At 48.8% G+C, this 55,932-nt stretch overlaps 1 protein-coding gene across 1 annotated transcript; it reads right to left on the reverse strand.

Moving 5' to 3' along the window:
* Positions 1-577: 577 nt before the first annotated feature.
* Positions 578-40,299, reverse strand: LOC128731536 (uncharacterized). The gene is made up of 9 exons (XM_053824664.1): positions 35,674-40,299; positions 21,740-22,142; positions 9,874-10,071; positions 7,444-8,087; positions 3,151-3,800; positions 2,712-3,060; positions 2,067-2,630; positions 1,347-2,000; positions 578-1,108 (listed from the first exon to the last, which is right to left on the reverse strand). Exons 1-9 carry the CDS (start codon positions 40,297-40,299, stop codon positions 578-580), a joined length of 8,619 nt encoding a protein of 2,872 aa, XP_053680639.1.
* Positions 40,300-55,932: the final 15,633 nt, after the last annotated feature.

Below are 55,932 nucleotides of genomic sequence, written 5' to 3' on the forward strand. Positions count from 1 at the left end.
GTGGCGTGCTTTTATAAATGAGACACCGATCATTGATGGAGCCATAGAGCTCCATTTCCGTCGGTGTCGGCACCACCGCCTGTCTGGAAAGTATGAAACCGAATCCAAACCGAAGCATCGCGTCGCTTTAAAGCTTACGGTAGCATTAAAGGAAGAGATTTGATAGAAATAATAGCAGAAAAAAGACTCAACCGGCGCCATCTTGCCAACACTGTATGTACACGGTTTCTGGTTCGTTCGTCCTTTTCGCTGCTCTTCATGGGGCTTATTTTCTGTCGACCAGTCTGGCCAAGGATAACAGGGACACAGACACACTCATCTGGCAGGCTTTGGACGTTGGACGTTGAGCTTTTGCAGCCGCCAGTTGTCGTTGTCACTTTCGTCGCCAAAACTACGCCCGATTTCACTACAAAGCAGCTCCTGTTGTGTGGCAACTCGTTAGTCGCTGCGTCACCTCACAGTCACCCTCTTCATCTTCCGGTTCCGGTTGCACCGTGACACCGGTCTCCGCACCACCGTCGTCTCGTTCCGCCCCTTCATGCTCGAGCCGTATTGTCAGCTTTATCTAGTCACCCTGTCAAACGTTCATGGCGTAAAACACAGCCCCCTGAGCCTGCTGGGTGGCTCCCCCGGGTAAGGTGGCTCCTCCAGGACCTCCAGACACCGCACCACCACCCTGACTTCCGGTCGCTCCCGTTGCTGCCGCGGCCGCCGTCGTTCCAGCAGTGGTTGTGACCGAACTGACCAAACCTACCGGCATTCCTGGTGGTCCGTGTCCTTGACCGGTGGGTGATAGCAGCTGGTTGGCGTCGGAAGGCTGCACGCTAGCCGCTCCTTCCGGTGCGCCTCGTTCGGTAAATTTCACACCCGGTTTTCCCTCGTTCGGGTACTGTGAGTAGGCGGGCGGTTTGCCTTGTGGTGGAGGAGGTGCCGTTCCTGGGGCTGATCCTGTGCCGGTGCTCGCGTTGACGGGAGCGGTGTTCGTACCCAACCGGGGTAGGGTCGAGTAGTGTGGCGGCAATCCACCCCGTGCACCTGCAGCAACCACGTGCAACTGCATACCCGGCAGGGGATAACCGACAGGGACACGGATCGTCTGTTGTGTGACCTGAAAAAGAGCAACCATATATTAATAGAGGACTCTCGATTGACTACTCGATGTGGTAAATAACATTCTAATGCTCAGATTCGAAAAGAAATTCAAATAACCCCAACTGACAAGCGAATACGATCATGAAGCATGCTTAGCGGGTTGCATACTTTTGGGCGTTTTTCATGATTCGTACGATCACCCTTCAAAAACGAATAACACTTCTACACGAGAGATCACAGCTCTGCCACATTACCTGCTGGTACTCGACGATATTGTGCTGCCGCCGATAGTTCTCCTGCTCCTGAGCCGTGTACCGGTGGTACGTTTCGGCGTTGTACGGGATCAGCACCATCGTCTGGTGGTAATTGCGCAAAGGTGGCGGTGACTCTGGTCGTCTCGTAGGGCTGCGTGCGAACTTCCCATACGTGGCGGTGTCCGTCATCTGATGGATGTGGTGAGCCGTATGCACGGCCTGATGCTGCGTGTGAATCTGGTGCGATTGCACCTGAACCGCACTCGCCTGCACGCCCAGCGGCAAGTTGGCGCAATTTTGATAGATCGCCTCCTGTCCATGATAACTATGGCGTGTCTGCACCGGTATGTGATAGTAGTTCCCGTGCGGGTCAACTGCTGCAAGCATGTTAGGTTGTGCCGTTGGTGCCACTGTGGCATTGGCCGTTTGCTGAACCGTTCCAGCTGCCGGCGGTGGTTGATGGGCAACTCCCTTCGATTGGGTTGCAGGATCAACAGCTGGATAGTAACTCCATGAGGCCGTATGCTGATGTGTTGTGATCTGCTGTTTCGCTGCAGCCACGTGCATGCTGCTGGCCGTGTGTGGCCTCGGCAACGTGTTCGATTGGATGGGCTGAGCTTGAGTGGGTGCTGCTGTCGATGTTTGTGATTTTACCTGTGAAATAAACCAGCAGTCTGTTAAAGAGGCACCGTTTCTATCTGGATCTTTCAAGTCACTCACCTGCGGAGGCGCCGGAACGGCCAATTGGGCCTGCATCTGCTGGAGTATCTCGTTGGTGGAGCCAAACCGTGGCTTTATACCCCGCACAGATGGTCGCGAGTTAAAGCCATAATCGTTCTGCTCATCATCGTCTGATCCTGCACCAGAAGCCGGTGCCGAAGTGGACGTCTCCGCGCTGTACCGCTTCTTCAATCGCTCAGTCCGGGCACCTTCCTGCTGTACGAACGCCGCCAACTCGTCCGACTCCTGTCCAGGTGTGCCAGCGATCACATCCGGAGCCACCTTCTTGCCATCATCGTCATGCAATGCTGCGTCGATGTCCCCGATGCTGTACTCCGTGCTCTGTGAGCTCGCCATCGAACTACGGTCGCCTGGATGTGCCAGTGTGTAGTACGAGAGATCATCCCGTTGACCGGCTACGCACGCCGTCAGTGGTGCCAACGTCGACAGGAACTGCCGCCGGGAGTCGACGTGCCGTTGTTGCGGTGGTTGATGTATCTGCGTATGTGCACCCTGAATTTGAACACCCATTCCAATGTCCGGACCCGCCGGGCAACGGCAGTCCTGCCAAGGAGATCCCGAACGCACCGTTAATTGAGAGCTCGCAGACAATGATCTTGCCTTCGACCAGCTCAGACAACTTACCTGCGGAATGATGACGATCGGGTTCTCGTCCGCCTCCGGGATCTTCTCCTGACGCCGATCACGATGGAACAGATCGGTGATCTTCTTGTACGTCGATCCGTTTGAACCACTGCTCGAGCTGGATGCTGACGAACTCGGTGAAAAGCTCTTATCGGGCAAGTACTTCGGTTGCTGAGGGTTCTCCTCACCAGCTGGGCTATCTCGACGTTCCATCTCGCTGAGATCTCCATCACCTGGATGCTCGTGACCATCTCCACCGCTCGACTCATCGATAGGATCGTCGATGTCACACGTCAGCTGTCGGATGCGTTCCTCCAGAGACGTCACGTCCCTCACGGGGATCTTTTTCCTGAGGAAGATAGCAACATGCAGACCACATATATAGCAGACCACACCTGCTGGTAGATCGAGTTTTGATACTTGGTTCTTCGACACTTACTTCGGTTCATACTTGATGAGTGATCGCCTCAGTGCGTTTCGCTCAATCGAACGCCGGATGGTGTCCGTTTCACCTGGTCCACCTGGCACAACCGTACCTGCCGTGGCCGACATCGCCAACGCAGCAGCCGCACTGTTCGGGATGTTGCTCATACTGCCCGAGTTGCTCGTTAGGCTGTGCTGGTGTACCAGACCCGCTGGCAGAGTGGCAGCCTTCTTTGCATCATCGAACGCCTTCAGTGCTTCCTGCGTGAGGACGGTCGCGTGCGCAATCGGGTTAGTTCCGGTTCCGGCACTCGTTGTGGTCGTCGGGACGTTCGATTGAGCCATCGTAACTGTTCCGGGAGCTACCACAGGAACCGTTCCGGAGCAGGCAGTAGTGAGCAATGGCTGAATAGCGCTGCTTGGGAACAACTGCCTGACGGCCGAATTTGGCCGGAGTGCGTTGTGGAACAACCCCGATGAATGACGCTTTAGTGTGTCTGACATGTAGTTGATGGCTCGACAGGTTGGCACCAGCTCGCCTTCACCTAACCCCGACTGAACTTCGCCATCGCAACATGCCTCCCGAATTGTGGATTCCTCGTTGAACCGAACAGACCGTTTCGAGCTGGTCTCCTCGTCGGATGTCACAGCCGTTGGGTCGTCGTTCTGTGGATTAGAGTGAGACAAAAAGTGAGATGGAGTGTGCGTTTGAATCGCTCGAGCCTTAAATCAACACCCCAACGCCACGTGTCACGTGTTCGACCGAATGGAACTTCCTTGTCGTTGCGCGCTATAAATAACGCCAGCATCCTGGAAGGAGCCGGTTCCGGAAATACCCGGAACACGCTCGTCATACGACGCCTCGTGTACTCCGTGTATCGCGGCGGAAAGCCAGTCAATTTGCCACGTCACCGAGTAATTGTTTCGCTCCGTGCGATGAGTTTTGAATCAATCGATATTAATTATTCATCCTATCCTTCGTTCCAGTTCATCCCCGAGGCCAACCGTTGCGCCGGTGGAAAGGTTAGGGTCTAAAAATAACCCCTTCCATATCGCGTGTGGCACCGAGCCTGGTATTTTTCCCGCCCGCGAGCTTTAGCCGTTGCTTACGTAATACAAAATGGAGTGGCGCTTGGGTGAGAGGCTTTCACACTCCGACACTCGCTGAAGTGTCATTCAGCCACCGAAAGACGCATCGATCGGTGGGCGTCTGTCGTGGCTGGAAGACCCCGGCAAAAACCCCGGGAAACCCCGCAAGACCACTGGCAATCGTTGTGTGGTGTGAAAGTCAAAAACCGACCTTTTCAGTGTGAGCTCGGAATGCGGCAGATACCAATCGCTTTTTCCGGCCCTTGAGCCGCTCTCGTCCCTTCGCTTCGCGGGTTGGACCTGCGAAAGGACTGCTTGCGTCTTCTGTTTTCCCGATGTTTTTTTCCGTGTTTTTATTTCTTCTCTCCCGTTTGCGCTGCTCCAATCGGTACTTATCGGTGCGGCGCGGTGCGGTTAGTGGCTCGGGTTAATGGAACATAAAATTCCCGGACGCGCAGCGTTCTCGAGGACACGAGTGGCGAGAAATAATCGATACCATCATAATAAATATTGGCACATTTGCAGTCCGGGCACGTTCCCCGGGGCTAATAAAACCGCCATTTGACGGGGGATGAAAAATTCATATTACTCTCATATTATCCTTTCTCCTGGATTTTCTGTTCCTTATCGCGCATTTACTTCTTGCCCGTCTCCGTGTCCACCGGATGTTTTCCGGTTCCACTTTTCACTCGCGCCCTCTTTAAAATATTAATGTTTCCCTTCTTTAAGACGCCGCCACGCAATGACAGCTTTATCACTTTTCGATTTTTATCTACGTTTTAAGCAGTGCTCTATGTGAGCTGAAACATTTAGTGATGGTGAAGTAATGCATCATTAGATCAGGATTATACAAGGACATATTTCAGTATTGCTTCTTTCGCTCGAAATCGCGGAAGAAAACGCCAATTCATAATAATTCAATGAAACGTTGTGATATACATCGGTCTCAGTCGTTATCGATCAAGCCACCAGAGTAGGAATCGTGCTGTTGTTAGAGCTCACGGTGATTCTTATTTACTTTGACTTTCTACGCAAGACTGTACCATAGTTTGCATTAAATATTCAACATGACAAACGCGAAGAGTTTGTTAAAGGTGTACAAACAATACGGCGATAATGAACTGAGAGTGGCTGGTTTCCGCCTCCGGGCCGTTCTCGTCATCAACGCGACAAAAATTGTGCCGTTCTCCTGCGTATCTCTGCTACTGGAATCCTTGGAAATTCTTCGTCGATAGAACCAGGTAAACCATTAAATTACGTTAAGGATTAACATAAAATACCCTCGAGCTGCCATTCGTCGGCGTTGCTTCGTAATCGCCCGAAAGCGCCCAAAGATTATTTTTACGCAGTAATAGACGTAACGATATAATAAAGTTATGAAGAATTTGTTCACCCGAAGCGCGCACATTTGATGGGAGTTGGTATCACGACCAGCTCATAAAGGTTTCAGTACAGCCTGTTACGAAAAATATATATTATATTTTGTTGGGTTTTGGCTTGTTTTCTCGACATCCTGCTAGCCACAAACCGTAAGTCTTGTGTTAATTACAACTATTTTAATCAAGCAATCAAAACAGTAACTACCTAGCTCAACTACGGTTCTACTTGCTATTCCGTTCTCGCCCTGCTGCACACAACACTGCGCTTGTGCCATTTAATTTGATCACACATAAAGAACGCTGTATAGCTCAACGTTACAACGGCGCAGGACATTGTTGTCGCAGGCGGTTGTCCTTGGAGCGAAAACTTTCCCAACGTTTGCATGCACAAAAGAACCATCCAATATATCATATCGCGGGTCCTGTCGCAGCCCTGGCACGCTTTTCATCGCCCTTTCGTCGTCCTTTCTCGCGTGCACGCCGTTTCGACAGCTTAGACACTGTCCACCCGTTCGCCCATCGGAAGTGGGTCACGTTTTCCATCCACGGAAAAGTTTTCTCGCCCACGATTCGATTATTCATCTTTTTTTTTTTCTATCATGCCCACCTTCACCCGCGACAGCTCTGCTCCTGTGGGTGATGTCCTTGCGAAAGTGCGCTGATATTAGAAGTCCTTTTAGCGTTCGGAACGGACTTGCTTTCTGGGCGCACTGTCATGCTCGCAACGAAATGATGCGGCCAACAGAAATTAAATCATTGTCGTAAAAAAAAACCCTCGGCGAGCAGATTCGGGTTTCATCATAAATTAAAGAGCGCCAAATGCGGGAAACTCAATGCGTCAGAAAAATGAAATCCGACAGCAGCCGGTCCGATTAGGGCCCGCAGTCCATGTGCGCAACCTCGACCAGGGACACCAATCTGCCTGCTCGACTTCAATCTAAATCTCTTTCTCTCTTTTCTCTGCTCTCTCTCTCTCTCTCTCTCACACACACACACACGTGCGCCATCCCCATCCTGCTAGAATCCACCCGTGGGAAATGGCAGAAATACTTGATTTATTGCCGGTACGTTACTCGACAACCGCTCAGACACGGCCCCATCCCGTGGAGATATGGCCATGGAGCTCCTGCCCAGCACCATTCCCGGTGGTGTCCTTCAGCCTGCACAAGGAGGGAGTAATAAATTACATTCCATACAACGCCAGAACGTTGCATGTAAGCTAGCGAGTGGTGCAAAAAAAAATGATGAAATAATACACCACGCGCCCATGGGCCCTTATTGCGAACTCTCTCGCACCCTTTCAGGGTTCCATTGTGCTGGGGAGGTCCCTTTGGGGCCCCTTTCCAAGCACTTCCGGTACGATTTTTGCACAAAACAACTCCCCCTAAGCTCCCCGTGTTACCGGTTCGATACAGACAAAACGAAACAACACTGGGCCGGTCAGGAAAGGCTGGTGTAACATTTTGGCAATTTGACTGAAACGAAACTTGACGTGTGTTGCATGCGGCCGTAATCCTTCGTTCGAGCACGGGTTTAGTGACACCTCACGCGTAGTGTGTCCTTTTTAAGCCCTTTTACAGATTTTTGGGCATTGCAAAATGGTGCTTTCAAGGTGCAATGTGGTTTTCAACGCTAATGGTGACACTGTGTTTTTTGTTTTCCTTCAGTTCGTCCTTTTGCAAAGCACGATCGCTTACGGCCACGAAAATTGTATCGTTTACGGCCTAAAAACGCGATAAAATGGAATTTTTATGCCACGTCCACCCAAACGTGGCTGTCGTGGTGTATTAATTTAAATTAATTCCCTCCCGCAAGCGTTTCTGGGCTGGGAATTGACTCACCTGCACGGACGGCTGCTGCGGAGACTGCTGAGACGGATGCTGTTGCTGCTGGTGTTGTTGTTGTTGCTGCTGTTGCTGCTGTTGTTGCTGCTGAGACTGCTGTTGGTGGTGTGGGTGATGTTGTTGCTCATTTTTCCACAGTTTGCCTCCCTTAAGGATGCCACTTATCGCTTGTGCTGTGCTCAGCGGTTTATGTTTGCCCGCTTCAAACTGCTGCGAGGCATTAGCTTCGCCACCTGCCATCGGCTGACCTGCTCGCAACACCTTCTGCTGCTGCTGCTGTTGCTGTTGCTGCTGAAGCAACCGATAGTCGTGAGCATTGGCCGTAGCAGCAAGGCCAGCTCCGGCTGCTCCACCAGCCGCCGGAACCGCAGTCGAACCGCCTTCGTTGCCTGCTGGAACGATAGTGGAAAGCGTGGTGGATGAGGAAGCCTGCAAGGCAGCCGAAGGTGCGGAGCTGGCCGCCCCGGTACCAGCCGGGGACGGTCCTTGCGGACGAGCTGACGAGTCACCCTTCGATCCGGCCACAATCCGGCGCTCCGTCACCGTAGTCATCGTGATCGTTTCCACGATGTAACGCTGGGGATTTGGGGCGGCCCCAGCTGTCGGGTCGTCGGCACCACCACCCTTGCCATCACCGCCATCTTTCACCGTCCGAAACCATGCCAGGAACGAGCCGTCAAGTGTGAGACAAAATTCAAAGCAAACGGTTATACTGCGTTAGTTTTGCGGGTCGTGTAGCCAGCGCCAGCGAATCCTCAATTCGGGTTCGAAACACCCGATAACAATGGCAGAGAGCGTTGCCCGTGGGTCGGCCGTGCGTGGTGCACACGTGAAGTAGAAGGGTTACCGTGCACCACACGCGTGTTGAATCGTGCAAATGCGATCGGATGGTTGGAAGGTAAAAAAAGGGAGAGAAAAAAAAGGGCAATGGATGTGCACCTACAGGCAGCCATTATCCGATCGAACAGGTGGGTTCTCGCCACCTGAAAGCGCTCCAAATCTCGATTTCGTTTAAAGGTGGCACGTTCGCCTTTACGAACCACCCTCTGTTTGATTGACGTAAGCGCTACTGCAGCTGCTGTTGGGATGATGTGAACTTTGGCTTGAAAAGGCACAAGCTATGCTACCGAAAATGCAGAAAAAAAAACACGTGCGTATCGATCAAAAGGACTACGAGCCGCAAGTCGAAACGGTGGATGCTCGAAACCAGCTTGACTAACGAGCGATGAGGGGATGAGCGGGAATTTTGGCGAATCGAATTTCAAACGATGGCTTCCATGATGTTCCGGGTAGGCGATCGATTTAGGGGGAAATTAATGAAATCGTACGTCAGCCACCATGCGTCTCCATCGGGTGCGTTTTGCGGTGGGTACATTTTACAAACGCGTTCCGTTTCCCCAGGCCCAGGCGAAATTGGAACAGATTAATTTACAAAGCCATTCCAATTGGATCGACATTTTAACGAGCAGCTCTTTCTTGGGATCAGGAATCAATGAATGAAACGTTGCTTAGTGTACAAAATGGCGCGTGTGATATACGCGAAACAAAGAGAAAAAAAAAGGAATGCAATCGCTACGCAATTATTTTACGGTGCAACCGCAGATCAAACCTCTCCATATTCCAATTTATCGAATTTGGTTTAAAAGAATGAAGAAAAAAAAACAAAAATAAAGCAAACCCAACTCGCACTGGCGCAGTATGGCGAATCCGTGAGACGTTGCGCTACGCTGGTCGGTAACTGCAGCCGAGTTTTGGTGAGGTGCCAGGATTGAAATGGAATCAGATTGAATTTGTTTTGCATCGCAATGCCGATCTCGTTACTACCGATGGTGGTTGGTGAAACGGTGGGGTGGCAACAGTGAGTGGAGGTGACGAACGGTGGTTCTCTCCTTCTGTCTCTTTCTCGCTCGTACGTGAGGTCGTGTGGATTTTAATGAGAATTTATTTGCACTTGCACTTTGTGGTGTAATGTAAAATTCGTGGCAATGGATGATGCTAGGTGAGAACGATTGATTTTGTTGCGGCAAACTTCAAAGAGTGAAATTAATGTACAAGCAACAAGAAAATGATCGAATCCAAGAGTAATATTCAAAACCGAAATTGACGAAAAAAAAATATGGCACTTTTACCGGGAAAAAATAACAATTTACTCAAAACAAATTTCACGCATCAAAGTATGCAAATACTTTCTAAGTTAAAAAGGAGAAAAGTTACATAATGGAATAGAAAGGCTCAACTTCACAGGCATCAACGTAGCATTCGGTGAACGAAAACTATCTATCTGGCACAGTTGCCATGCGAAATGCGTTGTTGCCGCGAGCATTCCGAAAGGAAAATGAACTCATACCACAAAACGTAACGAAAAAAAAAACACATCTACACACGCAACCCAAAAGCAATGATTCTCGAGCTTGTTCCACGTCCTACCTTGCGAACCGGAGTCCTGCACCTGTTTGATGGTGAGGAACTTAGGCCTTTCCTCGCCGGCTATAATTTCCTTTTGCGTAACGCGCCGCTCTGGCGACGATTTCGCCAGGGGCACGAGCGCGATTGGAAGCGCGGCATGAGGTGGAAGCGGTGCCTCCAGCATCGGGGAAATATCGTCCGAACACTGGGAATCACATTCTGAAAGTGGATGGAAAAAGCAAACATTATGCAATGTTAGGATGTACGTCGATGTAGATTAGCGTGAATTGTCTTTGTGAAAAATTGGAGAGCAATATCTAGCATGAAGCAGTAATTTTATCATGAGTAATGTATTCAGATCAAATACTTTTTATCATCTAAGCAAGCGATTTTATCTGGTCTTACGTAATGTTACGTTATCTAGACTAAGTTATGTAATTTTATTTCAGCATCACAATTTAATAAATGATTTCTTATAGCTCTAATGTTTCAAAAGAGCTTTTAAATCAGCTCTTTCAGAACCATCTAACCATCGTCGAGTTAGAACGAATTTTGAATGTTCATAATGAATGCGCAAGAGACACAGCACTTCTAGGAAAAAAGTCTAACCTTTTCATCGCTCAAAATCGTATCTTTCTCTGCAGAAAATAAGCCAATTACCATTTACTAGGATTATGCTACCCTTCACATGCTCTTCGTGCCTCAAATTTGGGGCTGACAATTTCAATTACCATAGATGCTACAGTCTTCTGAACCGGGCTCAAAAGCTCTTTCCCAGAGCCAGGCATGTTTTTGTGCAAATGTTGCGCCACAACGTTGTAATGAGTTTTTCAAGAGCGTGACTGAGAAAAGTGGCCCATTGCATCAAGCAGTATGTGGCACGGAAAATATATTCTAAAGCGTATGGAAGGCATTGACGTTGTTCTGTAGATAGGCTTATCACACTGTCTGCCTGCCGGAGAAATGTTGAGTGCTGCATTTTCCCATTTGGTTAGGATGGAAAAAGTTGACTAAGCTTTACTTGCCGGGCAGTTTCAAAAGAGACCGACGTACAACCAACCATACTTCTAGGATTTTACAGTTGACTATACTCTCAAGGGTCGCCATTTTCACCGTTGCCAGACATGGGTACTAAACATTGCTGTAGGTAAAGTTGAAACTCTAGCCCCTGTAATATTTTTTTAATTAAAGTAACGACGACCTGGCCATATTTTGTGTGACACTATTAATAAACAATTTAAACTAAAAATAACAAATAAAAATAGCTGATCCAAAAGATCGAAAAATATTATTGAAGTCTATATGTACATCGAACGAAAACAAACTACCACAAACAGCGAATACTAATAACTCATCGATTGTTTAGTGGTTATTCGATTGATTGACATCGATTGCCAGATGCTTAAAAACTTGTTGATTCAATTCAGTTCAAATTCTAGCTCCGAATATCAAACCATTCATCATGTTTTCAGCAACAGCTGAACCACAACAGTCTAACGAGAACATTTATACTTTGTCCATTGACGACAAATACACCAGAAGTGCTAGACGTAATAGCCGGACGCGGAAATTGCCTGCCGATCATGTGAAAACCTCGTTGGATTTGGAAACCATAATCGCAATATGCTGACAGTTTCTGGAAATTTCCACCGGAGCAATGAGGTGTGTAAAAATAAAATTCCAAGCATTCCCTGCGAGCCTTCGAGTGCCGGGTGTGTTAATTTAGCGCACTGTTAACTGACTCATGCCCACTCCCCCCAGGCGCATCCAAAGCCCAATCCGTATCAAAAGCGCACACATGCTGAACGGTAATACGGTGAAGCTTGCGAGGATTCACCATGCAATATGAAGCCGCTGTTTATTTTTGTCCTCATTTTTTCCCTACCACAAACCACCCGGTAGCTCGGTGTGCAAACATTCCAAAATCCCAATCCCAATCGGGTGGGTCGGGAAAAGCGAAATCCTGCCCCACCGCGAACGCACAGCAGGGTGACAATTCGAGATTATCACGGCATATGCGAGTGCGCTGATTGGGCGAGATTGGGTGGGTGCTTTCAAACAACAACACACACAAAAAAAGCACAACCATCAGATCAAACAAGCAGAATAAAGCGAGAGAGATAGAAAAGAGAAAAAAAAAGAAGAAAAAAGCACACCCATGTGCGTCGATTGGAAACTTCCCTTAGGAAAGCAATACCCAGGCGGCGTCGCGTAGCATTCCGAACACGCACGTTCTCGCGGGGACGCGTGCTTTTATGCGATTCACGCAGCAATCGAAAAAATAAAATAGCGTATAATGCGGCGCTACTGGCGGGCCGTAAAAACCGGGTGAATGATTATTTGGCCCGCTAGGCTGGCTCGGGTAGGGCACCGGACCGGCCACAGGTCGAAACCGGAACGGGATCGCTGTTGCTTTCTACGGCTTCCATCGGTCAAATCGACCCGATTCTGGTCACGATTCTACCGCTCGCCCACCGGTGTGGGGTGTAAGTTTTGAAACTCCAACGCCATCAACGCCGGCCACTCGCCACAACAACAGGCTAATTCTGACGGTCGGAATAATACTGATCCGCGCCAAACTGTGCCATGAAATTAGCATAAGGTTACGATTTCCGTGGAGACTACAGCCTGAAACTCGCTCTCATTCAGATCGATTGGAATCGATGGGCTTTGGTGACGATTCCCACAGGTCTCATAAATTGCACCGAAGCTGAATGAAGGCGTTCCCAGGCGACGTGTGGAATATTTAATTATTTTCGACCGCTAACTGCAACCAAAACCACAACGAAACTCATGGACGCGGGTCAGAACGACAAGGGCAACAATGTAATCGTGAACCATTTATCACCAGCGTGCGTGGGCCTGAAATTATCATCACTCGGGTATTCGGCAAATGTGTTGAAAATGAGTTGAACGCATGCACATCGATGAAACTTTCTCCCAACACAAACATGGAAAGTAATTCCGTTTCTGGCCCTTTTCCGACTCGATCAATTAACTCTCCCACACAAAAGTGCTGGTGCAGCAAAAGCAATTTCATTTGGAAATATAACAAAGCAAGTTTCCTTTTTTCCTTTTTTGCTACAAACACGAGAGCGAAAGAACCTTTTGCGAGGGAATTTTCCGGATGCCGTGCTCGTGGCTGCAGGGCGAGCTCGTGCATGTGACAAATGGAAAGTTGGATGCAAAAGTCGTGCTAACACGCAATTTCAGCATTACACCAGCATCAGGAGCATTAATCACGCTAGCATGGGAAGGAGACGGAAATAGATCGATAGCGTACGAGAGCTAAAAATAAATAAAAAGCTGCTTAAGAGCACATGAGAGACCGCGCGCAAGAAAAGCAAGAGAGAGAGAGAGAGAGAGAGAGTGCGAAAGCTCGTGAAAAGCACGCGAAAGAGAGCCAACAGACAGGATGCTGTAACCGTTGCGCGAGGATGAATGCAACTCTCGACGTTTCAGAGCGCCTCTACCGTCTGGGCGCTTCAACTGCAATGTGCAAAAGTGCAATTGAATAACTCATTAATGGTGGCACGATTCAGCGGAAGGATGTGCTCATCCGGGTGTGGCCGCTTTGTTCTGGCTCTCGGTGCCACCGCCACAACGACATCGACGTGCTCGTGTGGTAAACTTACCGTTCTCCTTTTACACGCCCACCAGTGCACGGAAACAGGACGCGCAAGGACGCATTGTTGCGCGTCACAACGACGTCAATGCTGCCGGCAGCAGATAAGCGATGGGTTCTAAATTAATTGAAACTGTTTCGGTGTGTGCAAGCTCCAGGTTCGCAACACGCATCCGAAATAAATCCCATTTGAAAAAAAGGTTCATTTCGAAACAGTCAAACAAGTAAATTATAGCAAACAACTGATGGACGCAACCATAATTTCTAGTAACAAGTTTCCCGGTAAGATAACACCGAACCTGCTACCAGTCTCTGGGAACGTTTTGCAAAGGGTACCATAAAAATGTAAGCTCCCCCAGGCCGAAAGATGTTTGTGTATTTTTAGCGAGCCAAAATAAGCCGTGCGCTATTTTACAAGCAACAGGCTTTGCTGCCTTCGTCACATGCCCAACCAAAGGCGTTGGCCACCTGACTCCAAAAGACGCGCCCGAGAAATTACTGAAATATCTGCACGGCCGGGGTGGCATAAAGTTGCGAACGAATCTCAGAACGTTTTCCGAGCCATTCGCATTTTCCCGGCATCCCCCCCGAGGCAGCGGCCGTAGCATAAACTTTGGCGAAACGAGGTTTCTCATTCTTTTGCTTGTGAGAAAGGAAAAATCCCCAACCGGTAATTGTTATAGCTTGCCGTGCCTTCGTTCTAAGCCCACCGGCCATCCTGTGGGTCGGTGTACACGATGATGATGGTGATGATGATGAAGACAACGTAAGAACGGTTCCAGTGGTTGCACTTCCATTTCATTACCGTCCAACCAACGCGCCAGGTCTAATGCCTCGAGTCCAGGCATCGGCGACGGCGACCCAGTGCTCATAAATCGAATGAATGGGAACCACGGGAACAAAAAATTTGCTCTCGCTGTCATTGTTCGATGGACACCCTCGGAGCCTGTCAGCAGGCAGCGCAGTGACGGTGATGGCTTAAGCTGTCCATTTCATGGAAATATTCGGACCCGCAGATTACGGCCAGCTTACACGAGAGCTCGTCTCACGCGCTCACGCGAATGGCGAATGATAGCAAGGTGCTACGGTCAAGTTTATAGTTCATCAAACTTGCTTCTGAGCATATTGAACTCTGCCTCTACCATTGTCGCGCCCGTGGAAGTTCCCATGATAAAAATTAATAAAATGCTAGCAAAGAACTCTGGCACAGAAACCGCATAGGGAAGGCGACAGAATGCCACAAGCGAGTTGTTAATCTTACCGGATCAGAGAATTGTTTTCCAGCACATGCTGGAAGCGAACGGCAATCTAGCAATCAAGCGACCTTTGAAGGGGTCATATACACTTCGTCTGTTTTGTTGCTATAGCTAGGCGTTTAATTTTTGTTCCCGGTATTAGTACACGTGCGGAAAAACATGAACCATAGAACCTCGGTGCTCGTTTGCACGTCACAAGCAAAGACAATACCTGGCTGGAGGGGGGGAAATTCCTCGAAAATATTTCAACATCGCTTTCCCGATATACCGCCTAATTAATTGGCTTTTCCAGTGAATCCACGGCTCGCTACTTGCGGTCTGCGCAATAACGAGCACTTCGAAGCTCTAGCCGTATGGCAACGTGTACTTTTATGACATGGAACAAGCTCAGCACCATCCGAAGCCAAAAGGTATAGAAACCGATGCTATACGTATTTTAAGTGAAAGCATAAATAAAATGTGCTAGGCAATAAATAGGCAAAAGCAAAGTCTAATACCTATTTCTGCAGAGGCATATCAAAATCCCTTTTGTGGCGACGCAAATACATATTGCATTTGCAGAATTCTATGTTTCACGCTGCCAATTGGAGTTACTCGAACTGGGCATATTTGACAAGCGATTTCATTCCATTACACTTGCTTAATTTTGCGTGATTCGCTCGGCGCGACAAATAATGCGGTGACTGGTTCGATTGAAAACGCAAAAGCTCCCGATACCTGGAATCGCAATCCTGTTACAACCGTGCATTGGAACAGCCTATTTGTCGTCCTTCTCAGAATAACCCCTGACACAGCAACCATCCCTCGGAAGGTCCTTTTCCAGGCGTACAGTTGGCAAAAGTTGTCCCCAACAGCACACAACAACCAACGCACGGGTATCTATTCGATGAACATCAATTCCGCCACTCCCGAAACATCGTGTGACATGACAAAACAAGCGATTAACTTTCACTTTTACTGGTGTTCTGTTCGATTCCTGAGCGCAAACGTCCTAACTCCAGCCCAGCTGCTTCGTGTTCAACGGCTGAAGGAAAGGCGAAGGACCTTGGCGTAATTGGATGTCTATTAACCGCATGTTTGGGGATGGGTGAGAGTACCCGGGCCCGGTTGGTCCTGGGACCTTAACCTCCGCATGAGAAGCGTCGTGATTTCGTTGATGTAATTTTACTTGCATTTTCCCTGAGCTTTACCGGAAGAAAAACGAGGGATTTACGGCAGCTTACCAGCCCAGCGGTGAAAATGTACATTGATTTTTCCTGACACGAACCAGGCCATGCCCTTGGTTCATCGCCACCCACAAAACACGCCCCATGGTTTGGCCTCGTTTGCCCAGCCTATCGAGCCTATATTTCTGCCCGTTTGTTGGATTAAACTTCAATCCACCCGAAGCGCTAGATCGAGTTCAACCACCGATCGAAATGCCACCCGATTTAATTGCTCGATAAGGATAAAGGCGCGGTTCCGACATTGGCACCACAGCTTGCGCCGGGCTATAACTTTCAACCGATGCTGAACTTTTCCATCCATTCCAAGCTCATTTTCCAGTGTGGCCTCAAATGAAACCGCCCCATAACGGAACCAGCCCATCGCCAGGAAGCGACCGGGCCCTGGTTGGGGATACTCTCAAGGATGGCGCAATTTGTGCCTTGCGCAGGAAAATGGCACCAGCCAGAAGTGGGCGCATTAGGCAGAATGGTGTAATTACGCTTGATGGCGCCATAAGAAAAGCGGAATAAACCGAACGCCGGTGTCGGCCAGTGGGAGAGCCCACCAAGCAGCCCAAGCGCAGATTTGTCCGTTTGTAATTGAAAAAGGCGAAAGAAAGAAAGAAAAGGATAATGTATCAGAAGCCACCATCGCACCGTGAGCGGTCCGCAAATGCAATGAGCAATAAATAAGCGACATCGTCGTGGATGTGGATTACCTTCATTACGTGGTGCAGTGCACGAGTCCTTAAGACGTCGCGTTCGAAACGCCAGCAGCGATGGGCACGTATGAAACCGCAGCATATTCGTGTCAGCTCACGCAAAACCCCACGTGCTAACCCCTGGGACGAGCGCAAACGAATTGCGCGATATTATTTAGTGAATTAAACGAGCGCAAACAGTTTTCCATCACGCACCGCCAACACGAATGGCACGAGAGCTCGAAGATGTACTGCTTCAGTGGACACACATTCCACCGATGGCAAGGGAGAAATCCCACATCACCACACGGTAAACACAGAAAAGCACCTAAATTAAGCCTTCGGGACATCAGAAAGGAATCGTAGCCCGGACTGCTTTTGGAATCTCTTAGGTTGACGTTTGCTCTGGGGTCACTTTAAGTACTCGCACAATTCGCACTACCACACTGACGTAATGAGCACCGTGCGTGCGTGCGTGATGGAACCACAGCTGTATAATTTTATTATTTTTTTCCGGGTCCGAAACCCACCCCTCCCTCGAGGGGTGCCTAAGTGTAAAGTTCAACAAATCAAGACCTCACCCTTATCGCACGAACGAACGCCCCACTGGTGGGTGGTGATGGTGCCGAACCGATACGGTGTAGTTTATTTTTATTTTCCCCCGGCCAGGGTGGGCTTTTCCTCGTTCGTTTTCATCACATACGAAGCTCCATAGTGTTTTCTTTTCTCACATAACCACCAGGCCCGGCGTGAAACGAATGCCGAGGAACAAAAAAAAACGCTCATAAAGCATGCCGATCGTGAACGTGAGTGGCGAAAGAAATGAAGAGGACGAATAAAAAGAGCATCACACACGCACAACGGTCGAACACGCGATGCCAATTAATTTCATTCCCCAATTTGTCACCAATTTTTCTCCCATTTTCACATGCCCCCATGTGGTGTCCTTTTAGACCGCCTGCGTATATCTTTTCTCGCAAGAACCGCTCGAAGGGTGGTTCGTGTTAATCGAGGGATTTTAGTTTTGTTAGTTTTTTCGTAAGCCGAAACACGCTTGAACGCGGGCTGATAGGAAGTAGATTGTGTGGGACACTCAAGCTGGACAGACAGCCAGACTGAAGGTGATGCTTTTTTTTTTTGCTCGCCTCGTATCACAAAGTCGCACGAAGTCAAGTGGAATCGAGTCAGCAGAATTGGCAGCTAGGATAAACCAAACGCCGAATTTCGAACGCACTCAATTACGATAACCGTTTACCTTCACAAACACTTCCCAGCGGGTGTGATAACGAATCGCCCGGCTCCTAAACTCGCGTGACACGGCAAAGTGAAGCACTCTGGGCTCCGTTTTGATTGCGTCCAATCCCGATCGGTTGACTTTGCGGAATAAATTGAACCGACTGCCGTGCAGGTCCATCGGTACGAAGGAAAATTCAGTCCCCACCGAGGAGAGCCTGCGTCTATTTATCGGAACCACATGACGCGGGTGGAACCTGTCCCTCGTTTCCATCCGACGGTTTGGTGGCATGGTGAAGCATAAACGGAATCAAAGCATAAAATAAGCCGAACAAAAATAATATTTATATGTGACGCGGGCGTTCCCCTCTCTTGTGCGCCAGTCCTAAACATAGCGCAGCATAAATAAACCACTCCTTTGTGTGTTTGCCACGCCGTGCGTTGGCGATGTGGGAGAATGCGCACTGACCAGAACGGCAGCCGAGAGCGACAGGAGACCACACAACGGTGGTTCATTCATTCCTAGTGGCGGCCAGTGAGGCTTCCGGTAAAAAAAAAACAGATCGACCCGAACGGGCAGCGAATATGACGCGCATCTGCATCTTGCAATCGGTGCAACAGGAACTATGGGTTGTCTAAATGTCCGCTTAATATGATTTATCGCATTTAATCGTTAGATATGTTGCTGAAAAGACTAGCATCTTACAGTTGTAGCTGTTGAAATTCATTTTTATATTTATAAATAACTCAAAATAATGAGTATGTTTCAAGCGAAAATAGAAATAGAACCAAAATTGTGGCCTTAAGGCGCATAAATCTTACTTACTCACAAAAAATAAAGTTTCCCTGTTAGAGATGTGAGTGATAAACATTGCAAATTGAATGTAAAATCAACAGACTACTGTATTTGCAAATGAAGAGCAAATACATGTTTGTTTATTTTTTTCGCTAACAGTTTAAGCATAAATCAAACAGAACATTTCCCACACAGAAACTTCTGCCACATGCAACGAAAATTGTGATGCAGGCATTCAAAAATTGCAATCTGACTCGGATGCCGTCGCCCGGCTGTTGATGCCAGAACTTCCGAAGCCATACCGGCGACATGGGGGCTGTCAAGGAGTTTTAAAATTATGACATTACCATTGGCAATAGCGCTGGAGGGCAGACCTGGCAATGCCGCAGCTAGAAAGTCAACCGGAACCAGCTTAAGCGGAGGTTTGAGGATGGGAAAAGTTTAAAGCCTCTTTACTCCGTTTCAACTGCGACAGGCTAGACATGTACTGAAATGGAAGGATTTTGCATCAACAGACCGATTCCGTGTAAGCTATTTGCACGTAATTCTACCTTTAGCTTTAACGTTAGCACCTTGACGATGATTGACAGAACGCTGCGTTTTCTGAGAACCGTCAGTTTCTCGTCCGGGTTGAGCTTCCAATCGCTCCCTAAATCAATATGCTAACCCCCTCCTTCGAGCAGTTCTATGCAAATGGACACATCCCTCTCAGCCCAATTTCCATCGCCCTTGTCAAAGCAAACAAATACAGCCTCATCAGAGCTTGCGTTCCCGGCAAGCTACGCATGTCAAAGTGGCAAGTCATGCGTGTCTTACCCCAAAGGCACCGCAATCGAAGGCATCGAAGATGAACTCCGTACGACTCACGACCGTCTTCACCGATGCCGGGTTCTTCCGCAAAACAGTGCGCTGATGGTACCGTTCCACGAAGGACCCCATGTCCTAAACCCACCCACGAATAGAAGCTCTCATCAACGCTACGAAAACAGCGACAAATGAATTCCAACCTAACGAGGTGAACATCGCCCCCCCCGGGACCCGGTACTGACGATCGGTTCCGGTAGTTGCGCCACGGTTAGCGTTAACTGTCCCATGCTCACATCCACGGCTATCGTAGCGTGTTTCCGCTCCCTTTCCGGTAGGGCCCAATTTCCATTCCACGAAGCGGAGCGCTTCCAACCGAGGCACGGTGAAATGTCACCCCCGTAAAGGGCTTGTGTACCTTTGGCTGGCTGGCGAGGATTCCGGCGATCGGCGAAAAAGGGAAAACAAGCCCTAGCCCGCAAGTCACGCGTGACGGGTGGACGGGTTTCGATTGGACGCGGTCGCGGTGTGGTGATTCCAACTCGCAGGTTCACGGTTCACGCAAGCTCACCTCACGCGCCGAACCACCGGAAGCGCAACGGAAAGCGGCGCAATGAAACTCCAATTTCCGCTTCGCTCGAAATGTCGCGATTCACGGGACGCTAGGACGCGGTTTATGTCCAGCGTCCGTGCGGGGACCTGTTGCATTGCCCGGGAGCGGGCACTTCCGGTGGGTGGGTGGGTGGGTGTAACCCTCCCCGCATTCCGAACACATTTAATAATGGCCACAATCGTCAAGCACACGAGTGGATGCGATACACCGGTGGAAATGCGCTCCAGCAGGCACCGGTTGTCCACGGAACACCGGGCTGCCGGAATGAACGAGCGTCACAATCGATGGACACCTGCTATCGTACAACACCTTCCGTTCCGTTCTGCGTAGAGCGTAGTACATCCGGTGGGTGGGTTTAATGGGTGGCGCTTCAATCATAAAAAAAGGGGCCGAAAGTAATAATTTTCGGATCAAATCATTTCTTCCGTGGGCTATTGAAAGAGTTCTCTGCATTCCGAACGTTCCGGGAAAGCGAAAAGCGACGGACAATAGAAGAAAGCAGCATCTCCACCGGGGTGTTGTGGACAATAGACAAATTCCGCCTATTTCCGGAGATATTTAATGGACTGCCAGCCAGGGGGAAAGCGTGCCCGAAATTTCCCGAAAGCCCCACAAAGACCAAAGGTCACGGAAACCTTTTAGCTGCTGAGCTGGAAAATGATTGATTAATGATTTTTTTTGTCATGAAACGAAAATTAGACGTTAACATAAAAAACAACTCAAACGTACCTAAAAAGCCTACTCTTGTTTTCCTACCCAACCAAAAACGGCTTTCAATTTTTTAGCACGGAAAGGGTGAACCTCTTCCAAGGGCTCAAGTAAAAGAAGAAATCCTGCTGCGAAGGGTGCAATCGGACCGGCTCAGCCTCACGTAACACTTTCAGCCACGTAGAGTGGACCCTAAAGGATTTCCGAGCGGCACTTCCGGCACAGTGCACAAAAGCTTTTAAACGTTCGATTCCCGCTGATGAAGCGGCACAAGATTTCTTCCTTTACCGGGAGTCCCACCATCGATTAGAGCGCGCGGTTCAACGAACGAGCGAGCGCTTCTGTGGCTTCTCTATACATCTCTCTTTCTCTCCCCGTGGCCATCGGGAAGTGCAGGAAATTGATACTAGAAATGTCACCACCAGCAGGAACCGCTTCTCGCGGGGTTTCACTGGCGGAAATCGACCGAACGCCATCGGCAGAGAACCGGAGAAAATGTTTACATTCCACCGGTGCGATCGATTGTGATCAGGGTGGTAATCGCTGAAGCACACAGCGCTTGGGAGAAAAAAAAATGACTGCCAGGAGTGATGTTTGCTTGCTCGCAATTACTCGGAAACGATGTTTGTTCTCATCGAGCGACATTCCCGAGGGTTGGTATCGTTCGAAGGCACACAAAGGCGTGGAACAAAAGATAAACGAATGCAAAACTTTACACAAACACGATCGTTTGTTTACTCGCCTTCGATTTCGATCCTCATTTGCGAGTCGAGCTATGGTGAAACTTTAAACAAACCGACGGTTCTGCGATAAACGGACGAGTAAATCGACGGTTGCTTATGGTTTGCATACGTTCGCACGTCCTTCGGGCTTGATTTAATTGAATAAAAAACCATTCCATGCCCACCAACCACTATCTAAATGGGTCGTCCGTCCGGATACTCACCTTCATCGTGCATCTGCTTGGCAGCACATTCCGCACACTCGGCGCATTCGGTGCATACTGCAGTCTGTTGCTGTTGTTGCTGCTGCTGTTGTTGCTGCTGCTGTTGCTGTTGCTGCTGTTGCTGAGTGGCGGAGACGGTTTGCGAACCAACCTGTCCTTGGCCTGCGGTGCCCGTTTGTTGTCCCTGCTGGCCAGCAGCAGCTCTGGCTGCCAACATGGCAGCCCGTTGCTGCTGTAGCCGCTGGATAACTTGGAGCTGCTGAATATGTTGTGCACCGAAGACATGCCCACCGAGTGCTCCACCGAGTGCATTGTCAAGCAGTCCACTGCCGTCTTTGTAACCCTCCGGGGGGCTTAGCGTGGCCTGGTCGACAAACTCGATCGGGGGAGCAAACTTCGGACTCTGTGGATGAAAGAAATGGGGAGAGAGAAAAAAAAGGCGCGTTAGATAGGGCATCGCTTACATTGGATCGCGTTGCAAAAGCGGGTGCACAAATCGGGGTGCAGTATGGTTTCATTTCTTCGGCCCAGCAATCGAACCGATCGACGGAGCGTGTAATTGATCGGACAGAAGGGAGGAATTCGTGCTTTTCTGGGCTCAACTTCCGTCGGTTTCCGTCGGGAAATTGTCCCACTCGTTCGATAGATATAGAAAAAAAGGAACGACGAAAGGGAAACCAGCACCGCGGAACGAGCCGCTCCTATTCGAGAAACAAATACGTTCGGCCTGAGGGCAAGACGTTCAGCAAATAGCTCCCAACTTTTCATGCGATAAATCACCATCCGGTTCGTAGGGGTGTCCTATTTTCACGGTGCAAAACGGGAAGCAAAACAGCTCCGATTCTGCTAAAAGACGACGAAACGTCATTCGAGATCCGACCTCATTCAAGCGGATGCCTGCCAAGCGCGAAAGGCACTCGATCGCGAGTGGGTGAAAAGCTTGCCTTCAGCTGCTGCTTCAGCAACACACCACTGAATAAAATATCAGATAATCACGCACACCGGCCGGACGACTGAAACATCAAACCAGGTCCTCGCAAAAGGATACCCACCAGAAGTGAGTCATGCGCTGCCATTACTTTGACGGTCGAAGGAGCATTCGATTTTTTGACCCATTTTCCCGTTCGCAGAACAAGCGAGCACTGCCCACCGATGCATTATTAATGTAATGCTCGGTAATGGTGGATCATTTCCGATCCGAACCCCGAATCGATGTGGCTGTCTGAGCGAAATTCCCAGCCAAACGAAGGTCCGTTGCTGGGAACGAAAAGTCAATGAGAACAAAACACGTTTGGTCGAAACCGGCTGCCGGAATTGCAATCCCAAAACGTTCATTTATCGAAAAGAAAAACGGATACTTTGAATGCTAGTCTGTCGATGCTGTCAACTGTTTTTGGGGCGAACGAACATTGTCGGTTTTGCATACTGAAAATGGTTTCTTCCCTAAACATGCTCAGCTTAGAAGTACATTTAACTGAAGAAACAATTGCTATTGTTATTGTTACTTTTTTAACGACGGCCTGGCCGCATTTAGATTTGTATAATTATTTGTGAGCTGAAAGGCATTTCCTCTCAACAGCCGCTGAGAGCCTTATCCCGGGCTGACTCGGTTATGAAGAAACAATTAAACACCTAACTAGCATGAAAAAGCATGCGGCAAATCAAACTCTCGAGCTTCCTCCTCAAACTAGCACGTATCGAGCCGGTTGGCTTCAGTCAAACATTAGGATAAAACACATTTCTTTGCTTCTTTTTTTTTTCCTCCCATCCCGACGTGCTATCGTAGGCTTTAGCCAACGAGACGGCTCGTTAAGCAAGAAAATCTCCTTTCCTAGCTCGAGCATTACGCTAACGTTAGCTTTTACGTCTCCCCATCACCAACGATACGCCATTGTTATCAACGGTGGCGCGTTCTCGCACGATCAAGCCTACAGCCACTGAATCCCTTCTCGCAGGAAGGAAAACTCTCCACATTCCTCCCGTGCGAGTTTTTCCGACCCGTCTCAAGCCGACCGAGGCGACGCTTAAGGATGCTTGCGTTCCACGGACGGGCTATTGATACGCTACACCCTTGAAGGTCACCAAAGGCAGACCCTTTTGTGCGGCTGGTAGCAGCTGGCTGGTTGGTTGGGCTTCGCAAGCAGTTTCCCAAGACATTCCCCTTTTTCCCGAGAGGCTCAGGAGTTGGGTGGCGAGACGATGTCGAGAGAGAGAGAGAGAGAGAGACGGGCATTTTTCCACACGGTTCACCCACGGGGTCGCACGAGAGCCGTTGCTATCGCTCGGTTGAACTATTTTTACCTCACCGAGAACGATGTAGCGAAGAATAAAAGTCAACCTGGCCCTGGAATGCCTCCACGGGATAACGGCACTCGGATGCCGAACATGTGAAGCGACGGAAAAGAGTCCTCAGGTTGGGATAATTGAACGACAACCTCTTGTCGAGGCGCTCCAACGGTCGGGAGTATATAATCGAAAATGAAGCTCGAAACTACACGGCTCGTTCAGTGCCACCGGCTCGGTTTTGCCGTTTTCGCTCATCGAAACAATACACCATTATCGCGTTTTCGATTGGCCGTCTTGGTTCCGTGCCAGCCTGCAGGAGAAATAAATCATTACGAACCGAGCGCCACAGCGGGAAAAATGGAGGCAAAATATAACAAATCGATAATGGCATTGCTACGTGCTCAGGTAAACGGGACGAAGACTTATCATTGCACAGCGGTTTCTTACGCCGGCTGAGCATTACAAACATTATCCATTACCACTGGAAGTTTCTTTTATCAGGTGAAGGCAAATAAATGATATTTTTTCCAGGAAGAGCACGCAATCTTGCACAATTTTCGATGGCAATAGTAAAAGAAACTACCCAACACAATCTCAACATACCGCGGATCTGAGACGTGAAAGCTTTAACTCGTTGAGATTAATTATCATCTAAATGAGGATTTTTCTCCTCCAAGGACTTCTTTACCCGCTACGCACGCAAAGGAGCCACTTCGCGTGGAAGGATAATGGCAGACCTATTTGTTCACCATCTGCCGGCGATGTAAGCGACGAGCGATTGCGATGCCGTCAAAGCCGATAGCACCATATTGCCATTGAACGATTCGCGAAATCGATACGCACGTTGATGGAACCGCTTAACGACAAACTTTTGCGTGCTATTGTATTTCCCACCACCTAATTGGTCTAAATTGATATTGGAAAAGTAATATTACTGCAAAATGACGTCGATCGTAACCAACAGCATTATTCAAAACGGAGCTGTGCGTCACAGAAAAGTTTCTATTTATGAATGAATTCATAAATTTTTCTGTAACTCAACAACGCTCGTTTGTATGCAAAAAGGATTAAAACTCCTTTTGCCCATACTGGTTGCGAAACGTTACTAATTTGTTTTATGAAATGCGCATGAGGGATAATAGAAACGATGGTCCTTTCCTAACCTATTTATCCAAAGCGGCTCTACCAACGGTAAATTTAACTTATTCTAAAAAACCGACCTCTAACCTTTTTTTTGCCGCACACTCGTTAGGTGACCTTTCCATAGAGCTTACGTAGAAGAGCGCTCGTTTAATTTAGGCAAAGCTTGCGGACGTTGGCTTAGAGTCCTTTCCACTCTTTCCACCGCGTATTTGTTTTTCCAACGACCTTTGTTATAAAACAGCAATGCCTAGTCCGACCGCGGTGGAAATAGGCCTAAGACAGCCGCTCAAAACTGGCTGCTCGTCCGCTTAGTGCCTAAAGCGTTCGATACATGACCTTCATCCTGCCGGTACACATGCTGTGCCATGTTCGAATTATGCAAAGATTGAACGATTCTCAACTGAAGCGGATGAAATGGCAGAACCAGCGCTAACAGGGGCCCGGCTGGTCCCGGTCGGCTAGCGAGGGGAAATAAAATTTCCGACAGGAAATGTCACCCCGTGTCTCGAGTGTACTGATGTCCTGTTCCCTGCTGAGGCTGTGCGAAAAGCTCGTGGTAAAATTTTGCATATTTTAACTAGCAATGTGTTTTGTTTCGAATGTGGTTTACTTTTGGTGACCTTTCGTCTGCCGCATGAACCTTTTTTCCACTGAAAGTCTACTGCGGATGAGATACAGCTAATATTTGTAAGGGGTGAAAAGTTAATTGAAAATAAACTAATTCAATCGCAGTTTTATTCAGGGCTTTGGTTTACTTTCAAATAAAATTTGCATACGTTTTACCCTGCGTTCAGGATGACAAACGAATAAAGAAGAGATTATACCAAACCGTGCTAAATCACTAGCTAATACAAACGATCTAACATAAAACGACTTAAAAAATTGCACCCAAGCTGCAGTGGATCAATCAAATAGTATTGATTTGTCTACCAGCTATAACGACCATTAAATGCCACCGATGAAGATACTCCTAGCCCATCATGCTCAGGGAAAAGTCTTTGATCCCATGAGCTGACACAGGAAGCTTTCAAAGATGAAATTGAAAACGCGTTCTAACGTCCTTCTTGTGGCACCCCATCGGATGTAAAAAAAAATCATCACACCGGATTTCATTTCCGTGCACTGAAAAACACACAGCAGGAGCAATCATAAACAGCGAACGGAATTGAAGCCAAGGAACGGTCTCTGCTCACTTGCGATCCGCTCATGTCAACCTTTTTCACCCCACTGAAAAGGTCAAAAGTCTGCCGGGGGTTCTTTCAATATTGTACCACAAAGTCCTGCCATATGTCCTGAGCAAATATGCTTACTTGCCCGCCGCACTCCATCGGTGACGTAATCCATTGAAAAGTTCCGCCCGAATCAATGAACCGCCAAGTTCTGACAGGGTCAAATATGATAACATGAAGTGAAGCCAGTAGAGGTACATCGAGCACCCCTAGTGAATCATGGTATGTATACTTATACTCCGTTGCCATTGTGAAAAAAAATACAATGATATATAAAAGCTCAACTGACGTGAGCTTAAGGGTAATAATTTTAAGTCACACCAAAAATCGGTATCGATCGGAAAATAAAATTACACCTGGATTCAATTGTTGCTATTGTTTAATTTTTAAACAAATGATCTACTGTCTGATCTTTTTTTCATGGGCGATTAATCTTTCTCTCGGTAAAGAAACTTCTCCATGACAAAACATGTAAGATTTTTGCTCTACGATGGGCTCTTCAAAAATATCTCTCGTACAACAAAACACAAAGAAAGAAACATCTCCACCAACGAGGGAGAGGTTGATAGCCTTTTTCCATGAACACTTATCCGGATATCGCACGCACAAGAATGATAAAATGTTACATTCATTTTCACCTGTAGTTAGAATCGCAGGAAAATGCTGTGTCGTCTAAAATAGCACATCACGCCCCTGAGCCTTCCTTGTTGATGTTCCACCATTCATCACATTCAAGTACAAACTCATTCTCGCATTCATCATTCAATGACCAAAAGAATATTGCTCGGGGAAGACATTGCACAGCCCGGTGCATGAGAAGTGGCACAATCCAAGTGCCTGAAAAGGTGTTGTGTCGGGCTGCTAATTAATTTCGTTTCAAATACTTGAACTGTGAAATCAAAAAGCACACACTATTCTTTCTACCCATTTTCATACCCTTTTATGTCGGTACTCGTAACCACTCAAAAATCCATCTACACCTCGCTATCTCTCCATAAGTCCTCCATCTTTCCGCCACAAAAAGCCCCAGTTTGTCTCACAAAATTACCGGAACTGGATGGTTTTACCACCAGAACTGCCGAGAGCTTGCTGTTCAGTCGTACTTCCGGACATCGTCGAGGGCATGCAACTGCATTTCTTCTACGGCGTCATCTCATTAACCTATTTACCATAAAAAACGTACCCTCAATGATAACCGAATAAGTATCATCAGCGATGGTTTTTGTGTCGCTTGAAGTTTTCCAAAAAAGGAAATGGCTATACATAGCTCAAAGAGTAACACATCGGTTTTATAATTTTACGATGCTTTATAGCAACAATCAAGATTGCTTTATTTTCGATAAAACCGCAGAAGGACAATAAAATATAATGCAGAAGGACCGCAGTGTCTTCCTACGGGTCTTACGGCAGAAGCTACTTGGCTGCTGTAAGTGTTGAGTGTCATTATTAACTTCCCTTATCAACCACCTCGTCCAATTCTATCAGTTGGTTTAACTTTTCACACAAAAACTTTCCCGTTTAACACTGAAACATTAACACTTGCACCGCGAAACGAAATGGCCCGGGAAAAATAACGAGCGATTATAACGACAAAATTGCTCCACGATGGCAAGGTCTGCATGAAAAATATCCAACGTCAACTCGCATTAAGCTCACATTTCAAAGCAAACACTTCGCACGATGGGATGAGCCTATCTTCCTACACATAAACAGAGCGCGTAAAAAAAGTAATTCGGTGGTACTTATTACAATCGCTAGGGAGAAGATATATTGATTTTCTGCCCCATGGCACATGAGCGCTCAACTTTGCAGCAATGTAGAAGCAGTTACACTTCTTATGAGCCTAAAAAATAAGCGAATGCACCCTTAATCTTTGGTATTTAAAAACATTTGGTACAAGGCGCATTGAAAAAATAAAACACTGATTACTCAATTTATGAACTTTGTGATAGCTCACTTCAACAACTCATTCAAATTAATCGAAATCCATCTAATCGGCAGTCGAACCCCGCGCATTGACAGAGAATACAGCGAAAAAGTTGATTCGTAACAAACTATTTTAATTTCTTAATCAAACTTTAATTGCTCTACCGAATGGCAGATACCCAAATCGCACTTCCTGCTGTTCGACAAAACGATACTTCGCAACAGCTTGTTTCCGTCGCAAGCAGCTCGAATCAATTTGCAGATGTTTCTAAAATTACCTTTTATTTTCTCAAGCTCCCTAAAACAAGGAACCACCCAGCCATCGGTTGATTTTGTGTTCGTTCGCCTTTTTTCCACCATTTCCATCGGTCGGACTTTACGGTCTCGTAGTAGCAAATGAAACCCTAAACCGTACTCATCAAATATAATGAACATTGGGTTTGTTCTTCACGGCTCTCTCTCTCTCACACTCTCGGTCACATTTCCCCACAATGGCTCGAATCCTTTTCCGTTCTTCATTTCCGTTCCTATTTACATGGGAAAGTGCAACATAAAGAGAGGGACCATAAAGAAAGCAACAAAAGTTTCCTAATCCGTAAGACGCCGCTTACATTCCTAATCTTGAAAGGAATGAGATGCTTCGATGCATAAAAATGAAAGCGATCCCACCGTACGTGGCCATCGGGGGGCCAGGACACGGTTCTCCGAAGAAATTCCATCCCTCCAACATGGGTCATGAGTCACAGGTTTAGAGGTGACGGTTCTATGTCTTCACGACCCTCGCCAGCATCGGTGAACTGCACCAGATGGTGTCCTTTGGCATAGTGCGGTGTCACGAAAAAAAAACAGCCCCATCAAAGCAAGGACGTTCACGACGGCATTCCGCAGTTTGACCTAGTTACGCCGCATTTCGGAGGCATCCTGCCGCACAGCCACCCAATCGGTCCTCCCGTTTGGACAGCTTTATTGCAGACCAGCTTCCTTCCGAGCTTGCGAGTTTCGAAAACGGACCCTAATCCCGTGCCAGCCAGGACAGGCTCCTGTCGCTTCGGCATACCTATGCAATTCTCCAGCTCCTCCAGCTCCGAGGCCCATTATAACTGTGGTGTATTGTGGCGCGGTTCGTTGTTTCAGCGGTACGAACGGGCAGAAGCTAGCCATCCGAGCCATCACGGATCCGAGAGCACACGGGAGTGGTTTAGTGTTTCACACGCGGCCCGGAAAACGGCAGCCCTCATTCGGCATTCGAAAGGTCCAGGCAATAAACCCGGCCTCGAGGCTGGCGTCACCGACAAAAAAAACATGGGAGTTCAATAAGCTGGCTCTTGGGGCACTGGGACGCTTTTCCGGCCGACCGAATGAGGTTGAATCAGCCAGGGAGAGCATTTTGCAACATTAACACCCACGGTCTTCCCGTAACCTCCCGCTCAACTCGGTCATGAGCGAGGAAGAGAATCGGATCCGGTCGACGGTTAAACGGTATCTGCCACGTTGGGTTTACGTTAGCGAGGGAAAAATTATGGTAGCGACAATTCGCGAGGCATTTTGTGCGACTTACTGCACTGTTCCGCGCTTTTTTTCGGGTCAAATAGTAAGGACGAAGGCGTGGGAAGATGCGACGGCGCTTGGTTTTGCGACCGCTTTTCGCCCCGCAACCGCGTGTGCTCATTTGTCGAGTGCTCTATAAAGCATACGTACATGTCCTCGAGCAAGTGCAGTATGAGAAGAAAAAACGAAAAACGATGCGACGATTCGAATGGCAACGTACTAAGTGCTCCCGATGGAACCGCATCGGATGAGCCAGTGCTGCTGGTGTATCAAAGCAAGGAGGCTTGGCAAGGATATGCCCTACGGGATTCGTTTCATATTGCGGACAGTGCTTACTCTGCTGCCGCGTGCACATATGGCACAGCCGAGAGGCATGATAATTTTCTCGCTATTATGAAGATTAAACATAATATACCACCATGTGGCAATTCGCGCCAGCTGGGAGTAAGCAATATTTAAGATGCTGACGAACGGAATATATTTACATCTGCACGGTGGGTGTTTTGCAAATTGGGCAAAATGTAACGAGAGTTCGATAAAATATTGCCCATGCCAAAAAAGAGCACATGAGAGTTGTATTATGAGTCCTTGTTGTTCTACCATTTTCAACAAACATGTTTAAATTAAAACGAATAAAATTCTTTACAATCCATACTCCTTGTTCGTCGGTATAATACCGTAAAATTAATCCAATGCTGTTGCAAATTATCTCAATCTACGTTGAACGTAACCTCCGTTTGTTGCGTGTACAAATGGAGCTAATTTTGTGATAAACAAATTCCTACCCAAAATAAACAACACAGCTCATGAGAAGCACCGCAAGGGCACGAAAATGGCGAACGCTTTTACACATAATGCGACGAAACCAGCGCTCCATGGCAATCAATATTTGCTCAAACCATAATGAGCGCTTGTGTAGGAAAATATATTTGCACGATAAACTCTTGATGCTAATTAGTCACGGGTCATTAAGACCCGGGTCCATTTCCTTTCCTTGAGATCCTGAGCGTAGCATGTCGATCTCTTTGCTCCATGGTTGAAATTAATTATCTCTTTAAAGCGCTCAGTCCAGTCATGGAAGCGGAAAATCCCCGCAAAAAAACGCCTTAAATTGAATCGTACATGCGGGCGTTGCTTTTGTTTTGTATGGAAAAACAGCGCACCGATTGATCGATACGAACGGTATGAGAAAATGAAGAGCGTTTCGTGAGCTCTCCTCGAAGGATTATCCAACCTGGCACGAGCCCATGCCATCGATCAATGTACGATGTTGTGAAAATGTACACTGCATTTCCACGCCCAACACGAAACGAGCATTTTAGGTGCATCCAAAACGACCGTTTCGTTGTACCCATAACATGGAGTAGCGGCAAAAAAAAATCACCATTTTCCCGTAAATTCCGATTTGTACCATTGCCAATGCATTTATCGCGCTGCCTCTTCGTCTGCATGTTTCGTCCTGTCTGTTTCGCATCTCGTTTGTCCCCGGTTCGCCTTCGTTCCCACGCGATAATGCACTTTTCCCGAGGGCAGTGAACCGACCTTACGGTGGAATAAAAACTTTGCCTATCTCATACACCGAGAAAGAGAAATTTGGCTCTGAAACAAGTTTGTTTTTTTGCAGATGCTTTAGGCGTTTTATGCTTGTATAGAAAAAATATAAACCATTGGTGGCAAGCTGCAAACGACAACATCGCCAGAGTATAAAGATATATTCTCTATTACGGCAAGGTGGGTTGGATAAAAAAAAGAAGCACCCTTATCAAACAGATACACAGATAGTCTTAGCAAGTGCTGAAGCGAATGCCAAAAGATGTGAGCATTCTAAGAAAGCATATTGATTTCCTTTGCTCTACTCCATCCCAACTACGCCGTGAAACTTGCGAAAGAAAGCAAAATCCTTCAAGACTCACCGACTCCAATGGTTTGCAAACAAAGTTTCCACGCTCCATCGGGACTTTTCGGTATTTTTATTCGCTCCTAACGGAGTGTTCCCTCCCGGCCAAGGATACGGGCGCCCGCGCCAGAAGCAATGCAGAGCAAACGAAGCCGTTCCCGGGCAGTAAGAAGTGGACTAAGCAGTTTTTATGGCTTTCTTGGCAAGAGATAAATTTCCACACCACCAACAAAAGGAGCGAAATTCATCTAAACTCGAAATAACAACTTCCCACCCCAGCGCAACTTAAGAGTCTAAGCTTGAGCCTAAGCGGAAAAGAGCTATGGGGCGCGCGATCCGTCCAATCGCTCGTTCGCTCGAACATTTATGCTGACAAAGCGACTAGCCATTAGGTCGAGGAGGCGCTAGTGCCGCCTTCCTAGATCGATCCAGCGTCTTACGGGCGCAAGGAAACATCTCTCGAGCAGCCAGCAGTATCCTACGTATCATCACACACACACACGCGCGCGCGTGAAAAAAAAACACCACCCAGGATGCTCGTGGGCGAAGCGTGCTCCCAAAGGACGAGAGAGATAAATCCTCACCAGCGGCGGTGCCGTATAGAAAAGCTCCATGACGAAAGCTGATTTCATCGGATTCGCCAATTCCCATGTCGCGTGCGCATGTATGTGTGTGTGTGTGTGTGTGACAATGCGTGTGAAATAGCGTACTATTTCATGTGTTCCGCGTTTGGTTTCGTTTTTATGCTGCCTTGCATGATCGGTCCATCCCTACCGCAAAAAAGGGTCTCCCAAAAACGAATCCGAGAACTGATTTTCCTCAACGCGTTGTTTCTGGTGCCACTCGTGGGAACGAGAAAGAGACGCCACCACCGAATGGCCAACGTAGGCGAGAAAAAAAAACTAGACGGGAACGGAAAAAGGGCAAACCAAAACCCGCTCTCGGGTGTGAGCGTAGCCAGAGAGATAGCAATCAAGCACCAGGCGGCTCCATCGTGTCTGGCCGACCGCGAACGGGCCCTCGGGTGCGCGAGGTTCCTTTTTTCCTCATGTTCCGGCTCAGCGTCCACCACGAACGTAACCACGGTAAACCGTGCTATTGGCAGGCCGAATTCAATAAACATGTCCCAATTCCAATTTGCGACAACGACGTTCGAAGGGGCGAGCAGCAACAGCAGCAAGCAAAAAAAAAAAAGCCTTATGTCGCTTCGGTACGAGTCTGCCGAATGAGCCGAACGGTGGAAAAGAAATCTGTTCATCCGTCTAGGCCGTGTATCGGCACAAGAACACGGTGCCCGTAAGCAGGGTTCTTCCAACCTGCAGAACCCATCGATTTCCGCGCTAATCGAGGGATGAGCAGGACATCAGGGAAGCCTGACTCCGGGAAAAGCGGGGGGCACACGGATAATTAGATCTATTTTCCTGACATTGCGACAGAACCGTTCGATCGGGAAAGGCCAATACGTTGCAAGGCGCTCGGTGTTCAAGGCTGGATGATAAATTGAGCAACGTTCCGTACGTTGGCCTTCCACGAAATGAACATCCACCGAGTCGAGCTACCAAGACTTAGGTGACTTAGGGCGGCACTTGAACGGCCGTAGAATGCCACCATAAACCGGCTGGTGGCACTTTGGAAGGACTCCTTTCATCGATGAGTGTCAAATCGTGACCGGGACCGATCGATCGGTCCTTCAAGATCCGTGGACTGAAATAGAACGGCACCCGCTGCTTTTCGACCACACAAAACCGGCCCACAACAGCCCAGGTCGTAGTGCGTAAACGCCTCAACCCTGGGGCATCATGGAGTGCCACCGAATTGCCGTGGTTCATGCAAATGAGCGGACTCCTGCCGTTGCCGACTGGCATGGACTGAAGTGGTTGATTTATTGGATTTACGAAAGACGAAGCGTGGTGGAGCCACGCACTAAATATAAATCCTCGCAACCCCGGGGGCAGTAAAAGCTCGCGTAAGGAGGGTCCTGCCAACGAAAGGGGGCCCTCAGAGCCACCTCACAGGGTCGATTGGTTTCAGACAACCGGATGGACGGCGTAGGACACGCAAAGACATTTTTCTTCAACCAAAAGAGTAAGAAAAGAAAAAGCAAAACACGTCCACCTTGTTAAATGAAGCATAAGATAGCAAAAAAAAAAATGCCAGCACACGACCGAACGAATCGATGATGAAATATGGCTACGTATAAGCTGCAGCATCGACAGCCGAAAATTGGCCTCATTTAATCAACGGATGGTGGCTGGCGTGAGGGATCTTGCGAAAGTGAACAGGAAAATTTGGCGCATCGTAAATTACCGTCAAACAGGACGGTCACCCCTTGTCAGGACCTTCCATTACTCATGCCCAGAACGCCAAAGCCCGGCCAGTGGCCCGCTTTGTGCGGCACAGCGAAGTGAACGCACCCAATCGCAAACACAAAAGTTGGTCACCGCTCCCTTTTTATCAGTTCACGAGCAAAAACATTTACCATTACTCATGCCCTCCATTGCGCCATTGTGTGCTGTTGCCGAATCCACCCAGCGGTAACGGGTTGAACGCTGAATTTGAACTACCGCTGCAGCGTTGCCATCGACCTTGGGCAACCCATTTCGCAGCGAGCGGAGCGACTTCTTACTCTATCACCGCATATTAATCTACGGCCAGGACCCTGGGCGTACGAGCAACTCGAGCACGAAACTGGAACAACAAACTTGTGGCATGCGAACGAGCAAGCGTTGGTGGTGGGTTGCTGGGTGGAAAGAAAATCGAAAACCACCAGGCGCCCCCATCGTAGGTCGTTGATCAACGGTAGCTAGGTCCTTTTCGCGTGGGTGGGTGAAACCGTGAGAACGAGAACACGTACAAAGTATCTCGGTGAGGGTGTCGAGAAAACACCGCGTCTTGTGCCTGAAAACACCGCGAAGCGACCGAGAACGACTGACTGACGGTAATTGTTATTGCTTGGTGCAAGGACATCGCGGCTCGTGGAGACGCCTGGTGCCTGGTGGTATCGCATCAAGAAAGCACCCTCGCCCCACTCAACTCGAAATGGATGATAATTTGGGTGTTGATGAGCTGGGTGGCACAGTGATCGTAGAAAAGGACGAAAGCGAGAATGAAATGGAGCATGGTGAAATGTTCCAGCATCTTTCAGCTGGAGCAGCCTCGTTTCACGACAGCGTTCGTCCTTTTTTTTGGGACTTCACTCTACACACACACACAGCAACAAAATGACACACAAAAAAAGCACAACCTGAAGTGAATCAATTTTGTGAGGTGGCGTTGCGAAACAAACGCTCACAGCTCGGTCTCGAACTCCCGGTCTTCCCGGGACATCTCTGTGTATGTGCGTGTGTGTGTGTGTGCGTGTGTAACCCCCGTGGGTTGGGTGCTGCGCAGGCGGCCTGCTCGCCTCGCCAGCCATCATCTTGGACTCGTTTTCCCGCGAAAACAGCTCCTTCGGGTGGGCTCCGAGCGTGATTCAGAGAACGGAAACGAGGTCACAAGCAGCAAGGTCATCCCCGCGCGCGGAGTTTTCCCCCAAAATTTTTCCCACCCACACCACCCACTCTGGTTGTTCGCTCGCGCTGGGTTCATTTTTTCTCAACGCAACCAACGAACAATGGGAAAAGTGCATCTTAGTTTCGACTGCTTGCGCCCATTTTCGCTCTCCCAACAGGTGGCATTGTGTTGTTGTGTGTTGCCCAAGCTTTCGAGTCGTGCGTGTGCTACTTCCGGTGGGGCATAAAAGGACCCCGGAAATTACGGTTCATCCTCGAGCAAGACACTTGCATGATGTCTTCTGCTGAAGGACGTCTCCCAAGCGAACTGTGTTAAGCGACTCAATCGTGCGTGAAAAGCGATCCTCCTAATGTCCTGACAACCCAAGGACGCCAAGGACACCCAACACTTACCGGTGGCGTACGCCCGTCATCCGTGTAGCCACAGTTGCAGCCTTCGTCACAACATATTCGAACGAGCTCGTGTTCACCGCAGGTGCAGGGTTCCTCGTCCTCCTCGTCGTACGGGCAATCCTCCCGTATCAGGATGATGTAGTCCGCCTCGAAGAACTCGTTGCGCGTCTCATCGAACACGACCCGGTTCTTGCGGACCGGCGGTGGCCGGTTCGGTTTCTTCAGCAACCCCCGCAGGGTGCCGCTCGTCGTCTCGCGCATCGCACCCGTCGCCTCCGATTCGCTCCGGTACAGCGGGATCGCCTCGATTACGCACCCGCACCCGTCGTACCCACGCGCCCCTTGGCGTCCCTTCGGGGGAGGGGGCGGTGGGGGGATATTACGATCACTCGTTTCACCGGAACTCGCACCAACGCACCTTTCACCGATCACTAGCACACGCTGATCGCTCCGCACGTCACTGACACTTGGTGCCGAAATTTGGAACACCTGCTCACGCGACACTCGTGGCCCTTTCGGGGGTGGCGGTGGTGGTGGTGGGGGTGGTGGTGGAGGTGGACCGGGTGGTGGAGGTAGAGAAGGATGTAGAGGATGGGAAGGGGGACCACGCAGCACCACCAGCAGTTGCTCACTCGCGGCTTCACGCTCCTGTTGCTCCTCTAGCTCCTCCTCGAGCTCATCGTAGCAGTACTTGATCCGATACACGTCCGGTTCGTAGTCTCGCAGGTGACGCGTGTCGAACTCGCAGTTTGTGTGCGGATCGGCCGCTAGCAGCTTCTCGAGCTGCACAAACTCCTGCTCTTCGGCTTCTGCTTCTTCCGTTCCGTGCTCTTGCAGCAACCGATCGACTGGAGCGTCCTTCGAACTACTGGCGTTGTTGTTGAGAATGTCCTCACCGATAACGGCACGATGCACTACCGATGCGATCGCGGCCGAGATTTCTACTTCGTTTTCGACCTCTTCGTCCTCCTCTTCGTCCTCCTCCTCGTCTTCTTCTTCTTCTTCGTCTCCGGTGGATCCGCCACCCACGACAACCGTCTCAACAACCTCGAGCGGATCACTAATGCGAGCCCTACCGCCAGGGAAAATCTTACAGATTTCCTCCGATTCGGCTCCACTGCTCTCCGGTGTGTCGGTGTTCTGTCGCAACTCCTCCACAGCCCGTGGTTGACCTCCACGTGCTACCTGTGCGACCTCTTCGACCACCTTCGAACTAACGCCCGATGTCCCCGATGGCACCACCAACAACGGCAGTGAGGTCGCCTTCGACAACCCACACGATTCGTCCCCCGTTCGATCGTTATTATTCGCGTCCTGTCGGGCGCTCTCCACACCGAGGTCCTCCGTTGAGGTCCTGTGGCTAGTTCTGGCCACGTTCTGGCGGGACTGACGCGCAAGATCAAGACACGACAGTGACAGCAACGAAGACGCGGAAAGCGACAGCAACGAGCAGGATAACGGTGGCAAGATCGGTCTCGTCCAGCTCGTCCGGTTGAAGGATGTCGTCCTGGCGGTCGTTTCTCGAGCTCGCTCAACACCCGCACCTAGCAGATAGCGTGCGGTGGTGTCGTGATCATCACCACCTTCACCAACTCGCGCCACATCCTGCCGTAAACAAGAGAGCGAGGACGAGGCTTTTCTCGACGCTAGCAGCGCACTGGCGCGGTTCCTCCTGGCAACCTCGGATGCTGGCGCTGCGACAGCCCCAAACCCGCGCTCCGAGGACACACTCCGATGCGTGTGTATTGGTGAGCGCCGGAGCGTCACGTTCGCATCACTGGCACCGCGACGTCGTCCACTCTCACCTGTTCCTGCTACTCCTGCTGCTGCTGCTGCTGCTGCTGCTGGTTGCGCACGCGACGATGGGGACACGAGCGCGCGTGTATTGGTGTTGGCATAGTCCGACGGCGAGGAGCGCGCGTCTCGAGGCTCTGCGCACACCAGCAGCGACGGCAAGGATCCACCGGTCGCAGATTCCACGGGCAGGCGCTTTTTCGCGTAAGCAAACCCACGGAAACGCTCCTCGAGCCGCTTCAACCGTTGGCTCGCCTCAAAGCCCTCCGAACCACCGGAGGCCCTTCCGGGTGCGTCGTCCTGCGCACGGACCTCCTCCCCAGACCCAGACCACCCGTCGGAGGCTGCGGACGCGCACCGTTCGCGCTCACGCACACCCACACACCCCTGGGGGTGGAGTTCAGCACCGTCAACAGTGTCGCGCCCAGCGAGCGCTTCCGTTTGCGTGTCCTGCGTCCGTCGCTCGACAGGACCTTCGGTAACGTTGGTCGCGTCGAGCTTCACGCGACCTGATTCACCATCACCATCACCATCGCCATCGTCGTCGTCACCGTCGTCGATATCCGCACCACCATCGACGTCATCGTCGAGGATGAGGATTCCACTGTCCGCGCTGGACGGGTTGTTTCCGTGCGTTGCCTGTGTGTTGGTTGCACTATCCCGGAGCACTCGTGGTCCGTGTTCACTGCACGGGCAGGTTCGCGACGAAAAAGGACCCTCGTCCTGGTGCCGTTGGGGCACGGAAATGTGTGCACTCAGCGTCACCTCCACCAGCAGCGCGGAAGGATCCCGCGTGCAGGAAGGACACTCCCGCGAGCCAGAACGCTGCTCGGATGGGGGCGAACAGGTGCCGTAGTAATTTTCACTCTCACTATCCGAGGATGGGCGCTTTTTGGGCGGTGTTCCAGGCGCCTGGGTTGACTTTTCCTCGCACGGCCGCCTCGGGCAGGTTTGCTCCACGGCCAGCTGGTGCTGAGGCTGGCGCTCTGGTGGAACTGCTTGCGCTACTTCGCTCTCTTCACCGTACGAACCAACAGCCGTCAAAGGGTCGCTGCTGGTACTGACGCACTCGAATCCTCGCAACAGACTACTGGACGGTTCTGCTCGCCGTTGTTCGTCGCCTTCGTCGTCGTCGTCGTCGTCGTCGTCGTCGACGTAACGCCGCCGTTCATCGATTCTCTCGCACCGACGTTCGACGTGGAGGCGCTCACTTGTCTGCTCCTCACGTTCAACACCTTCACCAGTCGTCGTCGTTGCCAAGTTGGCCCTTAAATCGCGTCCATCCGTGCAGCGCCACGCAATGTCACTACCAGCGTGCGGGTTTCCTCGATCGATCGATGTCGTGGAAAGCTTCACGGCACCAACACCACCATCATCTCGCACAGGGGGTGGGCGTCCTTTACGCCCATCGGGGGTGCCATCGGGGGTGCCATCGAGGTGCACTAGGCCCTTTTGGTGGTATTGGTCGTGTTGCCGTCGCCGTCCGCCGTTGCTCGATTCCGTTCCGACGCATGCGCTCGTAACACACACACCCGCAGTTCGAGCATCCGTGAGCGGTGCTCCATCGGAATGTGCTGACAGGGCTTCCACGGAAGGGCCACCGTTCTCTCCGGCCCGATGACGCCACTGATGCCGCTGATGATGACGCTCCCGCTCGGAATGTAACGGAGAGGAGCATGCGCGCTGGACCGTTTCCGTTGCCAGCCCTCGATCCCACTCGTCACCATCGTCGTCCTCGACCGCCGGATGCAGCATCCGCTGGGGACTCCATCTTCCAGCATCGTTGGTTCCACCGTCAACGTGACTTTGCTGCTCCGGCGTGACCGCCTCGTCCCCAAAAGCTCGCCCATCTGTTTGCCTAGCCTGTGTTGATATTTCATTACCCAGCTGACGATGAGTGGGGCGAATAGGAACCTTCTCTCGGCTGGCGGGAGGATCACTTTCATCGGCCGAATCGTGGTCGGTATCGATGTCTGGTATGGCGTCGCCTTCCTCACTGTCCAGTTGATCTTGCCCTTCGTGAGGATCCACGCTGGACTCACCGTCGGAAGCGTCACGCTGGAATGGATCGTCGTCTAGCAGAAATGTCACCTTCTTCACTCGACCGCGGCCAGTCACGTGTTGTTTCGTTGTTGCTTCCTTCATCGGTTCCTCCTGATCACTGCTGAAGTCGATCAAATCGATCAAATCGGTCTGCTCGCTCTCTTTTGTGTCCTCGAAGGATTCTAGAGCTGCCTTTTGCTCTCCATTGACGCCTTTGGGCGGATCGATCCCATTACCAGGACTTTCTTTCGTTGTTCCAAGAGTCTGGAAGGATTCATTCGTCAGATCCCCATTATATTGCACTGGCGGTGGAACCACCAAGGAACTCGGCATCTCGAAGATGTCCTTGTGCCACTGCTCCAGCGTACTCGGCTCCGGAGGTGGAGTAACTTTTGTAGCTAGCGATTCCGTCGCCTTCCGTAGACTTCGCTTGACAGCAACCCCCACAATCACGGGCGGTTGCTTGAGTTTCGATAACTTTGGGTGGATGAAATCCGCACTTCCCGTGCCAACGCGCAGCTGGCCGAGCTGTGTTTGCTCCGGTAGGACTTCCGCCGATGGCTTTTCCGCCAGTCCGTTGGTTGCTCCATGGCGCGTGGTAACACCGTCCGATTCACGCACCGTCTGCACTTTCATCGCGATTGGCGATAACACGCCACCGAGCAGGGAACACGCGAATGGATCGTCCTGTGATGGCTTCCCGAGTGGTTCCGCGTAGTCCGGATCCGTGCTGATGGTCGGACCGGCGCCGGTCGCAGTTTGCAGCAGCAGACTTTTGATCGTTTCCATCGCGAACGGTTACATCCCTTTTGCTGCTCGTTTTTTTTTTTTTTTTGTTGCGGATGGTCAAATGTTGCAAAACACCGAAAAGGAAGCGCTGTAATGAAGGGGAAAAAGAAAGAAAAGTTTTGTTCAGAGTCGAAAATAAACATTCCAGGACGTCGATGGCATCGTAATCTTTTCAGCCGATTTCGGTTGAAGTTTAAATTCGATCTGACCTTTTGGGGTCGTGTGTTCTTGCTGATTAGCGAGTTGAAGAGCTTGCTGCCCTTGCTGTTTCAGCAATAATGTAGTTTATTCGTAACTTTAAGAGCCGGAAATGAACAAAACTTACTTTCCCAAATCCCCTCTAAACAAAGGTTCCATTGCGCATGAAAAATGACACGATGATTTTCTCCGCTAACTCCAGTGGGAGGATAATGAAGGGAGTTCGTAAAACCAATGTCCTCATTAAGTTCAACTTTTCCGATTGTTAAATGAGCTAACGAGAATACTTTTCCGTCAGTGTTCACTAGTAACAATGAACGACTTTATTAGCAGCTTAAGGACTTGTGCGAAAAAGTATTTACTGTAGCATGATATCATTCGAAAACAAAAATGTTGATTAAGTTACAAATAACACAATATTATCACATTACCATTAAAATCATCAAGTAATTTTGAATGATCCTTTGTGTATGTCACATAAAGCACATACAAAGGTAACACACAGAGCATAACAGGTATACGGCAACATTCAACAACTTCCGTCAGTTCTTCGACCTGGATCAAACCCTTCAATAAAGGGTCGCCCTTTTATGGAGCTTATGATATACGAGCATTAGCTTGCTTCCAAAGTTGAAAAGAAAACATCCATCCTTCGTCCTTTGGCGCATGATGTCAAAAATGGCGTCGGGTTGTTCCATCACCCCCAGGGGAGGACGATTACAGCGAAGTAAAAAACCTACCAACGCCCGGTAAGTAAGCCGTTTGAAGGCTGCCAAAGTTGTCCGAAGATTCGACAGGACAAAAAAAAACCATCCAAAAGCCACACGTTTGAAATCCCTCGGTTCAACGGCACCATTAACGGGGTTGAGAGCGACGGCCAAACAAGTATCCTTTACGCGGTGAAGTGAACGTCCTGATCTTGACCTAACTTCACACCTGCTTCACACTGTAAAACGTGTACTTAAGTCGAACGTCGCCCCGGACAGGACCTTCTCTGTCGCGGAGCTTTCAGAAACCTAAAAATATATCAGAAGAAATTCGTTATCTGCTCACCAACGCTTGCTAGCCAGCATCTTCGTAGCCCACAATCGATGCGATACGGGACCACTCTCCCTGACACCATGTAACCGTTCCTTCGCCTGTAAAAAAGCAATAGGGCATCGGTTCAAGGCACTTGGGCAAACGTACCGAGCATCGAGCTCCACCCAAAAAGATCCGTGGAAATCGCACACATAAAAAAAAAAGAAGTACGCCCTAAAATCCTTGAACCGATAGCTACAAAGTCTCGCTCTCGGCAGCTCGCTCGGTCACGGGGACGCCGACTTCGAAGAATCTAATAAAATTTCACACCTTGCTCCAAACCGTGCCACGGCCTTCGCGTTGGCGTCCTCTCTAATGCAACGCTCGACAAAGAACCCCGGGTCCTGGGACAGGACCAACGACCGTAAACTCATTTCAAGCGTCATCATTTTAGCACCATCCAAGCGGCATCGAGCGGCGAGGTCATCGAGATTCGCCTCCACCGTACCCACCATGCTGAGGTTCTTCGTCCTTTGGTCGGACCACTGTCCCCCAGCTGGATCACTATGCTCCCGTGTGCCAGAAAACAATGCACAATCGACAAATCCTTGACCCAGGACGGAATGGACCGAATCCGCTCGATACGCGTAGGGTAGATGCGCCACCGTGATGGGGAGCAAAAGTTCGACAAACTGCACCGAAAGAGCTGCGGAGGTCGTTATTTCTGTGCTTTTCTTTCACCGAAATCACGGTGGCATAAAACAGAAGCTTGTCAGTAGGAAATTTTATCAAATTAACGCGCTCCCGCTCCCGTTTTTAACGGCTAGATTTCGCATTGCAAGCTGCACTTTCGCATTGTTTCCTGATAACGATATTACGGGTAATTGAGTCACGCGAGTAAATGAGACAGAAATGTCAGAAGGAGAGCGAAAAGTCAGAAATTACACAAAAACTAGTAAGCCCGGTCCGGATAAAAAGAAGGCAATGTTAAAGGGAAATGAAATCCCAATCAACTGTGTGTAGCGTTTCAATCAAATTCCGAAATCACCGCCATATGCATTACGAATCGAACGAACGAAAATGGTCGTCAATTACACGGTGCTAATGGAAGTAATTGTAAGAGTAATCTTTACTTTTTGTTCAACTCGTTAGCATAAGGGAGGTAGCAGTGTCCCCAAATACATTAATATCGATCCCTCAGAAGCGCTATGAGGTTACGCAGGGAGCTTAACTTTTTGATATAATAATTTACTAATGCATGTTAACCAATTAACTTCCTTTCACTTCATTCTCATCTCTTACAGTTGTAGTACTAGTTACATCAGTTAAAATAATATATAAAAATAATTCCAATTATTTGTGAGTTTTTATTATTTCCATTGTTGAAACATGTCCAACCATTGTTCGAATATTATTTATTTTTAATGCTTGCAACATATTTTTATCACAAACACCCTCGCACATTCTTCTTTAGTGCGAGGATGGCCTTGGCAAGCCGAGGATGACCAACCAGACCTTTACCAGCCGGCACAAAAACTTGGGACAGAACTTTGCGAATCAATTTTGGCTACCAAAAGAACCACACCGACCAAAAGAAAATCAGTCATCCGTTGGAACAAAAGCCAACTGCCAGACGGGATCATTAATAATTTGCATCTTTTAAAGGCACCGAAATAAAAAAAAAGTATAACTGTATACATGACATCCTACGAGGTCGGTTATGGAAAACGAGTTTCGAAATATGCTCGGTAGCTTTTTTGTTTTGTGTTCGTTTACACCTTCCGTGAAAAGTTACATTGTGTCTGAAAATTGGCATCCAAACACCCACGCCGAAGTTTACAACAAACTTTTGTCAACCCTCGCCATCTCGAAAGGACTCCATCGACACACCCACCCTACGCTGTTGTCGGTTTTGCCTTCGCTCACCTCACGCTCAGCGACCCACATAGCCCATCAAAACGCTATCCAAACCCTTCAAAAGCGCTGCGACCTTTCGCCGAGCCTAATTTGTCCACCCCTCGAGGGTTGCGTATTATCGTGATAATAATAATCTTCCAACCGAGCGGTTAATGCGCGCATCCGAATTCTTGCCGTGTATCCCCGAGGCACGGAATCCCTTCACAAACACTGTCATAACTGTGCGGACGGCGCCAGGACGCATCCTGTGCCGTGTGGCGACTTCCGCTTGCCCGTGTGCCAGCAGACAGCGACGAAAACTTAGCCATCCGTTAAGCTGATCAAATGGAAATTCACCAAACGGAACCCAAGGAGAGAAGCTGAGAGGGCGCGCGAGAGAGAGAGAGAGAACGAGACTGTACTCGTCGTTTAATTAAAAATTTAAATTGCACCGCCACCGTGCACCGACTGCGTGTATTCAAATTAACTTTTGCTACCCTGGATTTCTGTAAACTGTCGGACGCGAATACGTCCGCGGAAAATCACCACGGACAGCCGGATGAGCCGTACCAGTCCAGAAAGAGAGAGCAATAGAAACAGTGTACGAGAGCACGAGAAAGAGATACAGCTTCCAGCAAGAGTGCGGAGTCGAATAGTTTCGCTGCAAACGGTGGATTTGGAATTCCAAAAGCGTTCGCGCACAAAGAAGCAAGCGAGCAAATATTGGATGAAAGCTCGCTAGAGCAGGTGCGTTTTCCCGCCTGTTGGAAATGTGGAAATCAAACCCCCAGCAAACCACACGAGCTTTCGTCGACGATGGGAGCAGCTATGTGGATCGCTCAAGTTCAAAGGGCATCAACTTGGGCATTGTGAAACCTTGACAGTGTGTCGAAGCGCCCATTTCCCAAGTGCAAGCCAGCTGTTATTCGATCGATTGGGAGCAAACCCTAGGAATGATGGCTTACACGATTGACAATCAATGAACTCGATCGTTTAGATCGCTTTGTAGTCGAGTAATCAAAAATTAAAACAATGCCCCTGTGTCGTCGATCAAGTGAATTAAGTTTGATGGCTTGATTGCGATGGATAAATAGATCGAGCTTGGCTTAACCTGCATCGGGCAATAATTTAATCAATCAAGCAATGCACGGTCATTGAACCGCTCGTTCGGTTGTAACCTTAAGCAGGTGGAAAACCAAAACCCTCAACCATTAAAACACCGATCCTGCTCAAAACTGCCTGTGTCGTTTACCGCTAGAAATTGCCCCCCTAGCTCGGCTCAAAACCATCACGATCCATTTCACCCTCGAACGCAATGATTCTATTCAAATTAATTTGCATAAAGCTTACTTCATTCCTTCCCCCGTTCGTTGCTGCTTCGACCAGTAATTGTTGGTTACTTTTATGAGTTCGTAATCCGAAAGCTGGGTCGCTGTGGTAAACGCGCTGGGAGCTTCGCTGTCGCCCTTCTTAAACGTATTCATGCTTTAAATATTCCAAAACATGTCGTACCGATGTTTTATTCATGGACTTCATTTTAAACACCTGTCGTTCCCCTTTGCAGCGTTGCCGTTGCGAGCGCCTGCACGAAATTAGCTCACCTAGAACGGCTGATCTCGTCTCCGCTATCCTTGACCTAGGACTTTCGTCCTTAGCCGCTCGTGAGCGGTTTCATTTTCATCCACACAAAAACGAACTTACAGGCCACTGAACGTTCTTCCCATGTGGGTTTTACGAGCATGAAGTAAAACGAAATTAAAAGCACAATTTGGTGCTTCCAATTGTTCACATCCTAGCGAAATCACCCTAAAGCAAAACTTTTGCGTACTGGAGCACCGTAATGCAAATAGCTTTGACCAAAGAAAAAAACACCCAACCCAATCTTTGACGAAGCTTATTTTTTTTTTCGAGAAACAAAACTTCAACAAACAGTCATTATAAAAATAAATACCCAACTTTCGTGCATTCCGTGCCATTCCCTGGACAGGATGACGCTTCGCCAGAGCATGGCAGGACATGTGGAAAGGCGAAAGCAAAAGCACCCGTCACCGAACCGAACGAAAAGTTTGCGAGTTACGAGCCACCGGAACCGCATCGCTGGCATTTTCCGAAGGCCTGCCGGCGAGAATCTGCACCACAAACCACATGGAGCGTCTCTTTTCTGCCACTTTTTCTCCTTCTCCAGACGAACAGAGTAACGAATTCACCCCTGCCTGGTTTCCACGGGGTGTGCTTGCTGAGCGTATGGATCATCAGCATGGCATAGATCATCGCCATGATAAACAGCTTACATAAAATCCTCCCGCGCCGCCGCCGATAATAACGAATAAATAACAACCCATCGCAGCCCGGCAGGCATGCCACGGATCCGTCAGATGATTCCTCTCGTTCGTGCGCTTTCGTCGGGCCACGTCTTCCAGGTGGAATGCTTCGAATTCAGCACTTCGTTTCCCAGCGCCCGAGACGCTTCCCATCCCGGTTGTGCCATTAAAACACGCTGGTCTTATCTTTCCGGCTGTGCGGGAAGCCTGAGAAACGCCAGCAAACCGACGTGCATTACTTCTTACACGTGCAGCCTGTTTCTGTAGCGTTTGTTTTCGCTTGTTTACACCTGTTTGGTGCCTTTGCTGCATCGAGATTGAGATTGTGCTGAGGCCAAGACTTTGCCCACTTTTGATGTGTACGTCATACACTAATAGATTGCTCAGAAGATCTTGCCATCGAGAAAAACTGGAAAAACGTGTCAAATATTGGCATACTTGAGTGCATACAGTTTTTAAAAATCTTTTCGTTTTCCAAGACTGCTCCATGCTACGTTAATAGCTAAAAAAAACGATCCGTACTCGTGCAAAGATTCCAAAAACATGTTTTCATTTTTAAGCACACCGAGCTCGTGTGGTTTAATTTTTTACACCATTTGCCCCATTTCCATGGCCTCCGAGGCATCGAAAAGCAGCGAAAAGTGGAAACTTCTACTTCATCGCAATGATAACACCCCGTAGCTCTTGCGCTGGTTCCTGCTGGTTTGCAGGTCGCGAGGGCGCATAACTTTCCATACATTTTAAATTATCAAACGCTCGACTGCGTCAACACACAGCTCAACCCCTGCTGCATATGTTGCCGGTGGACAGCCTTTGCGCCTTTGCGCCAGCTTAACGCTTCGCTTATCACCACTCACACACACGGCCGGCCCTTGCAGGGCACTCAAGATGCGCCCGTTCTGCAAGGCTAAACATTCCCACGCCTTCGAAATGGGAAGAGAACAGCAAAAAGAATACAGATTGTGCGTGGTTACGGGAGCTTGCGGGTGGCTTTGGAGGCGAAACTTTTCGTTCTGCTAATGGAATTAATGAAGTCGCGTTTCCCACTCCCTTTCGGTTTTCATTTTCTTCCGGGCGCGTTTCCTAGCGAGAGATCCGGAATGGAATGATCTAATCAAACATTATGAGCCTCAAATTAGTGCTTCTTTGCAAGCAAGCGTTTCGCCGATCAATTCCACCCGAGAGGCGCAATAAAACTCTCCACCCCAAAGCCAAACAGCCAAACCAGATGCAATCGATCGGGGCGAAATTGATCGTCGATCAATTTGTTGTCGGTACGGTGGAAACTTTCACGCCACGACCAAACATCCATCATCCACCGTGGTTGCCAAAGAACCCGGATCGAGTGTTGCACAAATTTTGGCACCGCTCAAACCATGGAAAGGAAATAAAACTCCACCGAAGTTTCGCACCCACGGTAATTGGCGGGCCTTTTTAAGTAGACCACGGTTCGCTTGAGATTGCGATTGCATTTGCACGCCGTACCGAAGGGGTGGGCTTGCCGGAAATATCTTCACATCTAATCAATCCAATCAGCCAAGTTGCGTCTTCGTTCGAGACGCCAGCCGGAAAAGCTCGGACCGAGAGAAACCATCGACCTTCGCGGAATGAAGCCGTTGCGCGGATCGTTCGATAGTGATCGGCCCTTTAAAAAACAAAAAAGCCCTCCGATCGATCGTGCGGCTTACACAACGTGAAGACGCGCCAACAATTTCATCGATCAGCCGCTCCGGAGGGCTTCGTGTCGCGAGGGAAAACACCAACGGAAAACACACGCTTTCCACGTGCGACCTTTACGTTGTTGTGCGCCCACGGTGCCTATGAAAAGGGTGAATGCGCAACGAATGTAAAATGATTATTGTGATGATTGTTGGAAGGGAATCGGTTTGCCGTCGTTGCAGCTTCTGGGCGCGAGGGCTCATCATAATTTTTTCACCTCATTCCGTGCAGCGCTCGTTACGGGGTTGTCGGGAGAAGAAAAAAAACGCTCTGGAAATGGACATTGCGTCACCGAATGCGGCTTCTGGTCACCGGTGCTATTGTGCCGGAACAATTGCGGCTTACGCTAAGGGCACACTCCACTCTTTCACGAGGTAATCCTCGTCAGTGGGCTTTCGTGCGTAGGTAGTCTAATTGCTAACGGAGTGTCTCTTGAAAAGGGCAACAGAGGCAAAAGCTTAAAGCTAGAAAAAAGACAGCAATTTATTTGAATAATCGGGAAGTTAAAGCCGATTGAGACAGGCAAGCATCAGAATGCAAGAATGGTAGAAATTGTCAGCAAAAGTAAGCTATAATATGAGAACAATTATTGAAGTAACTTAGAGGTTAATTCCCTTGATTGAGACCATTCTTTCTTATAAACGATCCCATCATCGGCAGCTTACGGAGACCTCCAGGGAAGAAGCATAAGAAAATGCAACAACAGGAGAGTGCAAGCTGGGAAAACCACGTCAATAGCTTGAAGGTCTTATCCACACGCTGGCGTTACGACATTTTTGTTGCGTTACATGCCCGTTGGCGTTGGCGGAACCGGTATATGCGCCAACTGCAAAATGCAACGCGAGAAATGCAATGAATTGGCTCGTAACTTTGTTGAGCCGCGTAACAGTTCCCACTTGCAGCTTAAATGCAGACAAATCTGTCGAATAATTTCAATCTTAGAGGTATTTTAGTCCCAGAAAGTTGAAGGAAATCCGGATAAAACACGCTCCACGTGCCTTGTACCAGAATTAAGCTCAATTTCGACGACGAAAGCGTAATCTACCGGATCTCATCTATGGATCTAGATCAAGTGAAATTGCACCACTGGCACGTAGCCGTCAACTACGAGCTTCCCGTGCCTATTGTCCCCTCCGGAATGTAGGTGAACGACCGCTCGGCTGCCGATAAAAAAGCTTCCCTTCGTTCTACCTCGAACCGTCCCAAAATAATACAAACGCTCAACAAAATGCCGCTGGAACCGTGTGACATCCCATCTTTAACACCAATTTCTCCTCCACGTCGCATGAAATGGGCTTTTCATAGGAAAAACACAGAAAAGACCAACAGAAAGAGGCATCTTCCCGGCAAACCGCAAGCCGCAATGAAGAAGCGGCGCCGAGACGTAGAAAAAAAAAATCATTATATAATTAATGTGTGAGAAAATCCATAAATCATGATGAAATTTTACGGTCCGCCTAGCCATCCAGCGCCACCCGACATCGCCGATGGACCGGGTGGGTTGGAAAAATGCTCCAACGACCAGCGCTCGCTTGGTACGAGCTTTTCTTTCTTTGTTACTCGCTTTTCCCTTCAATCCGGTTTAAAACATTCATCAGCGCTAAGAGATCACTTTTTTGTTCCTCCAACCGGGTGCTCACTGGCCTATTCTCTTGACGCCCTTGTTTCTTCCCACACAGCGCCGAGCAGGATGGAATTGTGGAGAAAAGATGGCATTAATTGGAGGGGAAATGCGCCACCCTACAGCCTAGGGCCACGGACGGAAAAACCGTAACACCTTACGCGCGTAAATCCCATGCATGGGCCTTCCACTGGTGCGATGAGCTTTTGCTGATGAAAATGCAGCAAAAAACACACACACGCTCCCTGACCAAAGGAAATGCGCTAAAGGCGCTTCTCTTCCAGAAAAGCTCTTACGCTAAACGTTACATTATTGAGGTCCAATTTTTGCTAGCTCGTTGCGCTACACCAAATCGAAGCCCATCCTGCATTTAGGCCCTATAAATGCACGTTCCGTTTAGTGGAACAGAAATCGCGTACGGAACACGCGTACGGAAATTCACATGCCGCATATTTCCTCTCCAACCGGCATTGATGGAGGTCAAAGCTAGCTATATTTGAAACATTCCAATCGCATCTATCAGGAAGTCAATCAGGGTTGAATATTTTACCCCCATCCACCCTAACCTGCCAACGCTCACCCGGCTGCCACCGTAAACGTGTCTAACACGTGTGTTTTCAATTTCAAACATTTGATAAATTAATCGATTTGATTGTCCTTGCTTCTGGTCGAGGGGTTTTCCGTGCTTTCGTCAACGGCTCTGACAATAGCGGAAGTATTGGCCGGTAAAGGAAAAAATCCAATTAATTGAGTTCCATTTGAGCTTTATTATTGTTGTTATTGTTATTTATTTAAGGACGGCCTGGCTGTATTTCGATTTGTATAATTATTTGTGAGCTGAAAGGCATTTCCTCCCAACAGCCGCTGAGAGCCTTATCCCGGGCTGACTCGGTTGTTTGAGCTTTATAAATATTTTAAACAACTCGTTTTGGTATGGCTGCGATCGATTGGGAAAATTGTTGAGAGGTTTTAAGCCATATAACAAAGGCTGAGAATAGACCCTTTTGACTAGCTTTAAATGTGCTGAACATAAAGATTTGTTTCATTTAGTTCATACAATTATATTGGCAAAAAGATTAATGCAAAATTGCCACAAGACATTGCGCAAACATCAAAACAGTTTACTTTTTGAGCTCGTACAAATATGTCCCAAAAAAATGTCTAATATTACGAAAACTACAAGACCCACTATTCTAGAAGAAAAAAACTGTAGACCCAATTTGTATTTGATATGCGAAACGATTTGCGTGTTTGCCTTCACAAATTATAGCGTACGGAGCTTGTCGAATTACAACCCATCAATCGGCTAAGGTACGCGTTTCCCTGATGAATCCCTTTATTTGACCGGTGCACTTGATTCGATCTAGACAAATCGAGTTTTGCCAACAAATACAACAACAAAAAACTACCGAAAGCGCCCACTAGCCCAAAGAAAAAGCAACTGGGGCAACCCGCGGGCTACTACACCGGTACTGGCCGCTGGAAAAACGGGTCAAAATCAGCATTAGGAGCAAAGCCCCACGAGCGGTTAGTGGTGGTTTGAACAAATAATAAATCCCTCCACCAGCTCGCAGCTGCTAACAGCACCAGCAGCATTACCATCATCATCATCATCATCATCGTCGTCTTCATCATCCCGTTTCGTCATTCAAGCAGCACCGCTTTTTTGCGGTTTGAAGCGGGCGCGATCGCACGACTGCCGGAAAATGCGCCCCACCAGCCCAGCGGTAACGATTAGAGGTGAGACGGGCTGTTTTTCTTTTGCTTTCTTCCCTCGAGCGAAAAGAGCGGAACCTCGAGCCCAAGCCCTAATGGCTTCGAGGAGAGCTGCGAAGGCTCATTAGCATAACCAGGAACGCGAAGATGCTGGGAAAATGGGCTAGCATTTTGCACCGTCGACCCAGACCAGCACCGCCGACGTAATCGAGGGCCAAAACGTTGGTCCGAGACAACAAAAACGTCCAAAAACCTCGACCACTCGCAAAACACGGCCCATCGGAACATGATCAGCTGTGTTCGAGCGATAACAGACGGAGATTGAGCGTGCGAGCAGCGAAGAATGCAACAACCACAAGCAACGTGAAAAAAAAGTTAACCCTTTAAAACGGCCGTTATCTGATGGCGGGTGGGGGAGGGCCTCTAAATATGTTAAACATTGTTGCAATGTAAGCCGTTAGAAGCGCTTTCTTCGAGATGTGTTTTTTCCGGGCATCTTCATCAGTAGACCTCACTCACGGCAAACGAGAATATTAAAATCAAACACTATTGCCTGCAGAGTGAGGAAAACTCGCGACAAAGTTACCGGAATGCTGAGAGCTAAGCCAACTACTAGCACTGTTTAAAATGAAAAGCTCTGGTCGCCTTTGGATGCGGAAATTGGAAAGTGTTGGAAGAAGAAATCGTTCCCCGAGCGTTCGCTAGAAACTGTCGACGACAGCGAGGGCGATTAATGGTGGAATAGTTATGATAATGATCAATTCCGGTAGCAGCATGTCCCCGAGGGTTCGCTCGATGCATCATGCACCGGGAAAGTCACTTTTCCCGGAAGGAACAATCTATCCATCCATCGCTTCTTCGTTGCTCACGTTGAATTATTGGAATATGTTCATCGAAGAAACATAAGTGCATTACTGCTTATCGTGTCTGAGATTATGTGCTAGAACATTTACTACATTTTACGCAATTTACGGTAACCGGAATGACATTGAAAATAAGCGAACTTCCCTTGAGTTCATTCTGTAAAATGACGCTTTTAATCGAAAACGATCTTTTTCCGGTTTATTTGTACCCTAGGGTATATCGAAAGAAACCTATTTTATGTTTTTTTTCTCAAACTACTAAAAACATTTGCTCAAATGGTAAAGAATATTTGTTACCATAGCGCATCGTCCGTCAAAAGTAAAACTCAAACAAATCGTAACTTCAGAACATTCCATATCTGCTTCCTGCGTCAAGTTGGCTCAAATTGGTGGTTATTTACCCAACTCCAAGCCGAACACACTCGCGACCATGGGTCAGTGGAAACTTTTATGAATGAATCCCTCACCCTATCGCCCCACGCGACCAGGCTTTCAGTCAAGTTCTCATGCGGTCTGCAAATATATTCCCACCGATAGCAATTAGCCAACCAACCGAGGCATGCCGAGATCCGCAGAGTGTGGATGTGAGGCTTCTCGCCAATGCCAATCTCACTGACGTCACTTCCTAACCACCAGGCGCCGAATCACCACCATGACACATGATCGCAGGGCAGGGGTTTTTTAATCCGACCTGTCCCCGTTCGGTAACATTCCCACCATTCCATGCGTGAATCCCTGAAGCAGGACTACGGCCACGAGAACGCGAGAACGTCGAAGAATGTTGCGGCGCTGGTCTCGTGAATTCTGTGTTTCCATTCCACTCGCCGACTGCAGAACGAGGAAGAACTCATCCGTGAACACCGACACACCGCACAAATACACCCAGCCCAGACACACGCGTCCTCCCGTCGGATGCATTCCTGAGCCAGTCTGTGCGTTTTCACGTGAGAAAAATTAAAGGTCCATCGTTCGGGACCCTTCCGGGAGCGTTCGTTCAAAGCTGGTCTGAAATTGCAATGTTCCCGTCGACGGCAGCATTGATGATGGACCCGGAATGGGACAAAGAGGCCACCTTCCGACCACCTGCCGCTGCCTTTAGAACGCCCTTTCGAAATCAAACATCGTCTGGGGAGCCCTTTGATTGCGAATATTGGTCAGACTTGGCTAAGTAACCGGACAGACATACTGGCGGACATCAAATGGACGGGCGAACAGAAGGAAATTCTCCATTTCCCTTCGGCTTACCGTGACGGGGCAGACTGCAGCTGTTCCAATATGCCACAAAGTAAACGTTAGAGGATGTATTTATCGAGGGAAAGGTACACAGCTTTTCGCTATTTTAGTTTTGCCTACCACGCCAAATGTGCCTCGCACGATGTCAACGTTTTCAGTCCGAATTTTAAATTCTATATCGCGAGGCAACCGTCAATCATAAAAAAATTACCCCCCTAAACGTACAATGATGGACGTTTATGGCAATAAAACTCACCAGAAAGATGGCCAAATCCATCATGCACGGAGGAGCGTGGGCCGATTTGCTACAATTCTGGCCAAAAACTCTCCGGACCATAACCAGCAGAGCCCAAACAGAGGGGGAGTATTTCCTGACGAAAAAGAAACATTTTACGTCACGTAGCGTTCAAAAGAAACGCAGTGAAAACCCCGGCATGCATACTTGCCGAACGATAACCAAATCGGTGTCCACAAATCAGTGTGGTCCTTTATTTTTCCCTCCCGTGCGGTATTTTTCTGCGTGCAGCAGACACCAAACCAGCCAGCCGTGACTACGAGCAGATTTTGGGGAAGAAAACATTTCCAGTTCATCGCCGTGTTTTTTTCGCCCCCAACCGACTGGGTGCATAATTTGTGCCATTATTCGCCCGCGCAGTGTGGCTTACCGAACATGGGGAAAATTGAAGGCAACAAATTAATAACGTACTAATACCACCATTACACGCCAACGAGCTACTGTCGCCTGAGTCATGCTTCTGCGACGGTGGCGTATCTTTTCGATGTTCGGTTTAAATATTCCATTTCATGCGCCAGTGCGTCATATGCAGCGAAGAAAAAAGCACCCCAAAATGAGTCTCTCCGCGGGACGCCGGACAATCACGAGAAATTGCATGAACAGAGCTGGGAGAAAAATGAAAAGGAGCTTCGTAAAAATGGCACGAAAACATATTCCATCAAAAACCTTGTTCAACGCAGAGAGTCCGAGAATGCAACAAAAATAAAAAGGAAAAACACCACCCACCAGTGACGATCGGACCAACGCAAAGTGGAGTGATTCGAACGGGTCAAATTCGGCCAGGGAAAAACGAACCAACCCCGGTTGGGGTCGGGAAACTGGAGCTCCACGCGAGAATGCGAGCAATTAGCGGAGGGCTTCGGCTTCAAGCGGTTGAACTCCTCCGAGTCCTCTAATTGTTGCAAATTGAAGCGGCTCGGGCGATGGGAGAGTGTAACGATATTTTTTTCTTTTTTGCTTACTGCCTCGCCTAATTGGTCTTCTCGCGAGATTCGATTTCAGCCTCCAGTCTCGCCTGGTGGAGGATACGAGTGGGTGTTCGCTCCCATAGCCCATTCCCAGTGACCTGTGTGTGTGTGTGTGTGTGTGTAAATGTGAGCATACGTGTTTGCTGGAAAGCAGAGTATATTGAGTGCATCCTTTGCTGAAAGCACGTGCCATCGAGGGGAAAAAACAATATGATTATCCACCCATTGCAGCAACGGCAACAGCAAAAAATAATGCTCCACCCAAGGACGCTTGAGCATTAAAATGATCCAGATAAAAAAAAGCTTTTCATGCACACATAGGAAAGGACAAAAAAAACAAACAAACATACCGAAAAGCCACCCAAAACAATCCGGCACTGACGCGTTGAAGCACTTAAAAGCAGACGAGATCGCTCTAGAGTTGAAACGGTTGCCGACGAGCTGAGAAACAATTACCAACGCCACGGAGCCCGCCAATGGACGGAATCGTGCGCAAGGTTATTCCAATTTTCTCCTCTCAATGAAAACTTTAAATGACGTTTACGACGGTGGGTATGGGATTTTTTGTCGACATCCCTCTTGCGACACTAGCGCTCGAGGCCCATAGTGATTTCGAATCTTTCACCCAACATCGGCATCGTTTGCGTCAACGCCTTGGTTGCGTGGAGGGCTCTGAACACTGTGTTCTCTCCGGTCGCCGGTGTTGGCGAAGAACCAAAATGCATCCAGAAAACACCGAAATGAAGAGCCACGGCTAGCCGAGCATCTTATTCATCAAACTACTAACGAAACGTCCACCAGAGCTCCAACCAGAAAAGCTCCTATGGCTCGCATTTCCATTCCAAAGAACAGCCAGCGGGTAACTTTTCCCCACAAAGGCAAAATCATTTCCGTTCCCGGAAATAAAACTTCCAACGCCACGTTACAAGATAGTACACCGGCACGCGAAGTTCTGCGAACTGTTTCTGCTGGACTGGGGGACTTTCCTCACGCGACGTTCAAAAATTGTCTCAAAAGAAAGGATTCACGGCGGGTGGACTAGATAAAAAACACAAAACTCCCCCCAAACCATCACAGCGAGCAGTCAATAAATGGGAGAAAACTACGTTCACTGCTTTCACGCAAACCCTAAACGCCTGCCTACCAAAGCGTGGCAAACCAACGCTACCGATAGATTCTTACCCATATTTTCCATGCTTCTTAAATAAGGGCTCGGTTTCCTTTCGAAATTTGACTTCCTAAATATTACCATACCCAGTGGGTGCCCTACCGCTGCGACAAAACGCCGACCGGAGGAGCGGGAAATGGGAAATAGTTTGATAGTTTTCCGCATGAAAGGATAATAAATTCCGCGGGGAATCGTCCTCGAGCAGGAGTGCGAGGAAACGCGGTTGTTCTACCTAAACGGCACCCTTGCCAAACGCAACGAAACAAAAAGAGGTTAAAAGCCTAAATATCCCCCACAGGGGTAGTCTTTGCGCCCCTGGCCAATCGGTGGAACGGTCGGGGAGGAAAATAAAACCTTCAACCTCGAATTTTGTGCGGCAAACTCGTTCCAATAGCTGCTCGATCATTCACCGTCATTAGGGGGCAGGTAGGTCTGCTGGGTAGCAAAACAAATGGCTTTGTTTATGCCGTAATAGGCGTGCGATCCAGGAGCATGTAGGAAGAAGTAGGGATGCGCTTCGTTGCAGACACGCGGGACACCAGTAACGGGGGTCGGTTGGAGTTGGAGGCGTTGGTGCTGTTACAAATTTAACAATACCACCATAAATCACATTTA

This window comes from Anopheles nili, chromosome 2 (assembly GCF_943737925.1).
Source record: "Anopheles nili chromosome 2, idAnoNiliSN_F5_01, whole genome shotgun sequence".
NCBI classification, from domain to species: domain Eukaryota; kingdom Metazoa; phylum Arthropoda; class Insecta; order Diptera; family Culicidae; genus Anopheles; species Anopheles nili.

Bases quoted from the DNA above. Each gene is read 5' to 3' on its own strand.
- LOC128731536 (XM_053824664.1), bottom strand. From the start codon at position 40,299: ATGGAAACGATCAAAAGTCTGCTGCTGCAAACTGCGACCGGCGCCGGT. The intron at 2,631-2,711 runs GTAAGTTGTCTG...TCTCCTTGGCAG, and splicing joins CGATCGTCATCATTCCGCAG to GACTGCCGTTGCCCGGCGGG. The intron at 1,109-1,346 runs GTAATGTGGCAG...GCTCTTTTTCAG, and splicing joins ATATCGTCGAGTACCAGCAG to GTCACACAACAGACGATCCG.